The 70,837-nt window shown below is 38.6% G+C and overlaps 4 protein-coding genes, 1 long non-coding RNA gene and 2 pseudogenes across 8 annotated transcripts; 6 read left to right on the top strand and 1 right to left on the bottom strand.

Annotated features, from left to right (window-relative positions):
- Positions 1 to 12,916: 12,916 nt before the first annotated feature.
- Positions 12,917 to 19,750, top strand: LOC139197105 (beta-amylase 7-like; annotated as a pseudogene).
- A 1,047-nt stretch (positions 19,751 to 20,797) lies between these two features.
- LOC114821669 (beta-amylase 7-like) lies at positions 20,798 to 26,329 on the top strand. Of its 2 annotated transcripts, XM_070823760.1 has the most exons (11): positions 20,798 to 21,223; positions 21,499 to 22,109; positions 22,437 to 22,721; positions 23,220 to 23,297; positions 23,505 to 23,708; positions 24,009 to 24,203; positions 24,438 to 24,602; positions 24,684 to 24,944; positions 25,254 to 25,472; positions 25,669 to 25,888; positions 26,077 to 26,329. In XM_070823760.1, the coding sequence occupies exons 2-11, from the start codon at positions 21,660 to 21,662 to the stop codon at positions 26,115 to 26,117; spliced, it is 2,118 nt and encodes a 705-aa protein (XP_070679861.1). In that variant the 5' UTR covers positions 20,798 to 21,223; positions 21,499 to 21,659; the 3' UTR covers positions 26,118 to 26,329. The 2 variants fall into 2 exon arrangements, with proteins under 2 accessions (XP_070679861.1, XP_070679872.1); XM_070823771.1 differs by lacking the exon at positions 23,220 to 23,297 and having other exon boundaries at positions 20,832 to 21,223.
- Positions 26,255 to 29,567, bottom strand: LOC114821676 (uncharacterized). Of its 2 annotated transcripts, none has more exons than XM_029094774.2 (6): positions 29,490 to 29,567; positions 27,899 to 28,606; positions 27,619 to 27,677; positions 27,350 to 27,478; positions 27,071 to 27,206; positions 26,255 to 26,948 (listed from the first exon to the last, which is right to left on the bottom strand). In XM_029094774.2, the coding sequence occupies exons 2-6, from the start codon at positions 28,598 to 28,600 to the stop codon at positions 26,628 to 26,630; spliced, it is 1,347 nt and encodes a 448-aa protein (XP_028950607.1). In that variant the 5' UTR covers positions 28,601 to 28,606; positions 29,490 to 29,567; the 3' UTR covers positions 26,255 to 26,627. The 2 variants fall into 2 exon arrangements, with proteins under 2 accessions (XP_028950607.1, XP_028950573.1); XM_029094740.2 differs by having other exon boundaries at positions 29,039 to 29,524.
- A 708-nt stretch (positions 29,568 to 30,275) lies between these two features.
- On the top strand, positions 30,276 to 35,258 carry LOC114821720 (acyl-CoA hydrolase 2-like; annotated as a pseudogene).
- Positions 35,259 to 40,273: 5,015 nt separating this feature from the next.
- LOC114821694 (acyl-CoA hydrolase 2-like) lies at positions 40,274 to 46,782 on the top strand. The gene is made up of 17 exons (XM_029094820.2): positions 40,274 to 40,434; positions 40,527 to 40,619; positions 40,776 to 40,843; positions 40,927 to 41,008; positions 41,467 to 41,513; positions 41,763 to 41,888; positions 42,692 to 42,769; positions 43,403 to 43,490; positions 43,650 to 43,762; positions 44,088 to 44,150; positions 44,219 to 44,274; positions 45,184 to 45,288; positions 45,499 to 45,555; positions 45,855 to 45,956; positions 46,052 to 46,100; positions 46,179 to 46,247; positions 46,347 to 46,782. The coding sequence occupies exons 1-17, from the start codon at positions 40,419 to 40,421 to the stop codon at positions 46,419 to 46,421; spliced, it is 1,287 nt and encodes a 428-aa protein (XP_028950653.2). The 5' UTR covers positions 40,274 to 40,418; the 3' UTR covers positions 46,422 to 46,782.
- A 61-nt stretch (positions 46,783 to 46,843) lies between these two features.
- LOC139197102 (uncharacterized) lies at positions 46,844 to 47,385 on the top strand. The gene is made up of 3 exons (XR_011582149.1): positions 46,844 to 46,983; positions 47,092 to 47,143; positions 47,220 to 47,385. It is a non-coding gene; the product is annotated as an uncharacterized lncRNA (long non-coding RNA).
- Positions 47,386 to 59,677: 12,292 nt separating this feature from the next.
- Positions 59,678 to 65,411, top strand: LOC114821704 (acyl-CoA hydrolase 2-like). Of its 2 annotated transcripts, XM_070823724.1 has the most exons (17): positions 59,678 to 59,857; positions 59,938 to 60,030; positions 60,188 to 60,255; positions 60,339 to 60,420; positions 60,868 to 60,914; positions 61,163 to 61,288; positions 61,953 to 62,030; positions 62,645 to 62,732; positions 62,842 to 62,954; positions 63,291 to 63,353; positions 63,427 to 63,482; positions 64,168 to 64,272; positions 64,443 to 64,499; positions 64,644 to 64,727; positions 64,824 to 64,872; positions 64,945 to 65,013; positions 65,115 to 65,411. In XM_070823724.1, the coding sequence occupies exons 1-17, from the start codon at positions 59,842 to 59,844 to the stop codon at positions 65,187 to 65,189; spliced, it is 1,269 nt and encodes a 422-aa protein (XP_070679825.1). In that variant the 5' UTR covers positions 59,678 to 59,841; the 3' UTR covers positions 65,190 to 65,411. The 2 variants fall into 2 exon arrangements, with proteins under 2 accessions (XP_070679825.1, XP_070679827.1); XM_070823726.1 differs by lacking the exon at positions 64,168 to 64,272.
- The last annotated feature ends 5,426 nt before the right edge of the window (positions 65,412 to 70,837 follow it).

Raw genomic sequence — 70,837 nt, 5'->3', positions numbered from 1 at the left:
TCAAATCCTTATCAGCATCAACGGGATCCTTGGCCTTGGGAACGAACCTTCCAGAGCTGGTCCGGACCTCGATGAGCTTGCTCTAACCGAACAAGTTACCGACGACGGCGGATCTCTTCAGCTCCGATTTCACGATGGAGATCAAGTGATCGCATTCGGCGTCTGTCAGCAGACCTTCGTACACGAAAGCTCTAGGTTTCCATGAGATTTGTTTGACTTTGGTCTGATTGACGGTGAAGGTAGAAGCAGCAGATTGAGAGCAGGAAGAAGAAGAGGAGGAGGAAGAGAAGACGGTGTTGGGCTTTGGTGAGTTCGCCGGTTTCTTGTGAGTCAACCAGGACCAGAGGTCGAGTCGGGTCAGATACAGCGCCGGAGACTCCACTCCTGCTGGAATCAGACCCAATTGAGGTCAAAATCTTCTGGTACCCTCGGCCTCCGACTATGAATTGCCCTCGGAATCATCACTAAAACCCGAGTCCGCTGGGAATTGCAGAAGCTTGCCTACGTTATTATCGAGGACTCCCATGGAGCGAGGAGAGGGCCGTTGATTGAGGAAGCGATGGAAGTCGAAGGGGGCGGTGAGCTCTTCATTGATGACTAATGGATTTTGAGTTGGGCCTGGGTCGATTTGCCACCAGCGATCGCATTAGGATCCCCATCTCGGACGGAGCAATTTTTTGAGAGCTGGGCCTGGATTTGGGCTAATGGTATCCGGCTGCATCGATTGAGATGAAGATGATGATGGCACTGGGCCGGCCCATGGCATTTGGTGAGCTTGGCGAGAGCTGGACCTAGGCCTGCTGTAGAATTTGATTGAGATTGTTCATTCTGGCTTTTAAGTGGACATTTCAACATATAAAAACAAAATATATTATATCTAATTTTTGTTGTTATTGTTGTTTTTTTTTTTTTTAAATACATAAACATATGTATTCATCATCATTTTTTTTAATAGAATTGACTTTCTTTAATAAAACATTTATTTATATTTTGATGTGACTGAACTCGAAAACTTGAACATTCGAGCTGCCTACGTACCCCTCCAAAGAAGAGATCAAGTCGTAACGTAGTTCAAATGCATTTTTTTTTTATGATTTTGATGATGATTTTGCCGTACACAGTTTATGCTCTTGCGGGCCAGGAGCTTTGGTGTTGCCTTTTATGCTCGTGCAGACCAGGAGCGGTTGGTGTTGCCTTTTATGCTCGTGCAGACCAGGAGCGTTGTGCCATGCAGTTTAGGCTCGTGCAGGCGAGGAGCCTTGGGTTGTCGCCTTTTAAGGGTAGTAGCGCTTCAAGAATCTTCCATTGATAGGGCCAATCTTCAAGCCGTCTTCTGCCATGATTAAGTAGGCGCCGTTGGTGTAAACCTCTTGTATTATGTATGGTCCATCCCACTTTGATGTGAACTTGCTTTTCGTCTTGTGAGTTGTGATGATAGGCCTACGCAATGCGAGGACGAGATCTCCAGTTTGGAAAGACCTTGGGCGGACCATCTTGTTGAATGCCTTGGATAGCCGTGCTTGGTAGCATTCCAAGTGTTGTTGAGCTTCGAGCCTTCTTTCGTCGAGTGCTTCCAACTCTTGAAGGCGCAACTTTGCATTCTCCTTCTCAGTCAAGCCTTCTTGTATAGCCATTCTCAGTGAGGGGATTTGACTTTCGAGCGGTAGAACAGCTTCCACGCCATATACAAGAGAATAAGGCGTAGCTTGGGTAGGAGTCCTATGTGTTGTCCGATATGCCCAAAGTGCTTCGCTTATTCTTTCGTGCCAGTCTCTCTTTGTTCGGCCGATCACTTTCTTTAAGAGATTGCACAATGTTTTGTTGAATGCTTCTGCAAGACCGTTGGCCGGGGCATGATACATGGAAGACTTATGCTGCTTGAACTTGTATTTCTCACATAGCTCATCCACGAGTCGGTTGGAGAATTGCTTTCCGTTGTCAGTGATGATGTAGCGAGGCACTCCATATCGGTGGATGATGTGCTCCTTGATGAAACGGACGACAGTTTCCTTCTTTACTTCCCTTAGGGGTATGGCTTCAGCCCACTTGGAGAAGTAATCTGTTGCAGCTAGGATGTAAGCTTCTCCTATAGATGATTTCGGAGTAATCGGTCCTACGACGTCCAATCCCCATGCATCGAATGGCCATGAAGCAACTGTAGGGTGTAATGGCTCAGGTGGTTGGTGTATGAAGTTTGCATGGAATTGGCAGGCTTGGCACCTTTTGGCATATTCCAGGCAGTCTTTCACCATGCTTGGCCAGTAGTAGCCCATTCTTTTGAGCTGGAAATGTAACTTTGGTCCAGATTGATGCGCCCCGCATACACCTGAGTGTGCTTCTTCCATGGCTTGATTAACTTCTTCCTCACCTAGGCATCTCAGAAGTACTCCTTCGAAAGAGCGTCGGTAGAGTGTTTCTTTGTAATAGAGGAAGCGAGGTGCTCGTCGACGTATTTCGGAGCGGTGTCTAGGATCATCTGGAAGTTTTCCATGTTCTAAGTAATCGATCAGCGGTTGTCTCCACTCTTCAACATCGACTGGAAGTACTGAGATGACATTTGTATCATCTAGTAGTATTTCAGTGACGAGGGGGATCACTCATCTTTGGCAGACTGGCACATCTGCAGCTTCATCTTCTCCTAATGTCATGCTTGAGGCTAGGTTGGCAAGAGCATCTGCCATTTGATTTTCTTTTCTTGGCACATGCTCTAGTGTCACAGTCTCAAACTCTTGTAGCAGTTGAGTTGCCAGCCGAAAGTATGGGATGAGATCATCTTTCTTCACCTCATATTCAGTTAAGAGTTGATTGATTATGAGCTTGGAGTCGCCAAATATCTCAAGGGCTGTGATTCCCATATTGATCGCCATTTGGAGTCCGATGATCAGTGCTTGGTACTCAGCGACATTGTTGGAGCATAATTCGCTTAGTTGAAAGGAATAAGGTAATATATGCCTTTGTGGCGACATGAATACTACTCCTGCCCCCGCTCCGTTTGCTCGTGCAGATCCGTCGAAGAACATCGTCCATGTCGGGAAGATGTCGATGTAGAACACTTCCTCGTCAGGCAAGTCGTCTGAGATTTTCCAATCAGCTGGGATTGGGTGATCGGCAAGAAAGTCTGCCAGCGCTTGTCCCTTTATGACTTTAGCTGGGACGTAGATGATCTCATATTGGTTAAGAAGTAGCGCCCATTTAGCGAGTCGCCCTGTCAAGACGGGTTTGGACATGACGTATTTGACCGGGTCAGCTTTTGCAACCAAGTGGATGGTGTACGCATGCATGTAATGCCTGAGTTTCTGGATGGCGAACACCAAGGCAAGGCACATCTTTCTATTGGGGAGTAGTTTAACTCGGCGCCGGTGAGGGTTCGGCTGAGGTAGTAAAGCGCTCTTTCTTTCTGGGATTCATTCTCTTGCGCCAAGAATGCTCCAACTGAACTTTCTTGAGCGGCGATGTACAATATGAGTGGTTTCCCGGGCACAGGCGCCCCCAAGACAGGCGGACTTGACAAATACTTTTTTATGCTTTCAAAAGCATTGTGGCATGCTTCGTCCCATACAAACGGAACATCCTTCTTCATGAGTCGGCTGAACGGTTGACAACGCCCTGCAAGGTTAGAGATGAAGCGTCTGATGAAGGCTAGCCGTCCTTGTAGACTTTTCAACTCGTGCAGGTTTCTTGGCTCAGGCATGCTTTGAATGGCCTTGATTTTTGATTGGTCCACTTCAATACCACGGTGCTTGACAATGAAGCCAAGGAACTTTCCGGAGGTGACGCCAAACGCACATTTTAATGGGTTCATCTTGAGGTTGTATTTTCGCAGCCTTTCGAACACTACTCGCAAATCCTTCAAGTGATCTGATCTTTTCTTTGTTTTGACCACCACATCGTCCACATAACATTCTACGTTCTTGTGTAGCATGTCATTGAAGATTTTCTGCATTGCTCGTTGATATGTAGCTCCAGCGTTCTTTAGACCAAAGGGCATCACCTTGTAACAGTAGATACCTTTTGGAGTGCGGAATGCCGTTAGTTCCTCGTCTTCGAGAGCCATACGAATTTGATTGTATCCAGAAGAGCCGTCCATGAATGACAGTGCCTCGTGGCCAGTGGTTGCGTCCACCATGATTTCAATGATTGGTAAGGGGAAGTCGTCCTTCGGACAAGCGTCGTTGAGGTCCCGAAAGTCTACGCAAACACGTATTTGTCCAGATTTCTTAAGGACGATGACGATGTTGGAGATCCACTTGGGGTATTGCACCTCTCGAATGAATCCTGCTTCAATTAGCTTGTCAATCTCTGCCTCGATTTGTGGAATGAGCTCGGATCGATATCGCCTTTGAGTTTGCTTTATTGGTCGTGTTCCAGGCTTGACTGCAAGATGATGCACAGCGATGACAGGGTCAAGGCCGGGCATTTCTTTGTAAGTCCAGGCGAAGACGTCTTTGTACTCTGATAGCAGTTGGTAGTACTCCTCTATCTCATCTGCTCTTAGCAGTGCACTTACAAAGATAGGTTTTTGCTCATCTTCTATGCCCAAGTTGAGCTCCTTGAGATCGTCAACCGTGGCTTGCCCCCATCCTCAAGTTGTGGTGGTGCAGCAGTGACATCTTCTTCAAGGGTCTCGTCTTCTTTGCCTTTTTGGATCGTGATGTGGAAGACATCTTGGACTTCCTCTTTAATGTCGTCCTCTTGGGTTTGTTGGTATGCAGATTGTCCAGTATGGATGATGGTGAGCCTTCTTACTATCAGTGGTCCATTTGCGTCAACCTCCAAGATTGCTTGACACTTCATCCTTGAAGGAATCGAGCTTCGAATATCACCTTTTCCTGCTAGCCTGTCGAGCTTTTCTTCCTTTGACCTTGTTTCCCTATTTCCAGAAAACTTCATGTTGTCTTCAAGTCTTTCCAAAGCTGACCGACGATGAGGAGAGCTAGCTGTGTTGCTTTGCTTATTAGGTTTTGACAACCTTTCAAAAATAGAGCTTCGGGAGGTTGGCCTGTTAAGCCTCTTGAAGACGGAGGTTCGGTTTTGACCACCAATGTAATCAAGGGCTGACGTTCTGGGTCTTGAACGATTCATCCTATCGAAGACTGGCGTTCGAGGGGTGGATTTAGGCTCCTCTTGATCTTGTTCAATGCTCACACTGATATGTTGAGTGCTAGCATTTTTCGCTTGTCTTGAAATCTTCACGGGTGCATTTGGTGTGAAGCCAAGTCCAGCTTTGTTATTGTTAACTCCGTAACCATGCTTCTTCAACTTCTTTTGAGTCTCGGTGAGGTCACGTTCTTTATTGTTGACGGTGTTTGAAACTTTTTTTCCAGGATTCGAAGAAGAAGCGAAATCGTACCCAGCTTTTGACATGAGTTTGTAGGCGTTCGGATCAAAACCTTCTTCAGTCCTCTTGGTTGGGAGAAAACTTGGTTCCGCTCTCTTTGGTAGAGCTTTTACGAAGCCTTGTGGTAATCTTGCAACCTTAGCGTTGCTTAGCTGTGTCAGAGGTAGAACTGCATTCGTCTTGAGCAACTTTACATTATCTATGTACCGTTGTGCATCAGCTTTGCTTGCTTCGGTTTCGAATGGGGATTGGCCATTCTTTCTTCTTGACATCGGGATGTATCGGAAAACGGGTACATTTGAGGGCGTCTTACTCCCTTTGGTTGTTGCAGGTTTAGCAAGCTCATCATCATTCTTGCTTAAAGACGACATGGCTTCTTCTTCTTGCTTCTTGGGCATGGCTTGCCACTCCTGCTTTTTAGGTGTTGCTTTACCCGTGGATTTGATCTCTTTTGGAAGAGCTTCGAGCACCATGTCTTCATCCATGTAGAACTTGGCGTCTGCGAAATGTGATTCGGCTTCGGTGAATGGTTTGGTGTCGCCATGGATCACCTTCACTCCTTCTCGGTAGAATTTCAAGCATTGGTGAAGGGTGGACGGTACTACTCCATTTGCATGGATCCAAGGCCTTCCTAAGAGCAAGCCGTAGGAAGTTCTTGCATCAATCACGTGGAATATCGTGCTTGACTTGAGTTCACCAATAGTCATCTCTACTCGGATCATGCCCATTGCTTTTTGTCCTCCTTGATTAAAACCTTGAATTAGTAGACGACTTAAGGACAGTTCATCCGCCTTGATGCCGATTGTAGTCATTGTTGACTTTGGCATGATGTTTATGGCTGATCCACCATCCACAAGCATGCGGTTGACTTTGTGCTCCCTTACGTACCCAGAGACGAAGAGAGGACGGTTGTGAGGCTTGGATCCTAGCAGCAAGTCTTCGTCGGTGAAATGGATTGTGTCCTCGATGGCACAGCATGTGGCATATTCATGTGGCCGAAGCTTGAAGCCTTCGTTCTTGCTTTCTTGCACTTCGTGGTCATTGGGACTTTCCAAGACCGCTACTAATGCTATTCGCATCTTCTTTGGTAATCGTAGCGTTTCCTCAATGCTAAAGTGTGTTGGCAGACCTTCTTCGAGCGTGAGAACTTTTTCTCCCTCAGTGGTGATATCTTTGCCTTTTGAAGGTTCTTCTATTTCTACTTCAACCATGTGGCATGCAGCGATAGTGCACTGTTGGAAGAAGTCGTTCGGGAAGTACTCGTGCAATAAGATAGGAATGCGTGGCTTTTGCTCCATAGGTTCCCCAGCATACATTGGTTTATCAACTTTTACGTTTCTTTTGGGCTTCCCACTGTTGCGGGGACGGTGCTTTCTCACTTGTTCCACCTTTTGTCTTATGGCTTGTGGTTTTAGTTTCCTTATTTTTTTGTAGGTCACCAATGTCCATCCTTCTTCATTACCGGCATGTGCATCTTGTTCGTTTGCCCCCGGTGATGGTTGTGCAGAAGGTATCGTGTAACTTGAGCGTTGATAGGAATGGTCAAGTGCTGCTTGGAGAGGCACAGGATTGAAAGATCCAAATGCAATTGTAGTAGTGTGTGTCGCGGCCGTGTCTTCGAGGTCGAGCTCGATTCGCCCTTGTTGTGCTAGTTTCATGATGAGCTCTTTGAGGACGAAGCATTTACCCACAGGATGGCTCACGATTCGATGGTACTTGCAGTATTTAGGATCGTTTATGCGATTCATTTCTTCAGGCCGCTTGCATTCGGGTAGCTCAATTACCTTCTTTTCTAACAAGTCGTCTAACATTGCATCCATGTCTGAGTCAGGAAAAGGGTATACCTTCTGCTCCAATTCCCTCAAGGTGCTTTTGTACCTTTCTTGGGTGCGAGGAGGCTCACTTTTCTTTATCTCATTTGCTTTGGTTTTAGAGGAGATCTTGATAGGCGCGGATGCGGTCTTGACGGGCGCAGTGCTGACGGTGAACGCTTCCTTGGGGGGTTTCTTCCCAGTCTTGTCTACATTTGGGGAGAACACCTTATCCTTCTTGAAGTCGGTGATCGGCTCTTTCTTCCCGTGATGGGTAATACTTAGCTCCATGTCGTGGGCACGGGTGGCTAACTCTTCAAATGTCTGTGGTTTGATGCCTTGAAGGATATAGTGTAACCCCCATTGCATGCCTTGGACGCACATCTCGATCGAAGAGATCTCCGAAAGCCTGTCCTTGCAGTCGAGGCTCAGATTGCGCCATCGGTTGATGTAGTCCACGACTGGCTCATCCCTCCATTGCTTCGTGCTTGTCAGCTCTAGCATGCTCACGGTGCGGCGGGTGCTGTAGAAGCGATTGAGGAATTCCCTTTCCAACTGTTCCCAGCTGTTGATGGATTCGGGCTCCAGGTCTGTGTACCACTCAAAGGCGTTTCCTTTTAACGAGCGCACAAACTGCTTGGCGAGGTAATCTCCTTCCGTCCCTGCATTGTTGCAGGTTTCGACGAAATGTGCGACATGTTGCTTCGGGTTTCCTTTTCCATCAAACTGCATGAACTTTGGTGGTTGATAACCCCTTGGCATCTTTAGGGCATCAATCTTCTTGGAGTAGGGCTTTGAGTAGAATGATGAGGTATGTGAGCTCCCCTCGTACTGCGCCTTGATGGTGCTGGTTATCATCTCTTGCAGTTGTTGGATAGAAAGAGATCCCATGAGTGCCTCTGCTTGGCCTGGCTCTGGCTTCACATCGGTTTTCTCCACCGGAGGCTCTTCATCCTCGTTGTTTTCCTTCTTTACTGAACCATCCCCTTGCTCGATTTTCACGTCGGGCTTTACATCTAGTTAATTTACTAGTGCGGCGATTTGCTGGTCTTTTTCTTCCACAATCCGTGTTAGCCTTGCGATTGTTTCATTCATATGAACCAGCTGCTCATCGACTGATGTTGCTCCAGCAGTCATGACTTGCATGGCTGAGTTGCCGCTTGAGTCAGCATCGGAAAGCATGAAACCAGAGTACTTCCTTGGGCTTTCCTTCCTTGGCGCCTTTAGCGAAGCCAGGGTGATCACAGGTTCATGCTTTAGGTGCTCTTGTTCCTTCGGCGGAGTTGATGCAGAGGTGGAAGATGCGGCAGAAAGAGCTCTTGCCTTGCTTCGAGTTATGATGCCCGAAGTGACACCGCCTACGGTGATAACGTTCTTGTTCCTTGCATTGGCCGCGAGAACAACTTGAGCCTTCTTTGATGCTATTTGTGCTTTTTGCGGATTCAAAGATAGAGATGAGAGGTAGAGATGGTCCCACCGAGCGTGCCAAATTTGTGAACACGGAAATTCCCTGCGCTGAACGAGACAAGAAACACGTGTACAAAATAATATTTGTATTGATGATTTAGGGGTTACAATCTCTTCTACAAATTTAGCCTCTGATTCTATCTTTGCAATGGGTGGATTTGATGTTGTTGGTCCAAAGGGCCGTCGGGGCTTGATCTTGACGAACGGATGAACGGATCTTCAAGGGTCGTTGGGCTTGAACTTGACGAACGGATCTTCAAGGGCCTTTGGGCTTGATCTTGCAGAATGGATGTGTGGATTTGTTGATGTTTGTTGATCCAAAGGGCCGTTGGGGCTTATCTTAGGATGAACGGATGATGAACGATGAACACTTTCTTCAAGGGCCGTCGGGGCTTGATCTTGAATAGGTGAATGGTCTTCAAGGGCCATTGGGGCTTGATCTTGAATGAGGATTTGACGAAGAACGAAGAAAGTTTTCTTGATCTTTCGGGAATTTGCTTGAGAGCTTTAGAGTTTCAAAGCTTCAAGGTTTTGATATGAGGTGAATTGGTTATGAATTGGTGTCCCTCAAATGAATGCCTTGGCCTTCTATTTATAGAATTCCAAAACTTGATTTTTTGGATTTAAATAATTAGATGGAATAAATCATCTCTGCCAGGTGTTGACACGTGTCCTGTTTGATGACTTTTCCGATTTATTTTGATTTTTCGTTTAGTCACATGCTATGTGTAAAATTTATGTGACACATAAACATTGAAATTTTAATTTTTGATCAACATTTATTTTACCGAAATTTCGATGTCTACAATCACATCCCCTTAATGTTCGAAATGATGCCTACCTTGTGGGATTTGCTTAATCATACCATCTATCTGATCACACAATGTACGTTCCTGAAGAACACCGCAATATCTTGGAGGTCAACCAGATAGACCTTTAGTTGCGAAACTTTTGAATCGTTCCAAGACTCACTGTATCTCATCGTGAAAGATATGGTCTAGAACTTTTGTTGAGCATATTCAAACTTCTTGCGATTATAATCCATCGTTGAGTCCCATCAACGATCCATGAAGACAACACCGTATATATCGACTAGATCATGATACATCCAACAAGTCAACGCCAATGATATTGTGTCTACATCAGCATGAGCATCAGAATATTGAAGTCAAGCAGCCCAATCTCAGACAACCTTGCCGACGTCTACATAGAGTCAATGCTGAAGTCTACCTTCCAAAAGCTTGTTCGAGGAATTGGTATGCATAACTTTCTCACTTGCGATGCTTGTAGTTTCATTTGGAAATTTTGTCAAACTCAGGGGGAGTATCCAAAAGTATACTCATTTGACCTTAATGTACTTTTTTTCCTACGATTATGAGCATTTTTCCCACTGGGTTTTTACTACCTAACTAGATTTTGACGAGGCACCTATCCTAGGTTGGTCATACCCTTGTGTACGTCCTACTTGCGTCCCGAAGATGTATAGTTTTGACTTAATGCAACTTCTCACATTCCTCCTTTAGCTATGGGCTTTTGTCCCACCTTGGGTTTTGCCATAACGAGGTTTTGTGAGTTTTACTACCCATGCATTATTCATTTTGTTTTGAGACTTGCATTCGCTACTTGTGCCGACTAGACGAGACGACTTCATCAACTTCTTCTACATTTGCCTAAAGATCTGATGTGCCATCTACTTGAGTATTTGCACACTTAAGAGGGAGTGTTGTGACATATGTTTTAAATACATATTGTGATTGTGTAAATCCTAAGTAGAGATATATTAGGAATCATTTGGGATCTAGAAAATCTTTCCTAATAGATTTTGTATTACTTGGAGAGCAAGTTTCTCTCCTCCTTTTTATTATAAATAAAGACACAATGACTAGGGATTTAACACACAATTCCTTAAGTCTGTTCTCCACTCTCTTTCTCTCCATGCCGCACCCCTCAGTTAAATATAGGCCATAACACTTTTAACATTTTGATGAGCATAATTGTTCTTAGCACTTCAAAACAGTTATTTTGCACTCATTTCTAAATTATTTTTCGAGAAAATTGTTGCAATGATCCATTAATTTTAACCTAATTGGAGCAATGGTCCCTCAGCTAAAAATCCATGATCATTGGTCCCTTAATTCATCAAAATGTGCAACTATGATTCTTTTAGTCAACTACATCAGAATTTCGTCAAAATAACATTAAAGTTTTGGGACCGGGACCGTTGCTCTAATTCTGTCATTTAAAACATGTTGAAGGACTCATGTTGAAGGACCATTAAAATGACTTAGGTTGAAGTGGAGAGACCATTTCTCTAATTGGGTTAAAATTCAGGAACTATTGCTACATTTGTTTTCATTTGGTTTTCTATATTTGCCCCTTGATTCAGCCTCATGTGCGTGACAAGTGACTCATTTTGACGAAAGTTTTAACTGAGTTGACAAAAAGGACCATAGCTACACGTTTTGATGAATTAAGGGACCAATGGTCATGAATTTTTAGTTGTTGGATCATTGCTCCAATTGAGTTAAAATTGAGTGACCATTACTAAAATTTCCTTTTATTTTTCAAAAGTGACCATGGTCCGTCCTCATCCTTAAACATTATAATCGACGACTGCTGAGTTCACAACAAGTAAACAGCCGAGAGTCATTAACATTCACTTCCACAACATTATTTTTCAAAAATGACAATCATCCTCAAACATTATAATCAACGGTTGATAATTGTTCGCAACAAGTAAACATCGGATAGTCATTAACATTCACTTTCACGACATTATTTTTTTAAAATGACAATCATCTTGTTTGGGCAGGAATTTCCCCTCGCACAGCTCCCCTGGAAGTCGTCGTGTTCTTGGCTATCAGGCAAGTTCTTACTGTTTGGTGCGCTGCAAGAAGAGTTGTCAGTTAGTTCGAATGGTGCATTTGTCGGGCCTTTGGTGTAGGCCTTGAGGTTCGCAATCAAAACTAGCAAGGATTCGAGCATGCCACTGTTATCTCTGTATAACAGAATGTTGTATAGGTGTGAATTAAGTAGATTACTTGCACCTTACGTTATTTGACTTCTTTATTCATCAAACAATTGTCATAGATGGGTTAAGTCTGTATTAAATTCTTTTTTGCCTTGTAAACAAGGACTTTTGATTCAAGACCTTGTATGTCCAAAATGAAGGGGGTTCAGGGCCCTTATAACTAGTTATTTGTCTAGAGCTTGCTTGAATGAAAACAGGTTCATTAACTTGTCTAGATTTAGTTATAAATGAAGCTTTTAAAGTTAAAAACAGTTGAGAATGGCAAATACATGAAGGGAAAAGCTTTAAATGACAGAATTGCAATATGTAAGTACAAATAAAGGGGGTTTGGGCAAGTTTCAACCTTGTCTGGCAAGCTTCAAACTTGTTGTGACCGCTCCTCTTTAAGTTTACAGCAGTTTGTATGGTTCGAAAATGAAAAGTAATAAGAGTTTACTAGAGGGAATGATACTACAACAACTGGGGAAGGTAGCAGAGCTTCTAAACTTGACAAAAGATGGCTTTCTACAAGGGAAAACTATAATTAAGACAGAATCTGGACAAAATGCAACTTTCTGGGTACAAATTTGGTTTGATAGCAAAGTTTGGTATGTATTTTGATTTGATTGTTTGAGTGTCTTTGTCCCTGCTGCGTCATTCTTCATTTATAGGCAGTTTGGCCCGACTGCTAAATTTCCTCTTTTAGCTGATGGCTACAGATGGCTAGTGAGCCACTTCTTATTTTATTCATCCACTCCTTTGAAAAGCTGATTTCTTGCTGATAGTGTGGTATTTCTGGAAACCATCACTTCATTCATAGTAAGTGGTCTTTCCCTTCTGCTGAAATGGCTTTCTTCTTCTCTTCCTTTCGGGCCTTCTAATTTGTTTGAGCTGGGCTTTTCTTCTTAACTTCATACTCTTGGGCCTTCATTTCTTCAAAACCCAAAATTTAAATATTAACCCAAACACATCCGTCTTCATCCTCAAACATTATAATTAACGACGGATTATTATTCGCAACAAGTAAACAGCAGAGAATCATTAACATTCACTTTCACGACGGTCTTGGAAGTTGTAACTATCTTTGCAGTGCACAAAGACACAAAGTTCACGTGACCCACCTCCACACATCAGGACACACCCAAATCTCTTGTCCTGATCTACCCAAGTCCACGCTCTCGGCACGTGACCTCACGCCCAAACCGTGGGACGCACACGTTTTCCGCATGGTTTCACTTGCTCACCTCACCTCACACACGTACTGCACCCCCACACGCCTCGTTCGTGCCAGCAAATCCCCAAACACGCTAGCACCTCGCACGCGTGACAATCCGCGAGCGTGAGCGCCCCCTCCTCGCATGCTCGCACGCTTCTCCTTCCCCATCCCTCTCCCGCCCGACCCGACCCGACCCGACCCGCCCGTCCCCGACCCCCTCCCTCCGTCTTCCTCTTCGGATTCCCGGCCTACTCCTCAAGAGACGACGCCGTACTATTTGTTTCCGGCCGCCGGAAAATTCGGGCACGGATTCCCGGTGAAGCAGCTAGGGCTTCTGAAAGGGGGGAAGAGAAGATGGATCGGGTAGAAAATGGGACTGGGAGCTCCGAGTGAGGACGATGAGGTGGAATTCGAGGAGAAAATGGAGAATTCCGGCCAGGGTGGAGTCAATTGCTAGAATTCGGCCGTCCCAGCTGGTTTTAGAAGGTAATTCAGTTCACTACATGGAAATGTTTTACTTTTTGGTCATGTTTGGCTTCTGAGAAAATTTAAAAGCTTTCTCGTTTGTGACTGGTGTGGAAAGTAATAGAGAATAAGCGCCTTGTTTGGCTGCTGAGAAAATTTGAGCAGAAGTCAACCTCAATAGAGCCAAATAGGTGTAAACAGTCAATTTAGTAGGTTCTGCGTCTCTGTAATTTTGAACTGTCGTTTCAGAGTTTCGATTTTTAAAAGAAAATTGAGCAGGACCGTTTCTGCATTGTTGAGAAAAATCTAATCCTTCAAGTGGTTATGTGGGAAATTAAGCAGTGATGGTTTCTACATTCATGACAGAAGGATCAAGAAGCTAAGATAATCAGGGGGTTTAAAGCGTAGGATAAACGAATAAGGAGATTATGGAAAAGGGTCTTCAGAAATTAATCACAAGTGAAGAAGATGATGACGAAGAAATGGAGATGGACGTGAAAGAAGAGGACGATGACGATGATGAAGATGGAGAGAAGGATGTTGATGCCTCCCAAATGATGGCAGGGGTTGATGGAGAAATGCCAACAATAAGTAATAATAATAACCGTTTGCAACAGCACCATCAATTTCAAGAACAAGTGGGGACTGCCGGAGGGGGAGGAGCTAGGAGGTGTAGACCCATGGAAGAGAAGGAGAGAACCAAGTTAAGAGAACGGCAGCGCAGGGCAATCACGGCGAGGATCTTAGCAGGGCTACGGAGGCATGGAAATTATAATCTTAGAGTTAGGGCTGATATCAATGATGTAGTTACAGCTTTGGCTAGGGAAGCTGGCTGGGTTGTTCTTCCAGATGGAACAACATTTCCTTCAAAATCTCAGGTACTTCTCTCGCAAGGAAGAAGCTTATTCATCCTATTTTGAATATTTTTGCTTTTTTATTTTTTAAATTTATGAACATGACTGCATATTTGGTTGCTTTTAATGTCATACGTGTTCGCCGAAATGTTTAAAATTGATTTCTTCCTATAAAAAGAAAAAATTGATCTTCATGTGGTTCATGCACTGGCTGATCTTAGATCATGAGTGCATGTTTGGTTTTGGCCTCCTTAATGTGGCTGTGGATGACATTCAATGCATTTTATTGTGATTCTCATTTCTAACAAATTTCTGAAAAAAATCCAAAATGTTTATATTGAACTTTTACAGGGCCCAAGGCTGGCTGGTGTCAATTCTGCGGCAGTGACTTCATCATCATCCCAAATCGTATCCCCACGTACTCCTGCTTCCCTTAAAGGAGTTACTTCTGGCTATCAGAGCCCTGGGGAGCTTAATGCTTCCAACACCAAAGGTGTTTATTTGCCTAGTTTATCGCCTTATGATCTCCCCTCAAGTGCTCGGTCCCAAGCTTCATCCATTGTTGGAGATGGAGCAGGTCAAACAGAGAGTCATCCTCTTATTGTGGCTCCATGGATAATGTTGGCAACAAACAGGTACTATGACGAGAAATTCAACTGTCTATGTTTCTATGCCTACCAAAATATAAAAAATCACAAAATTGTTTTACTCCATAACATCATGCTTTGTGTGTTTCGTCATGCATGGCACCATGTGTGACGTATTTGTTGAGCCTTCAGTGGTGGTATGTGTTTCTGGATATATCTTTTGGTACGCCGGTGTTGAATTCTCTCATATGGTTATTCTTTGTGCCATCTTGGTTAATTTTTGTTATCACATATCACATCAGGCGTTAAATAGCATAAATAACATTAGCCTTTGTTAGCAAATACATGGAAGCACGACTCTGCATTTGTACTGTCTTCATTTATGCGTATAACTGTATTGCAATTTACTAGGACCCCATAAGTAGTGAAATACTATTTCTCATATAGTTAATTGAATTTGTAGTAATGAATAGTTTTTGCTTCCTAAGTTGGGCAGTGTCCCATCCTTCAATGGCAATGCACATTAATTCTTTTTTGTAGATTGTTGACATACCCCTGAAGTTAAAAGAACGTGATTTCTCCAGCACCGCATACATTCCAGTTTATGTAATGCTACCAGTGAGTTCTGTAACTTTACTAATATTCTTTTACTATGCAAGTTAAATTTTAATATGTTTGCTTTTCTACTCTATATCTTGCATTAGAGGTTGCCATGTCAAGGAGCTCAAGTTTTGCTTGATAAATAACGGTTGTTTTTCAGCTTAGTCTCTAGTCTGTATGCTCTTTATCATGTCTTTTATTTTGGTGGCAGCTAGGTGTCATTAATATGAAGTGTGAGCTGGTTGATCCAGATGGTCTACTAAAGCAGCTAAGGGTGTTGAAATCAGTTAATGTAGATGGCGTTATGGTTAACTGCTGGTGGGGAATAGTAGAGGGACATGCTCCACAAGAGTATAATTGGAATGGATACAAGAGGCTCTTTCAGATGGTGCGCGAGCTTAAGCTGAAGCTACAGGTCTGTTTTATATAAATACGTTTTTTCACTTGCAGAGCTTTTTCAGTGGCCATATAAACAACACGTGCGGTTAATTGTTTTGCCATCTTGTGGTCATTTTTATTCTTTCCATGGTTGTCCTGTAATGCTTGGCAAAGTTTTGAGATTTTCTCTCTATAATGTGGGAACCAAGGGACTCACTTCCCTTTCATGCTTTGAATTCACTCTCTAAGACCGGAGATTATATAATCATTTGGGCATGGTTGCTTTTGTTTGTTCTTCTGAAATTTATTGTGGGTCTGATGGGCAACTTCTGTGTTTAATGTTGTGATGTCATTTCATGAATGTGGAGACAATGTTGGTGATGATGTATGTATTCCACTGCCTCATTGGTAGAGGCAACCCTGACATATTTTTCACCGATAGAGAGGGAAGACATAATCCTGAATGCCTTTCATGGGGAATTGACAAGAAACGAGTTTTAAGAGGCCGGACGGCTGTTGAGGTTTTGCAGTCACATATGATGAATGATACCTTAATCTTTCTGCTTGCAATTAAAATTGGTGGTAATTGAACTCTTTGTATGTCAAACAATTAGCACCTATTAATCTATATACTTCTTTTTCTATGGATAACTTCTTTAGTGCCATATGCAGAACGCTTTTCAGTATTATTGTACCGTTTTTTGAAGGGTAGTCCTATATACTGAGTGTCAAAATGCTAATTTTTAACTGATATAGGTATACTTTGACTACATGAGAAGCTTCTGTGTAGAGTTTGACGAGTACTTTAAAAATGGTAACATCTCCATGATTCAAGTTGGACTAGGTCCGTGTGGGGAATTGCGATACCCATCTTGTCCTGTAAAGCATGGTTGGCGGTATCCCGGTGTCGGTGATTTTCAGGTAACTTGCTGAATAATGTTATATCGGTTTACAAGTGAATGAGTCTGTCGATTTCCTCAGCCTGAGCATTTAAAAAATTGCAGTGTTACGATCAGTATTTGATGAAAAGTTTGAGGAAGGCAACAGAAGCAAGGGGACACTCCTTCTGGGGTAGAGGTCCAGATAATGCAGGTTCTTATAATTCCGGGCCAAATGAAACCGGTTTCTTTTCCGATGGCGGTGATTATGATGGCTACTATGGCAGGTTCTTCCTTAATTGGTACTCTCGAGTTTTAGTTGATCATGGTGATCGGGTGCTTTCTCTAGCAAAGTTAGCTTTCGACGGAACATGCATTGCTGCAAGGGTGAGTTAGCTTCCATCATTTTGAACATACATGAAAGATGAATTTTTGAAATCTGATATTTGAAAAAGATAAAATCCATAGAAAAAAGAAGTAGGAACTTACTTTGAAGTTGTGGCCAAAGAATTCAAATAATACCGAAGGCAAAACCATCCATGTTGAATTTGAAGTTTCAAGTTTTAAGCCCAAGTATCCAACTAATTGTATTATTACACTTGTTGTACCAGACCGTATTCCTTTAGCATGAAAAATCTCTGAAACACCACATGCAATGGAACATAATAATTGCCCTGGGCAAGGCCCACACTTGCAAGCTTCTATAGTTTTTTTAATATTTTGATTTTTAAATTTTATTTTTGATTTTTTAGGGGTGACACACGACTACAAAAAGAAGATAGTAGGAAGGCCCATTTGGACGACTAAACAAATTTTGGTTTAATTTTAGATCATCAAATTCCAAAACCCATTTGATTTGGGTTACTGGCAGTGGACTATAAAAGCAACATTTTGTGATCTCCTATTGGGCCTAGAATTATGCATTTTAATTTTATGAAGCCTAAATTTTATCGTTCGAAATCGTTAGTCATATAAGTGTGCGCTTTAAATTTCAATTTATTTTTTTATTTTTTTGCATGAAATATCAATTTGAAATCACCACAGGTCTAGCTGCTAAGACGATCTCCAAAAGAGATGTCAAAAATGCCACATAACATATAACAGTAACAAATGACGTATTATTTATTCTAACTGAGATGTCAAAACTGCCTTCAAATATGGTTTTTCTTATTTCCAAAAGTATTCTACTTGCCTTATCTTAAATGCTATCATATTTAAATATTATTTTATTATTTTTAAACCAACACCAACCCAACTTTTATTATTTAAAAAAAAACATAAATGAAGCAATAAATTTTGGCATTTTGAGAGGAAGGAAAATATTAACAATATGCCAAATTGCCAAGGCAGCACTGGCGGAGCCACCTTAAGACTAGGGTAGGCTCGGGCCTATCCTCAAATTATTTTTTCGTGACAACCTCTACTATCATTAATTACCACTATCAACTTGAAGTTGTAATTGTATTGGTTAGTCCAATTAATTTCAATCCAATAAATACAAAGCTTTAAATTTTTTATATTAAAGGTTTGAAACTGTAGTTCTAGATTAATATTAGTTGATCATATTCTCTGTTTCCTACCTATATAAAATTTTTCTCTTTGCTTGCAGACTATTATTTTGGTTAATTTCTCATTTTCCTCTATTATATTATATATGAAATCAAGAAGAGAAAAATATTTCCTTTTTTCAAATTAGCACAAAAAACCCTTCTAATGCTCTCATGCCTTAATGTTTTTAGAAAAATGTTCTCTTGGTCACTATGAGAAAAAAATAAATGCATAGTCAGTTACCTTTGAATTTGATATAAAGATTGAAGAATAAATGGATGTGTTTTTAATAATGTTTTATTTTCAACTCTTGATATAGTTGACCATGTATAATGAAGAATAAATGCATGATCACTCTCACCTTTGAATTTGATACCAAAGTAACCAAAAGAACGAGATAGTTTCTATATATATTATGTCCATTTTGATCTAAAGTGTGCCCTTCCTAACATGAATTTTTTGCTCCGCCACTGCAAGGCAGCCAACATATTCAAATTGCCTACTGTTGCTGGAGCAAGAAACTTGGGAGAGAACAACATTTTTGTAGCTGTGGCGTTAGCATTGAGGAATGCTCTCTTGTTGGCTAAAGGAAGGGGTTTGGAGAACGTTTGTGTGGAAGGTGACTCTAAACTAGTCATTGATGTTATTACAAGCTTTCTTATTCGATTGTAGAAGACATCAAGTGGTTGGGAATTGCTTTTGACTCCACTTCTTGGAACCACGTTTACATGAGGCAAAATTTTTTGCGGATATAGTCATTAGCATTGAATTTAATTTTAATAATTTCCATGTTCAGAAAAACTTTACCTTATGTGGCAAGAAAAGTTTTCTTATTTGACTGTATTGGAATTGGTTGTGATTGTCGTCACATTTTTTAATGATTTATTTTTTCTTAAAAAAAAAGAAAAAAAAAAGCCAAATTGCCTGTTTCGTTTCTTTGAGCTGAAATAACTGTATCTTGGATCTGTAAACATCATCACAGGTTCTCTCCCCGCCACTCCACCTGTTTGGTTCCCGAGAAAACTTTCTGGAAAATGAAAAGGAAAATCGCCTTACACCGCCACTCCACTTCCCCTACAAAGTTCCCTGCAGAGTAAAACATCAGTGGCTGCCGATTCCGAAAGATTCAGAATGGCACAGTTCTCATCTCCTCAAGTATCCCATACGCTGAGTCTGCCACGCCCGCCGGGTGCTTGTTGCAAAGCGACGACAATGGCTTCCTTGTCGTCCAGCGGGAAGACCGCGATAGCTTCGCTGAAGCTCTCTCAGGGTCTTTGGGGCTCGCCGGAGCTCAATTTGTGTCCCTTAAGAATTAAGTCAAAATGGCTCATGGAAGGACCATTGTTACAAGCGAGTTAAAGTTTAGGGACCGTGTTGCTCCAATTGGTTAAAGTGAAGGGATCATTTCTCAAATTGGGTTAAAATTGAGGGACCATTGCTACAATTTTTTTCATTTGGTTTTCTATATTTGCTCCTTGATTCAGCCTCATGTGTGTGGCACATGACTCATTTTGATGAAAGTTTAACGGAGTTGACGTAAAAGACTATAGTTACCCGTTTTGATGAATTAAGAGACCAATGGTCATGAATTTGTAGTTGAGGGACCATTGCTCCGGTTGAATTAAAATTGAGAGACCATTACTACAATTTCCTTTTATTTTTCAAAAGTGACCATCATTCGTCCTCATCCTTAAACATTATAATCAACGACTGATGATTGTTCACAACAAGTAAACAGCCGACAGTCATTAACATTCACTTTCATGACATTATTTTTCAAAAATGACAATCATCCGTCTTCATCCTCAAACATTATAATCAACGATTGATAATTGTTCATGACAAGTAAACACCAGAGTCATTAACATTCACTTTCATGACATTATTTTTCAAAAATGACAATCATCCGTCTTCATCCTCCAACATTATTATCGACGACTTATAATCGTTCGCGACAAGTAAATAGCGGAAGAGTCTTCAACATTCACTTTCACGACGTGCCTTGGCAGTTGCAACTATCTTGCAACCAAAGGGCTACTATAGTACCAATTAAAAAGACGGTTGTCGTTACATGACCACTAAATGAATTTTGGAATTTATTAACATTCTCCAAAAAAAAGGTAATGTTAATAATCCACAGGTATAGAAACCATTAAAAGAAAAGAAAACTAATGAAAAGGTAAATTGAATAGTACCATGATTGATTTTTTAGTATAGAAATATGGTTTTTCGTTAAAGTGAAAATGACTCGAAAATTTTGAGTTTTAACGATAATGACAAAATAATGGGTAAATTGAATAGTACCATGATTGATTTTTTAGTGTAAAAATGTGGTTTTTCGTTAAAGTAAACAATACCATGAGCTTTGTGTTAAAATTCTCTTAAAAGAATGCCCAATAACTTATTTGGCACTGTAGAAGGCATTTAAAATACGGAAAGGAAAAGAAATATAATTCAGGCAATATTTCCAAAGGATGTGCAAGTGCGCAAAGACACAAAGTTCACGTGACCCACCACCACACATCAGGACACACCCAAATCTCGTGCCCATGATCTACCCAAGTCCAGGCTCTCAGCACGTGCGACACGTGCCACAACTCACGCCCAAACCGTGAGACGCACACTCACACGCATACTGCACCCCCACACGCCTCGTTCGTGCCAGCAAACCCCCCAAACACGCTCGCACCTCGCACGCGTGGCAATCCCCCGAGCGTGAGCGCCCCCTCGTCGCATGCTCGCACGCTTCTCCTTCCCCATCCCTCTCCCGCCCGACCCGACCCGACCCGCCCGTCTCCGACCCCCTCCCTCCGGCTTCCCCTTCGGAGCCCCTCCCTACTCCTCGTGAGACGACGCCGTATTATTTATTTCCGGCCGCCGGAAAATTCGGGCACGGATTCCGGTGAAGCAGCTAGGGCTTCTGAAAGGGGGAAGAGAAGATGGATCGGGTAGAAAATGGGACTGGGAGCTCTGAGTGAGGGCGATGAGGTGGAATTCGAGGAGAAAATGGAGAATTCCGGCCAAGGTGGAGTCAAATGCTAGAATTCGGCCGTCCCAGCAGGTTTTAGAAGGTAATTCAGTTCACTACATGGAAAAGTTTTACTTTTTGGTCATGTTTGGCTTCTGAGAAAATTCAAAAGCTTTCTCGTTTGTGACTTGTGTGGAAAGTAATAGAGAATAAGCGCCTTGTTTGGCTGCTGAGAAAATTTGAGCAGAAGTCAACCTCATTAGAGCCAAAGAGGTTTAAACAGTCAATTTAGTAGGTTCTGTGTCTCTGTAATTTTGAACTGTACTAGAATTATTAATGTGAGATATGTCTAATTTTCAGAGTTTCGATTTTTAACAGAAAATTGAGCAGGACCGTCTCTGCATTGTTGAGAAAAATCTACTCCTTCAAGGGGTTATGTGGGAAATTAAGCAGTGATGGTTTCTACATTCATGATAGAAGGATCACGAAGCTAAGATAATCAGGGGGTTTAAAGCGTAGGAGAAACGAATAAGGAGATTATGGAAACGGGTCTTCAGAAGTTAATCACAAGTGAAGAAGATGATGACGAAGAAATGGAGATGGACGTGAAAGAAGAGGACGGTGGTGATGATGAAGATGGAGAGAAGCATGTTGATACCTCCCAAATGATGGCAGGGGTTGATGGAGAAATGCCAACAATAAGTAATAATAATAACCGTTTGCAACAGCACCATCAATTTCAAGAACAAGTGGGGACTCCCGGAGGGGGAGGAGCTAGGAGGTGTAGACCCATGGAAGAGAAGGAGAGAACCAAGTTAAGAGAACGGCAGCGCAGGGCAATCACAGCGAGGATCTTAGCAGGGCTACGGAGGCATGGAAATTATAATCTTAGAGTTAGGGCTGATATCAATGATGTAGTTGCAGCTTTGGCTAGGGAAGCTGGCTGGGTTGTTCTTCCAGATGGAACAACATTTCCTTCAAAATCTCAGGTGCTTCTCTCACAAGGAAGAAGCTTATTCATCCTATTTTGAATATTTTAGCTTCTTTATTTTTTAAATTTGTGAACATGACTGCATATTTGGTTGCTTTTAATGTCATAATTGTTTGCCGAAATGTTTAAAATTTGATTTCTTCCTATAAAAAGAAAAAATTGATCTTCATGTGGTTCATGCACTGGCTTATCTTAGATCACGAGTGCATGTTTGGTTTTGGCCTCCTTAATGTGGCTGTGGGTGACATTTAATGCATTTTATTGTGATTCTCATTTCTAACAAATTTTAGAAAAAATCTAAAATGTTTATATTGAAATTTTACAGGGCCCAAGGCTGGCTGGTGTCAATTCTGCGGCAGTGACTTCATCATCATCCCAAATAGTATCCCCACGTACTCCTGCTTGCCTTAAAGGAGTTACTTCTGGCTATCAGAGCCCTGGGGAGCTTAATGCTTCCAACACCAAAGGTGTTTATTTGCCTAGTTTATCGCCTTATGATCTCCCCTCAAGTGCTCGGTCCCAAGGTTCATCCATTGTTGGAGATGGAGCAGGTCAAACAGAGAGTCATCCTCTTATTGGTGGCTCCATGGATAATGTTGGCAACAAACAGGTAATAGGACGAGAAATTCAACAGTCCATGTTTCTATGCCTACCAAAATATAAAAAATCACAAAATTGTTTTACTCCATAACATCATGCTTTGTGTGTTCCGTCATGCATGGCATCATGTGTGATGTATTTGTTGAGACTTCTGTGGTGGTATGCATTTCCAGATATATCTTTTGGTCTGCAGGTGTTGAATTCTCTTATATGGTCATTATTTGTACCATCTTGGTTAATTTTGTTATCACATATTACACCATGCGTTAAATAGCACAAAGAACAGTAGCCTTTGTTAGCAAATGTATGGAGGCACAATTCTGCATTTATACTGTCTTCATTTATGCTTATAGCTGCATTGCAATTTACTAGGACCCCATAAGTAGTGAAATACTATTTTTCATATTGTTCATCTAATTTGTAGTAATGAATAGTTTGAATGCTAAGTTATTGCTTCCTAAGTTGGGCTGTCTCACATCCTTCAATGCACATTAATTCTTTTTCGTAGATTGTTGACATACCCCTGAAGTTACAAGAACGTGATTTCTCCAGCACTGCGTACATTCCAGTTTATGTAATGCTACCAGTGAGTTCTGTAACTTTACTAATATTCTTTTACTATGCAAGTTAAATTGATGGTTTTCTGTTTTTTAAATGTTTACGTTTCTATTCCATATCTTGCATTAGAGGTTGCCATGTCAAGGAGTTCAAGTTTTGCTTCATAAATAACGGTTGTTTTTAAGCTTGGTCTCTAATCTGTATGCTCTGTATCATGTCTTTTATTTGGCGGCAGCTAGGTGTTATTAACATGAAGTGTGAGCTGGTTGATCCAGATGGTCTACTAAAGCAGCTAAGGGTATTGAAATCAGTTAGTGTAGATGGCATTATGGTTGATTGCTGGTGGGGAATAGTAGAGGGACATGCTCCACAGGAGTATAATTGGAATGGATACAAGAGGCTCTTTTGGATGGTGTGCGAGCTTAAGCTGAAGCTACAGGTCTGTTTTATATACATTTTTTCACTTGCAGAAGCTTTTTCAGTGGGCTTATAAACAACACATGTGGTTAATTGTTTTGCCATCTTTGTTATCATTTTTATTCTTACTATGGTTTTCCTGTAATACTTGGCAAAGTTTTGAGATTTCTCTCTATAATGTGGGAACCAAGGAACTCACTTCCCTTTCATGCTCTGAATTCACTCTCTAAGTCTGGAGATTATGTAATCATTTGGGCATGGCTTCTTTTGTTAGTTCTTCTGAAATTTATTGCGCGTCTGACGGACAACTTCTGTGTTTAAGGTTGTGATGTCATTTCATGAATGTGGAGGCAATGTTGGTGATGATGTATGTGTTCCACTGCCTCATTGGGTGGCTGAAATTGGTAGAAGCAACCCTGACATATTTTTCACGGATAGAGAGGGAAGACGTAATCCTGAATGCCTTTCATGGGGAATTGACAAGGAACGAATTTTAAGAGGCCGGACGGCTGTTGAGGTATTGCAGTCACATATGATGAATGATACCTTAATCTTTCTGCTTGCAGTTAAAATTGGTGGTAATTGAACTCTTTGTATGTCAAACCATTAGCACCTATTAATCTATATATTTCTTTTTCTGTGGAAAACTTCATTAATGCCATATACAGAATGCTGTTCAGTATTATTGTACCATTTTTTAAGGGTAGTCCTATATACTCAGTGTCAAAATGCTAATTTTTAACTGATATAGGTATACTTTGACTGCATGAGAAGCTTCCGTGTAGAGTTTGACGAGTACTTTAAAAATGGTAACATCTCCATGATTCAAGTTGGACTAGGTCCTTGTGGGGAATTGCGATACCCATCTTGTCCTGTAAAGCATGGTTGGCGATATCCTGGTGTCGGTGAATTTCAGGTAACTTGCTGAATAATGTTATATCGGTTTACAAGTGAATGAGTCTGTATTTCCTCAGCCTGAGCATTTAAAAAATTGCAGTGTTACGATCAGTATTTGCTGAAAAGTTTGAGGAAGGCAGCAGAAGCAAGGGGACACTCCTTCTGGGGTAGAGGTCCAGATAATGCAGGTTCTTATAATTCCCGGCCAAATGATACCGGTTTCTTTTCCGATGGCGGTGATTATGATGGGTACTATGGCAGGTTCTTCCTTAATTGGTACTCTCGAGTTTTAGTTAATCATGGTGATCGGGTGCTTTCTCTAGCAAAGTTAGCTTTCGACGGAACCTGCATTGCTGCAAAGGTGGGTTAGCTTCCATCATTTTGAACATACACAAAAGATGAATTTTTGAAATCTGATATTTGAAAGAGGATAAAATCCATAGAAAAATCAATTAGGAACTAACTTTGAAGATGTGGCCAAAGAATTCAAATAATACCGAAAGCAAAACCATCCATGTTGAATTTGAAGTTTCAAGTTTTAATCTAGAACATATGAAGATTGTAATGCAGGCCTAATATTGTTGAGTGTTGAAAATTTTGCAACCTTAGAAGTAATTTGGCTAGTTTATGGATTGATCAGTCAGTTTGATATATTTTAATTGTTAAGCAGCTATCAGGTCTTCACTGGTGGTACAAGACGGCCAGTCATGCGGCTGAGTTGACTGCGGGCTTCTATAATCCATGCAACCGTGATGGTTATTCTCCAATTGCGACGATGCTAAAGAAGCATGAAGCTACTTTAAGCTTAGCATGTACTGAATTGCACATGTTAGACCAGCATGAAGATTTCCAAGAGGCACTGGGAGATTCCGAGGGTTTATTTTGGCAAGTAAGCATCAAATTTATCTGAAACCTCATCATGTACTCTAAAGTGGCCTTTTCTGATCCAAGCTTCAGCACTTAAGAATCCGTCTGTATTGGAATTCACTGGGATTCATTGTGAAAAATAGTACCCTAAATTGAAAAGTATATGCATTTACGTTGTGAAATCTTTGGAAATTCAACATTGTAAACTACTATTTCAGGTGCTGAATGCTGCGTGGGATGTTTGCTTACCAGTTTCTAGTGAGAACGCTCTTGCTTGTCATGATCGTATCAGCTACAACAAGATATTGGATAATGCTAAGCCCTTGACCGATCCAGATGGAAGGCATTTGTCATCTTTTACCTACCTTAGGCTCAGTCCACTTCTAATGGAAAGAGACAACTTCATGGAATTTGAACGATTCGTTAAGAGAATGCACGGTAAGACAGCTTTTACCACTGCATTATTCTTGATTCAATTTGATGCGTTATTGATCTAGGAAAATGCCAACAACAATATCTCCGTATATAAACACTGCTCCACATTGGAGAACGAAAATTTACTATGAATTTCACATTTTTGTGTTTTCTGGATTCAGTATGAGTTGTAACTATGAATTTCACTGCAGGGGAAGCTGTTGTTGACCAAGTATATAGCACAGTAGAATGAAGTATCCCCAGATGGTGCTTTATTAATTCCTCTTGAAGGAACAGGTTTGTCCAGTTTAGTGTATTATCTTCTTTTCTTAGAGGCAAAAGGAAAATTTACTAGTCGATAGGACAGTGGCTAACGACAAGATTCAACTATTTTGTACTCGAACAGCGATCGCGATTGATATGTAAAAGTAATTTAAATGTAAAATCCTCATAGCTTTTAGAAAACATTGCTTGCAGAAATTGCATCTTTCTCCACCATTAGCAGCCATTGGCCGCCGGCCTCCCTATGATATTTGCAATGAAAGGCAATCAACAAAATCATGAGCACAGATGATCTTCAATGTAATCATTGAGGTTTTTATACGATCAGCGATGACATGGCAGCGCAACGTTTTATGCACAGCTTCACTTTCATGTACTGCCTCTCGTTCCCTCTCACCAACATCAATCTGAACACAATCATGAACTTCCCAATAGAGGATGCTTCACAAGAATCAAAGAATTACTTTTCTCGGCGTAGTTATTACTTCTTGAACACCATGTCACCGGACTCATCAACATCGAAAAGCCGCTCTACGAAATTATCCCAGCTTTCCCTCCTTATCTTGAATGATGCCTTACAAGGAGTTCCCCCACTCGATCCTCCAGAATTCTTCCCCTCTAAAGTTTCAACGAATGCAAATGTTCCATACTGCGAATCAGAGTAGGCATGAGGGATATTCAAAGCTACAGCTCTCCTAAGAGCTGCCTTGTGCTCCTGGCTGTGTTCACGAACAAGGGAAACTTGTCGCTCCATCCTCTGCTTTGCTGGAACTTCCATAATTTTGTCTTTCTCAACCATTAACTGATATCATGGGAAAAACGAATACATCGTTACAACCACAAGCACACAAATCTCAGATCTAGGTGGGATTATCATTAAATCTTAAAGAAATTTGAAGTGTAATGGGGGATTTAAGGACTAACATCAAAAGCCTTTTGTGCTTCTCTCTCTATCCAAACTATGGCATGGTCAGAAGTAACATTGCAAGAAAGAACTATGTGCTCAAACCGCCCATCCACAGGAACCGCTGTTTTCACCACTGGCGGAAACCTTTCAAATCTGCAACCAGTAACCTCCCAATCAGCGTCTGTAATTCGTTCTATTCCTCCCCCAGCAGTTAACACATCATGCCGATGCAATTTGAAATCTAACAACACAATCGAAATGCATAGAAATTGAAATATCATAACATCCTAATATACCTGAAGGGCTTTCGTTCAACAATGTGATAGAGACGGCCAGGTGCATATAATCTCTTTGGATCAGTAAGCATCTTCTGTTCCAGTGTGCACGTCTCCTTCAAGCACATTGTGCAAAGAAAACATGGCAAACTGTGCAGACGAAGGAAAGCAACCTCATTTAGAATATCAGCAGGATAACACAGGTACAATCTAAATTATATCAGTAATACATTGCAATGAATTATCAAATGCAAGAAAGTTCGAAAAAAAAAAAACGTACTATGTTTTACCAGAAAAGTGATTTGAACAAGTTATCCAAAGCAGTTGTTATCCGAGGTAAGAAATCATCCTGGTTCATTATAACAACCACATTAGAACACTGAGGACCTATAATCACCCATCGGCAAAAAGCATACTAATCTCTGGGAAAAACATTGATTCAATTTATGTGGCCGGCCTTATTGACCAATTTTCACCAGAAAACATAGGCAATGAATTAAGTCGCGCAAATATCACCTATTTTACAAGGAACAAAAAATAAATATCTCGAATGGAATCTCATAATCTTACCTGAAGTACAACAGAGTTGATAACATCTGCATACCTCACAGCCAGATTCAGTGACATGCATCTAGCAGGAGCCGTAGCATAGCATCTAATCTTCTTCCTCTCAGTTCCTAATTTAGTCAGATTCTGAAGCGCCACTAGCGTCATCAATGCCACCACACCAGCCCCAAGGGAATGTCCAGTAAATGTCACAGTATAATTCGGATGTTTCATTACCAATTCCCTCAATATTTCATGCTCTGCATCAAACAACCACTCTGCTGCCTTCAACAGCCCATTGTGGACATACCCACCGTCAAATTTTGTCTGCCCAAGTTTGTTGTCAAGCATAACTGCATAATCATTTTCCTTAGCTAAATTGAGTCCCCTAACTGCTAAGACTATATCAGAATGATCGTGATCAAGATATATAAAGTACGGAGGAACACGGCCAAGGGTTTCTTCATAGTCTTTCCGTAAGATAACCCAATCAGGATTAAGGCCATAACCTCCGGGGGGTGCCCAAAGAGGATTACGAAGATCTTCCTCATAGACGGCTAGAATTAGGCGACAAAAACGAGGGATAGGCTCAAATTCTTCAGCAGTAGCCAGACCCCAGTTTTCACTTTCACGCCCTGCTGTGTAGAGGCATTTCAGCCACACCCAACGGGCACATGCCAGACAGTATACAGACTCAAGGATAGGAATCCCACAGCAGATTGACATGGACGCCTATGAAGCAATGTAAGCAAATATCAAGAACTCGATGGGAAATCACGAAAAACTAGTAAGCAAACCATTACAACATTGAAACTAAGCAAACAATTACCGCATTGGGTTGGCACAGTTCAACAGCTACACATTTGGGTATAGATTAAAGCAAATTATAAATGCGAAATCGAAATTGAACACTATATTTGGGTGAAAAGTCACCTGGGTTCTAAAATATAGTTGAAATTCAGAGCAGATTGACAGAAAATATATCCAGATACCAACTGAACAAAAAAAACTGGGAACTAAGATGCCCAAAGTTCAAGGTTTTCAAGCGGATTATGGTATCAAATTTCAATTTCTACTAATAAATTAAACAAAGAAACATTCTTTACTAAAACATCAACAGTTAAGCAGGAACTAAATGGATGAATCAAGTATCAGAAATATTACATGTATTAAAGCTCAAAGTGCATGAGCTTCCAATATGCATCAAAGGATTCAAATCCCATTTGTGGAAAACTGGGACTGAACAAAACCCATGTAGTGAAATTTTGTAATAAGGAGGACAGACTAAGGATTCATGCTTTTAAGGTTCTTCCAGAAAACCCACCACAGAGGATCATCAATTAGCTAAAACCCAGTTCTGGAAATATGAAATGAAATATATATGGTATAAGAAGATGGGGTTTCCTGAATAGGGTTTTAGGGGATTGGGATTAGAAAAGTGGGAATCTCTACTGTGCTAAATATGGATTGTGGTTCCACTGAGATGTAGAGGACTTGTATTATACATCTGTGTGTATGAATTTAAAATAAAAGATTAGAAAATACAGATACAGAAACAGAGAAGAGAGAAGAGAGACGGAGGAATGTAGAATTTGTGCCGGGCTAGAGGTCGTACCTGCAAGTCAAACTCATTTCTTTTGAGTTAGCTTCAAGAATCTACTCTCCCAAATGCTTTTATTCCACAACCCCTTGTATGACCTCTATCACTCGCTTTTTATTTTTATTTTTTATTTATTTTTTCTTTCAATTTTTATAATTTTCTTTTGGAAGATGATTTGGGCCTTGGCTAATCTTAGGTTTTGTGGTTTGAAATTCGAGTGCAAGTCGGGCGAGTGAGGCCATCTCCAATCATGAAGGATAATTTCCTACATTGGAACGTATGGGTTAGCAAACTCAATCTTTGTTTAGGAATATTTTTAAAATGATTGAAATCGTTTTTTAAGAAATTGATTTTGGGTCCTTTTGGAAGAAACTACATATATGTGTTTCTTGCATAAAGTACTTAAAATGTTTTTCCAAGATGCACTTAAATTTTTATTAAGGATCAGTTTCAAAAATAGTTTCACAAAAAACATATTTAATCATTTTAAATGCACTTCTAAACGAGTTCTCAGTTAATAAAGTTAATTATGGGATGGCTGCATACATAAATTCATGACACCAATTTTTATGTAAGCAAACATTGAGAACATGAAGTGTCACGTAGAAAAAATGGCGGTTACCTTGATATATCAACTTAACAATTGAGGGTTGTTTTTGTGCAAATTGTTACTGATTCCCTATTAAAGAGTTCAAAGTGTAATTTTTTTTTTCCATAGGAAATTTCTAAATTTTTAATTTTTTTGTTTGTGCATATTAATTGTTATCGTCAAGCTCGTCATCGTCAAACACTACTGTCAGTTTCTATTAGTAAATCTTTATACTTTATGCGCAGATACGTATATAATACTGTGTATGTATAGTTTTTGTAATGGTGGTGAAGATTTTGTGTGTGTTCTTTTTTTGTGTGTAGGAAGTGGAAAGTGTGTTGTTCGCGAAGCCGAAACTGGGGACAGGGTTTACTTCGAAGGAGAGGTTAGTTTGATTTGATTACTTGTTGTTTAGTTGAATTGGAAGTTGGTGAGCTGGAGTCTGATTCAGTACGTTGCTTACACAGGCTGAAGTTACTTGTTCTGCTAATGATGATGAAAGGAAATCGACCCGAGTTAAAATTGAAACGATATGATTATTTTGGTTATGGTGAGAACTGAGAACTCATTTTTTATTTTTCCCGTTTTTGAAATTAAGAAATTAGTTACTTCTCAATACGCTTTTTGTGGGGCACTGAGAATTTTTTAACTGTTTTTAAGCATATGATTTGAGATAGGGTTTCTACTTTCTACAGTCTGTTTCTGATCTTTAGAGATTGCTTTATTTGATATTGTCAAATGGTACATGGATTTCCATGTTCAGTATGTTGTTACTGTAGTTTAATTGGATGCGATACAAGTTGAGGTATTGACATGAAACCAGACACAGGTAGTGGTCATCAATTACTTTGGATAAAGTCGTATTTTGGTTTAGGCTACAAATGATGAATCTTTGTACTTAAGATTTTTGGATGACAGATTGTGAGGCATTGGCCTATGATTCGTAATATGTAGCTGGAATTATAAGTGTCACAGTCCATTATCAAGGAAGTATAATGTGAAGTTAATTTTGCAGGTTTTGCATCAATTGAACATCAGGCCGATGTGATTGCTTTATCCAAGGTAGTTGAAATGTAAATGTAATATATTAGCTTTTTATTTTTCATTTTTGTTTTTAGAGATTATGAGTCGCAAGCCTGGGCTTTAATAGTAGATTGGGCGGTATAGATAGGTGCAACTTTGCAATCCTCTTTTATTGTTTCTCTGTGACAACGTAATCTATCTGGTTGCTCAAGCTCACAAGATTTTCCTTTAAAATACTGTCTTATGTATGCTAACAGTGGCTTCTGACATGTTCTTACTTTTGGCAGCTGATTTGCTTGGTGCTAGCCCATGAGAATTGCACTCTGCTGCAGCCAAAATCAATCTGGAATGCTGATAAAGCTCAAAAGACATGCTCTCTTGTTGAGAATATATTGCATTTGGATCCAATTGAAGTATTTTTCTACCAAAATTTTTTCTCGTGTTCATTTATTTCTGCTCTGAATATGCCAGATGTAAAGTGATTCTGGATTTTTGTTCTTTCTGAATAGAACCATATATTTTGGAATATTCTGAGTAAAACTTGTAATATGGGCATATATAAAGAATTGTTTTAGTTGATAAGATTCTATTCTTTTTTGCCCCCCCCCCCCCCGCCCCCCCCCCTTGAAGGTAAACATATTTCAAGGGATTACTTTGCTGGATACGCCACAATTCGGACAGGTTTTTGGAAGGCAGTTAGTTGGACAGGCATGATTAAGTAACTTTTTCTCTTCCCCTTTAATATTTTTCTACTGAATGTTTCTCAATGAATGCACAGTTGATGTAGTGAAAGAAATGAAATATTGTGATGGACTGTGGAACTTGAACTTGCATGCATGATACAATAAGCTTCCTAATTCTGTGTAAAAATTAAAGGACCAAAAAGTACATATCATCCTTATTAAGTGCACAAAGATTGTCTCCACACTTGTCTGACCTTGATTGCCTTTATCTTTGTAACAATAGTCTGCCAGTGTTTTATATTTGTTTGAATATTAATATTCAATTAAACACCCATTGTTTATTGAGTTGTCAACTTGATTATTTAAATATTACAGGGGTGCTTTATATTTGTTCAAATGTTTATGTTCAGTGGGAAACCAAGTTTGTTTTATCTATTAAATAATGCAAAATTTGTTTCCCCAATTTTATTTACCCGTATTATGTTTCTGCTTCATAACTGTATCTGCAACTCAAATTGATTGTTCTGTCATTGATTTAGTTTTGAGTTCATTGAGACACAAAAATAAATTTGACCGTGGCTTGGGATTCATTTAAAGTAGCGTATGCGTTCTAATATAGCTTATAAAGTGCAGGCATTAGCTGCAGCAACGAAAACTGTTGATTGTCTTAAACTTCTCCATAGTGTGCATGCACATTTTCTGCTTGCTGGGGATTCTAACAGTAAGTACTTTGTATATGAGCTAACATCTAAGGATAAGAATCCTAAGATAAGAGGCAATATGTGTATGTATATCTATCTGTATTCTGGTTATGTACGAAGATTGCTTTTGCAGCACCAATTATATATCAAGTTCACAGAATGCGTGATGGGAAGAGCTCTGCTACTCAAAGAGTTGATGCAATACAAAAGGGGATTAACATATTCACGTTACTTGCATCATTTAAAGTAACCATTTGTTTAGACACTTTACAAATGATCTGATAACAGTCTCTTGGTTATTAACTTTGCTTGTCATTAATACCTGTGCACTTTAAATGCATATCAAGGTGGGTAGAGGTCAAGTATTGATCAATATTTGTTAATCAGATTGCTAAAAGCTTATGAACCATGTCTTAATATGGTAAACAGAGATTGGATATGCCTTTTAAATTTGTATGGATAACCTGATAAAATCTTGTTCCCTAAGAAGTATATTCATTTTCTTTCCTTCAATGTATGCTAAAGTGGCAGCTACTGTTGCAGCGTCACCTATTGATGGTAAAATTGGTTGTATTAGTTTTACAGAAAGAAGAAGGGTCTGTCCACCAGCAAGCAACAATGCCATCTGTGCCTGTTCCAGATACGGTAACATTTTCTTGCTTATTTTTTAACAATTTTGTACGGTGGTTGCACATACTGAACTGTTGATCCATAACAGCTTCTGTCGATGGAAGAACTACATGAAAAACGTTTGCTTGATCCGCATCTTCCAAGGTAAGATATTGTTAAAAATTAAGCTTGTAATATACCCATTTTGTTTCTTTTTTCTTCCCATTTTTTTGGTATTGTGGAGTTCAGTTGGGACTTCCATACAAACTGTACTTTTAGTGTACTGGACACTGTCACACAGCTATGTATTTTAGGGCTGTAGCTGCACAAAAGAATATCGGGCCAGATACAATAACGCCCCCTTCTCATTTGTTCAACAAATTAGAGGGGTTGGTTCATGGATCTGGACTTTCCATGGAATAAAACGTCTGTGCTTAGGGGGAAACATGCACAACAAATATCTTGATTTGGACCGGTCTCTAAGTTGGACGTCTGGATAGATGCTCAATCTAAGTTGGATAGATGCTCAATCCGGATTGAAATTTCTTGAGTGGATGTTCGTTATTGGCTTGCAAAAAATGTAGTGTCTGCTGGATTTAGTTTTGTTCCAGAGAGATTGGTTTTGAACGGAAGACCTTTCTGATTATGTATCATGAAAACTTTTGTTGATAATTTTTTTTGGAAAAGATGTTAACTGTTTATATTATATTATTAGGTTTCATGTAGCAGAACTAAACAACTATCTTAAGGTTTATAAAAGTGTAATTCAAGGGTTTATACTTTTGTTAGTGATCAATTTTTATAACTTCTATCAAAACTTTGTTTTCTGGAACTTTCAGTTTTTTGATAGCTGATGAAAAAAGTTATATAATTTATTTTTGTGACTGGTTGAATCAGGACATACCAAATCAAGGCAGCTGCAATGAAATTTGTGCCTTGGCTTATAGATCAACCGCTCAGACTAAATCCCCACCAAGGTTTGCTTGCTATGATCTCTCTCTCTCTCTCTCTCTCTCTCTCTCTCTCTCTCTCTCTCTCTCTCTCTGTTTTGTACTTATCTAAGTAGAATTCAGTGATATTTCAGTTTGAGGTTCTGGTTTAGAGCAAAAGGAAAACTTTCAGACGATCAGGCTTTGCATAGATATGCACCCATTTTATCTATGAGCTGACATTCAGATATCTGGTTATCTATGATTTGTGAGTACCTATCACACTTAGTAATTGCATGGATGATGAAACTAAACCGAAGTAAAATATCACGTGCTTCCATCATGGGTTACTATAGGATAGTTATTTAACTGAATGTTGATTTGCAGATATGGTGATTGTTTCCTGTATGATTGATTGCTTTATATACATTAATTATTTTTGTAAGATTGATTTCCAGATGTGTTGTAGCATATGCTTCAGATTTGATGTTCTCTAATGTTAGTCTGAATCCGCACCGCGGAGCTGGGGTTAAGTTGAGTAGCGTTAGTTTGGACCATGCGTTTGTCACTTTTTTTTACCGCAGAGCTGGGGTCATTGAGTTGAGAATGATCAAAAAATGTATTGAACATACAGTGTTTTCAAATATTCTCCCAGGATGTGGTTTCACCGGCCGGTTAGAGCTGATGGCTGGTTACTGTATGTGGTATGTCCCAATATGCCTTGCTCTTATGTGTAGTCAGTTTCGTTAAAAACTTAAAATGCCCATGCATAAGTTTTGTCGACAGATGGTGAGTCCCATTGCCTACGACACGCATGGATTTGTTTTGGGCCAAATGTTTTACAGAAACGGAGAGGTATCGACTGTTATGTACCGCCCGTCTCTCATTGCTGTTGGTTTGCATCTGTCGAAGCATTGTGTGATGAACTAAAGTTTATGTATGTTTTGATGGCAGCTTGTTGTATCATTGACTCAAGAGTCCCTAAATAGGCCAATTAGACCCTAAAGTTTATGTATGTTTTGATGGCAGCTTGTTGTGTCATGCACCTTTAAGCTCAAGTGTCTTGAGTAATTTCAGCGTGGAGCGCAATGACATTAGATTACGTTCATTGGGGCAAATGTTATTGTACGAAAACGTCGAGAAGGGTCAATTATAAGTACAGATAATCCGTTAAAGATCTTTTATCACATGTGTTGTATATATTGGGTACCATTCATTAATATCAGAAAATTAGAGAATTAAAATTAAAATGATTTTTTTAATTACTCTCTATATTATATGTATTTAATATAAAAATGTAATATATATATATAGCTTAAATGCATATATTATACACGGATAGATTTGAGAGTCTAAATACATTGTATTATACTGTTATTTATTTATATATAATATATTATATATATACAGATATTCGGTACGATACATAATACCGTCGGTAATGATTGTGGGTACCATTACCATACTATTTATATTCGGTATGGTACAATTACCGTCCCATTATCAATTTGGCACAAAATTAGTAGGTTACAGTTGGTAATATGATTGATACGATAATATGATAAAATTTTCGAAAAGGGATCCGGATCCCTTCCTCCTAATCCACCAAATCAGATAATCTGTGCTATTGACATTTGATGCAACGGCTATAAACAAGGGCCCACTTTAAAATTTATAATAACTTCAGTCGTTGATCAAATTTCAATGGTACAGATTCTCTGATTTGGTGGATTAAGAGGAAGGGATATGGAGATTATCTCTTTTCAAAATATTCCACCCTTAATTGAGATGTAGCAGTGTACGGGGTTGCTAACATTGTCATCTTCCTTTGCAGTCGTGTAGAAAATAATGGAACCGGATCCCTGCCAGACCCAAATAAACTGAGCCTAAGGATCAAATGATCCAGACCGTTGAAATTTGATCCAACGGCTACAATTATTATAACTTTTAGAGGGGTCCCTGTTTTGTAGCCGTTGGATCAAACTTCAACGGCCCGTATCATTTGATCCTTAGGCTCTGTTTATTTGGGTCTGGAGGAGATATGGTTCCGAAAATAATAGCCTAAAAGTTCTAGTGAAACATCATCTTCATTCTCTATGATATTATCATTGTTCTAAAAATACCCGCCTAGATAGTTGGCTCCCAAATTAATCCCTAGTTGTTTCAAATTAAAAAAGTTTGCCTAGACCTGCCTAGCTGTCAAAGCCATGACTCTCACTTAGACACTTAGATAGAAAATAATTAACTTTTATTTTACATTTTTTAAATAAATTGTAAGAGACTTGTTAACTTGTTACATGTTTTCAACTTGCCGTCTTTTTACCCAAAAATAAATAATAAACACGTTCTTTGACGGCCATGATCAATTGGACCGTTGGATCAACCAACATTCCAGGTTCATTTTTCTTGTTTTGTTTTATATTTAAAATTTATTGAATCCAACTGCTGAGATCGAATATGATTAAATCTAACGGTAAAAAAAAATAAAATTTAACAGCCCAAATTAAATTCCAACAGCTAAAATAATTAAAAAAAATTATTTAACTCAAAATTCATCCAAAAACTTATGAATACCTATGTATTTGTTCAAATATCCACACAAAACTCAATTTTCTCCAACTATTTTTTTTCTTTCTACCATATTTCAAAACCATTTCTGTAACATCCCACATCGTCCAGGGGAGTGGATCATGTAAGCCTTATATGTAGATTCTCATCTCTACCTAGCACGAGGCCTTTTGGGAGCTCACTGGCTTCAAGTTCCATCGGAACTCCGAAGTGAAGCGAGTTCGTGCGAGAGCAATCCCATGATGGGTGACCCACTGGGAAGTTGCTCGTGAATTTCCAGAAACAAAACCGTGAAGGCGTGGTCAGGGCCCAAAGCGGACAATATCGTGCTACGGCAGAGTCGAGCCCGGGAAGTGGTCCCGCCCGGGCCGGGATGTGACAATTTGGTATCAGAGCCAATCCCTGCCAGGAAGTGTGTCGACGAGGACGTCAGGCCCCTAAGGGAGTGGATTGTAACATCCCACATCGCCCAGGGGAGTGGATCATGTAAGCCTTATATGTATATTCCCATCTCTACCTAGCACGAGACCTTTTGGGAGCTCACTGTCTTCGGGTTCCATCGGAACTCTGAAGTTAAGCGAGTTCGCGCGAGAGCAATCCCATGATGGGTGACCCACTGAGAAGTTGCTTGTGAGTTCCCAGAAACAAAACTGTGAGGGCGTGGTCGGGGCCCAAAGCGGACAATATCGAGCTACGGCGGAGTCGAGCCCGGGAAGGGGTTTCGTTTGGGCCGGGATGTGATACCAAACTGACACACCCCGACCCGAATCAGGGCATGCTGGCCGTCACGTGAGGGTGACGTAACCTTGTGCACAGTGCAGAAGCGATAAGGATAAGATATATACGAATAAATAAAAGTTGAAATCTAATTAATGTGAACTAATAAGCAGAAAGTGCTAGGAATGAGATACAAGTGTAAATACACCTAATCAGAGCGTAGAAAGTTTAGGTGCAATATAGTAGGACAAATACTAGTTATACAGTACCAGAAAAGGTCCTATGGATATTATATTTTGTCAGAACCGCCGAAATCCTCAAATGCCACCAACAGCAAGCCTACCTAAAACCTGGAGGGGCGCAAAACAGAAAGTGTGAGTGGGCAAAAACAAAGTTTTTCAAAATCATTTCATTTATCAACGCTCTAACCCCTTGCCGTAAAACATGTATAATTTCCCCAGGAATGGAATAAATAAAAAATATATATATATATACATACTAGGAAGTTCTCGTGTGAGTTCTCAGAAACAAAACCGTGAGAGCATGGTCGGGGCCCAAAGCAGACAATATCGTGCTACGGAGGAGTCGAGCCCGGGATGTGGTGGGGACCCAGGCAGGGATTTGACAATTTCTTCCCATATCTAAATTTTCAAGATGGCAAAAGATCATATTAGAGGTCGTAATTGGTCATATAAAGAAAATGTTGCTCTGTGCTTAACATGAGTTTGTATCAGCAAAAATGGTGCCGTAGGCACGAATCAAAATAAAAAAGTTTTGTGGGCTAAAATTGTTGATAAGTTCAATGAAAACTCCAACACTAATCGAATGGTGGTTGCTAGTGTTTATGATCGGTGGAAGGTTATTAACAAAGTGTGCACTTTATGGAATGGAAGCTTTGAGAGAGTCGTGGCTAGTGGAAGAAGCGTCATAGAAGTGGTGAATTTCTTTGTTGATATCTTATTTGTGTACATAATCTTATTTTGCAACTAATTGTATTTATATGTTCCTTGCATAGGGTGACAAAGTAATAATGATTTACAAGACAAGAACTACGCTAAAAATCAAGCTTTTAAGTTGCGTCATGTTTGGGATGTCCTAAAGGATTGTTCGAGATGGGGAACCGATGCAGACCAACAATGGAGAAAATTATTTGGTAATGAAGTTGCAAGCACAATGATGGTAATGAATGTGTCAATTCGGTAGCCCTAACTTCTTCTTTTGCAAGGTCCAAGGAAGAGATAAGCAAAAGAAAGCAAAAAGAAAATGGAAGATGCAAGATTCGGTATGTGTTTCATGTGTTTGGTTGTTATACATCTCTACCATGTGTTTTGTATGTGTTTCATATGTTTCTTGTGTTTTGTGTGTTTTATATATATTTCATGTGTTTTGTGTTTATATTTCTATCATGTATTTCATATTTCGTCATAGTGTTTCATGAGTTTTATGTGTCAGTTTAGTGATTTTTCAATATTTATCAAAATTTAAATATTTTTAAGTTAAAACATTCATAAAATTAATTTAGGATCGTCTACATAATATATAGGGTAAAAGATTGTTTAATACCCTCATATTTCGTGGTTTTCAATATTTAGTACATCAAGTTTTTTTCGTCCCAGAGTCATACCTAAAGTGTTAATTTTGGGACAGTCTCATACATCCGGTAGTCAAACTGTTAATTCTCTCGTTAAGTGATGACGTGGCGCCCATGTGGACAATGACTGGGCTCCACGTGTCATTAAAAATATTAAAATAATTAATTAAATTAAAAAAAAAAGAATCTGCAACCCAGAAGGAGGAAGAAGAAGAAGACGAAGGGAAAAAAAAAGTCGAATCTGCAACCCAGAAGAAGAAGAAGGAGGAAGAAGGAGAAGAAGGAAAAAAAACAAAAAACAAATCTGCAACCTAGAAGAAGAAGGATGAGAAAGAAGGAGGAGGAAGAAAAGGAAGGAGGAAGAATGAGGAAGAAGAAGAAGAAGAAGAAGAAGGAAAAAAAAACAAAAAACCGAATATGCAACCCAGTAGAAGAAGAAGGAGGAGGAGGAAGAAGAATAAGGAGGAAGAAGGAGGAAGAAGAAGAAGAAGGAAAAAAAACAAAAAACAAAAAACTGAATCTGCAACCCAGAAGGAAGAAGAAGGGAAAAAAAACCGAATTTGCAACCCAGAAGAAGAAGAAGAAGAAGAAAAAGAAGGAGGAGGAAGAAGAAGAAGAAGGAGGAAGAAGAAAAAGGAGAAGGGTTGGGTGTGCAGGGGGAGAATGGTTGGGTGTGGGAGGGTGAGTACGAGTTGCAGAGTAGAGAATGGAGGGTGGTGGTGCAGGTGCAGAAGAGAGAAAGGAGGGAAGGAGAGGGTTGCAGAAGAGGGAAGGGAAGGAGAGGGTGAGGGTGCGGGGAAGACGAAGAGGTGGGTGATGGGAGGGTGGGCACTATTGGGATTTGGGGAAGATGAAGGTTTTTTTTTTTTTTTATTTATATTTTATTATTTTTAATTTTATATTAATTATATATATATACTAATTTTATTTATTTATTTATTTTATAAATAATTTATTTTTAATTTCCATGTGAATGACACTTGGCGTCCAATTATTGTCCACATGAGCACCACGTCACAGTTAACGGGAGACTTAACGGTTTGATTAACGGATGTATGAGACTGTTCCAAAATTTACACTTTAGGTATGACTCTGGAATGAAAAAAACTTGATGTACTAAATGTTGAAAATCAGGAAATATGAGGGTAGTAAACAATCTTTTACCCTAATATATATATATATATATATATATATTTTTAAATTTATTTATTTTTAAAGTTACTTTAAAAAAATTAGTCTAATTCATTCTTTAATAATCTAGAATTAAAATTTTAGTCCATAACAATTGGAGAAAAGCTATTTCTAGGTTAGACTCTAAATTGTTTGTGCTAAATTTTTTACCTTTTAACTCAAGAGTCGGAGATAGTATAAACACTTGTTCCGGTGTTTTCAACTTATTCAACTTATTCCCCATTTTACCAAAAGAAAAATAATAAACACGTTCTTCCGCTCTCCCCCGCCAATCATTTCCGTGTCTGTCCATTTTTCCGGCGAAACGTTCACCAAACCACTTCAACTTCGCCGATTTCACACCATGGACTCGGAATCAGGTTCGTCGCGAAAAACTCTAATTCGAAACCCTAATTTCGATTATGTCCACTCAATCGCTGAGCATGCTTCTCTCTGTGTGTGCATTTTGCAGTAATTGAGTTCCTGGGCTGCGTTCCTCTGCTTCAGAGGCTCCCGAGCTCCTCTCTCAAGAAAATCGCCCAGCTCGTCGTTGTCAAACGCTACGGTCAATTTCTATAATCTAATTGCTTTTTCGGCTTAATTTAAGCTCAATTCTATCAGTAAATTTTTATACTTTATGTGCGGATACATATATAAAACTGTGTATGTATAGTTTTTGTGATGGTGGTGAGGATTTTGAGTTTTTTTTTTGTGTGTGTAGAGAGTGGAGAGTATGTTGTTCGTGAAGGTGAAGCAGGCGACGGGGTTTACTTCATATGGGAAGGAGAGGTTAGTCTGATTGTCATGGCTTATTGGTTAGTTGTATTGGAAGGTGGTGAGCTGGAGTCTGATTCAGTAGGTTGCTTACACAGGCTGAAGTTACTGGTTCTGTTAATGCCTATGAAGGAAATCAACCCGAGTTCAAATTGAAACGATATGATTATTTTGGTTATGGTGAGAACTGAGAATTCAGAACGCATTTTTTATATATCCCGTTTTGAAATTAAGAAGTTGTGTTACTTTTCTATACCGTTTTGTGATGATTCACTGAGAATTTTTTAATCGTTTGTATACATATGATATGAGATACGGTTTCTGCTTTCTGGGATCTGTTTCTGATCTTTAGAGATTGCTTGATTGGATATTGTTAAATGGTTTCCATGTTCAGTATGTTGTTGCAGTAGTTTAATTGGATGCAATTTAAGTTGAGGTGTTGACATGAAACCAGGTGGTTGTCCTCGATTTCTTTAGATAAAGTCGTTGTTTGGTTTAGGGTATAAATGATGAATCCTTGTACTTAAGATTTTTGGGTGACGGATGTGTGAGGCATTGGCCCATGATTCGTAATAATGTAGCTGGAATTGTGTCACCGTCCATTATCAAGGAAGTATAATGTGAAGTTAATTTTGCAGGTTTTGCATCAATTGAACATCAGGCCGATGTGATTGCTTTATCTAAGGTAGTTAAAATGTACATATAATATCTTAGCTTTTCATTTTTCTTCTTTGGCTGCTTAGAGATTATGCGTTGCGAGCCTGGGCTTTAATGGTAGATTAGGCAGTACACATAGGGGGAACTTCGCAATCCTCTTATATTGTTTCTGTGTGACAACTACATCCATCTGGTGCTCAAGCTCACAAGATTTTCCTTTAAAACGCTGTCTTATGTATGCTAACAGTGGTTTCTGACGTGTTCTTACTTTTGGCAGCTGACTTGCTTGGTGCTACCCCATGAGAACTGTACTCTGCTGCAGCCAAAATCAATCTGGAATGCTGATGAAGTTCAAGAGACATGCTCTCTTGTTGAGAATATACTGCATTTGGATCCAATTGAAGTATTTTTCTACCAAATCTTCAAGAGAATACTTTTTCTATCTTTTGTTTTTCGAGTTATAATGATGTTTAAGATATTTGATGTAGTTACTGTTTTGTGTTTTGCTAGCATTGCATTCAAAGGTATGTAGTTATGATGTGATGCTTATAGTGCCAGTTGTTGTGTGCTATCTGACTCTAGTGATTGTTGATTTTTTTTTTTACTAATTTTGCATGTATAAGCATCAAATTAGTTGACCAAAAAAATTAGAGGTCGCACTTGGTGCGATGGCAAGTGCCTTCGCCCATGAGCGGTAGGTCTCGGGTTCGAGACTTGGGAGCAGCCTCTCCCAGACCCTGCCTAAAGCGGGAGCCTTGTGCACTGGGTACGACCTTTACCTTTATCTACTTTCTGAAATTGTGGGATCTCATAGATTTTCACTAGTCAAAGTGAAAACTTTGATCTCTCAAAAATATTCAGTTGGATACTACCCCCTTTCTCACATACTGTGGGATATGTTAGCAGCCGTAAAGTGATTTTGGTTGAGGTTTTGCTACTTGTAATCAGATCCTCTTAAGAGATTTTCTTGTTTTGTTATTGGTGGATTTCTTATCCACTTCTGTGTAATTCCACTTTTCTTTTTTAATAAAATGTTTTTAGTTTCTTCTCAAAAAAAAAAAAAAAAATGATTGGCATTCTGTGTAGAGAGATTATGTAATTCCATATTATACTGCATTTTGAAATATTTTGAGTAATACTTGTAATGTGGGCATATTCAAAGAATTCTTTTGGTTGATAAGATTCGAATTTCTTTTCCCCTTGAAGGTAAACATATTTCGAGGGATTACTTTGCCGGATGCACCAAGATTCGGACAGGTTTTTGGAGGACAGTTAGTTGGACAGGCATGATTAAGTATCTTTTTTTCTCTTTCTGTCTAATACAGGCATGATTGAGTATCTTTTTCTCTTTCTGTCTACTATTTTTCTACTGAATGTTTCTCAATGAATGGACAGTCGATGTAGTGAAAGAAATGAAATATCGTGGTGGACTGTGGAACTAGAACTTGCATGCTTGATACAATAAGCTTCCTAATTCTGCCTGAAAATTAAAGGACAAAAAAGGACATATCAACCTTGTTAAGTGCACGAAGATTGTCTCCACACTTTTCTGACTTTGATTGCCTGTATCTTTGTAACAATCGTTTTCAGTGTTTTATATTTGTGTGAAAATTAATATTCAATTAATTAATATTTTATTAAACACCCATTGTTTATTGAGATGTCAACTTGATTATTTAAATATTACAAGGGTGCTCTATATTTGCTCAAATGTTTATGTTCAGTGGGACATCAAGTTTGTTTTATCTGTTAAAGACTGAGAAGTTTCTTTTTGTTTTATCTGTAATGTGTTTCTGCTTCTTAACTATATCTGCAACTCAATTTGATTGTTCTGTGATTGGTAGAGTTTGAGTTCATTCGGACACGGGATTCATTTAAAGTAGTGTACATGTTTCTAATATACTTTATTAAATGCAGGCATTGGCTGCGGCAACGAAAACTGTTGATTGTCTTAAACTTGTCCATAGTCTGCATGCACATTTTCTGCTTGTTGGGGATTGTAACAGTAAGTAATTTATGTATGAGCCTACGACAACAACAACAACAATGCCTTTTAATTTATATATGAGCCTAATATCTAACAATAAAAATCTTAAGATAAGAGGCAATATGAGTATATATTTTATCAATATATTTCTGCTTATGTGCGAGAATTGCTTTGCAGCACCAATTATATATCAAGTCCACAGAGTACGTGATGGGAAGAGCTTTGCTACTCGAAGAGTGGATGCAATACAAAAGGGGATTAACATTTTCACGTTATTGGCATCATTTAAAGTAACCATTTATTTAGACACTTTACAAATGATCTGATAACAGTCTTTTCATTATCTTTGCTTGTCATTAATACCTTTGTACACTAAATTGCATATCAAAGTGGGTACAGGTCCAATATTGATCAATATTTGTTAATCAGATTAAGCTTATGAACCATGTCTATGGTAAACAGAGATTAGATATGCCTTTCAAATTTGTACAGATAAACTAATAAGTCTTTGCCCTAAGAAGTATTATTTATTTCCTTTCCTTCAATGTATGCTAATGGCAGCTGCTGATGCAATGTTACCTATTGATGGTAAGATTGGTTGTATTTGTTTTCCAGAAAGAAGAAGAAGGGTCTGTCCACCAGCAAGCAACAATGCTATCTGTGCCTGCTCCAGATAAAGTAAAATTTTATTTTTTATTTGTAAACAGTAGGGTGGTTGCAAATACTGAACTCTTGATCCATAACAGCTTCTGTCAATGGAAGAACTACGTGAAAAACGTCTTCTTGATCCACGTCTTCCAAGGTAAGATATATATGGCTTCTAGACCTTTATTATGTGCATCATGCCTGTAAAAAATCAGCTTGTAATTTACCCATTTGTTTGTTTTTTTCATTTTTCTTCCCCTTTCTTAGTGTTGGGGAGTTGAGTTGGGATTTCTATACAAACTGTACTATTAGTGTAGTGGACATAGTCACACAGCTATGTATTTTAAGGCTGTAGCCTTCAGAAAAGAATATCCAGCCAGATAAAGTAAAGGCCCCTTCTCATTTGTTCCATAAATTAGAGTAGCTTTCAGAAAAGAATATCAGCCAGATACAGTAAAAGCCCCTTCTCATTTGTTCCACAAATTAGAGGGGATGGTTCATGGAGTCTAGACTCTCCATGAAACAAAACTTCTGTGCTTGGGTGGAAACCATGCACAAAAAATATCTTGATTTGGACCGGTCCCTAAGTTGGATAGACTCTCAATCCATCTGGGCTTGAATGATACTGGATTGAAGTTTCTTGAGTGGATGTTGTTTTCTTATTGCCTTGCTAAAAATATAGTGTCAGCTGGATTTATTTAGTTCTGATGAATTGGTTTTGAACGGGAGATCATTCTGATTATGGATCATGAAAACTTTTGTTAATAAATAATTTGGAAAAGTTAACTGTTTATTTTATTTTATTAGGTTTTTTGTGTCAAAGACCTTAGCAAACAACTATCTTAAGGTTTATAAAAGTGTAGAGTTTATACTTTTGTTAGAGATCTTTTTTATAACGTCTAAAAAAGGTCGTACCCAGTGCACAAGGCTCTCGTTTTACGCAGGGTCTGTTAGAGATCTTTTTTATAACGTCTATAGAAACTTTTTTTTTTCTTCAGAAAATCTCAGTTTATTGATAGCTGATGAAAAAAGTTATATATATGATATTTTTGACTGCTTGAATCAGGACTTATCGAATCAAGGCAGCTGCAAAGAAATTTGTGCCTTGGCCTATAGAGATACGATTTTGTGAGCCTAGCAGCTCAACCAATCAGACTAAATCTGCACCGAGGTTTGCTTGCTGTACTGTGATCTCTCGCTCTCTCTCCTTTTTCTTTCCTCGGTTTGCTTCATGCTTCATGTGAACCAGGATATTTTAATTTTTATTATTGAATAATGATTTATCCCACTTAGTGGGATAAGACTTTATTGTTGTTGTGAATATTGATTTATCAGTTTTGGTACTGAACTCTTATCTAAGTAGAATTCAATGACATTTCAGTTTGAGGTTCTGGTTTAGAGCAAAAGGAAAACTTTCTGACGATCAGGCTTTGCATAGGTATGCATCCATTTTATCTTTAAGCTGACGTTGAGTTCCCTGGTTATTTATGCTTGTGAGATCTATCACACTTAGTAATTGCATTCACAATGAAATTAAATCAGAGTAAAATTTCATGGAACTCTCATCGTGGGTTACTATAGGATATTTATTTTAGTGAATATTGTTTTGCGGAGATGGTGACTGTTTCCTGTATGATTGATTCTTTAGATATTTTATTGTTAAACGTAGTGCACTACATCTGTTGTTCTTTATTCTTGTATATATACATTGATTATTTTTGTATGATTGATTTCCAGATGTGTTGTAGCATATGCTTCAGATTTGATATTTGCTGCTGTAAGTCTGAATCCCCACCGCAGAATTGGAGTTAAGTTGAGTCAAGTTAGTTTGGACCATGCGTAAGTCACTCTTTTTCTTTAAAACACTTGGTCATTGAGTTGAGAATGATAAAAAATTTATTAAACATACATTTTTTTTTCAAATATTCTCCCAGGATGTGGTTTCACCGTCATGTTAGAGCTGATGACTGGTTACTGTATGTGGTATGTGTCAATATGCCTCATTCTTATGTGTAGTTTCGTTGAAAACTTAAAATGCTAACGCATATGTTTTTTCAACAGATAGTGAGTCCGATTGCCTACGACACACGTGGATTTGTTTCAGGCCAAATGTTTAACAGAGAGGGAGAGGTATAGACTTTTACGTACTGCCCGTCTCTCTTTGCTGTTGATTTGCATCTATGTGAGCATCGTGCGATGAACTAAAGTTAATGTATGTTTTGATGGCAGCTTATTGTATCATTGACCCAAGAGTCCCTAAACAGGCCAATCAGACCAACTCCGGCTGCCACATCTAAGTTGTGAGCTGGTTGGTGCATGCAGAATACTGTAGCACATCTAAAAGCAGCGTTCGGCGATCATGTCCGGTGAATTGAGTTTGGTTCCAGATTTGTGCACTGGGTTTTACAACCATATAGAATAATGGAAACTATATAGCATTAATTGTCAAGACGTTACACTAAATTGTGTAATAAGTAGATAACACATTTCAATTGTATTGAGATGTAGCAGTGTAATAAGTCAATAGCACATTTTGAACTGAACGTGAAATTATTTGTGTTTGAAAGGTGAACTCGGTAGACGGAGAAATGGAACCCCAGCTGGTGGGTTATTTTGACTCGAGATATCCGAACTCTTATTTATTTAAAGGGTTATTTTGGTTTCAGTCTCTAATCAACCAAATTGTTAGATTAAAATCTTGTTTGTTTAAATATTTTGATCGATATCCTTAACATCATTTAAGAGATTTAACTTATGCATTGAGTTGATCGAGGTCCAGATGTGTTGTAGCATATGCTTCAGATTTGATATTTTTGGGTGTAGGTCTGAATCCCGACCGCAGAAGAGGAGTTAGTTTGGACCATGCGTAAGCCCCCCCTTTTTGTTTTTATCTTTAAAATTTTCGTCGTTGAGTTGAGAATGATCAAAATTTTTTTTATTAAACATATATATATTTTTTCAAATATTCTCCCAGGATGTGGCTTCAACGTCCGATTAGAGCTGATGACTGGTTACCGAATGTGGTGGTATGTCTCAATATGCCTCGTTCTCAGTTTATCGTTTAAAACTTGAAATACTGATGTGTATGTTTTTTGATGGCAGCTTATTGCATACTGCCCGTCTCTCTTCAAAGTTGGTTTGCATCAGGACGAAGCCAGAGATTTGTATGAGCGGAGGCATCGTCGAACAATAAAGTCACAATTAAAAATCTCAAGAATGTATTGAACAAAACACTAATATATTAATCCATAAAGTTTTTCATACAACATATTACAATATTTCTTTAATCGTTTTCATGTTTTGAAAGCGTTGCACAACAATATCATTACGAATACCATTAAATATCTCTTTATATAAAAATAATCATTTTCTCATTCATCCATTGATCTCTAAATTAGAAAGCTAAATTCTAAATTGAAATGCCAAAAACAAATTAATGAAGTAAAGTCGTATAAAATACCTTGTGAAGTAAAATTCTTGTGTTGAATTTTGATAATTGATTACTTGAACTCCAACTGTCTATAACATTCTAAATTCAATTGAGTTTTGGTTGAATGAAAGGGGAGGAAGAATCTGATGAAGTTGAGGACTGAAATTGCTTTTCCATAGATGGTGGGATGAGTTTTGTGTGGATTAACAACCTAAGGTTAGAAAAACGGGAGGCACAATTAAATTAATTGTTAATTAAATTGTCATTAGGTAAGGCATTTTCAAAACGGTAGACTAGTTTAGAGCTGGTTATTGAGAATTAAAACGCAACCTTTTTTTAAAAAAATGAGTGGGGGCATCTGCCCCCAAGGCCTACACTAGCTACGTCCTTGGTTTGCACCTATCTAAGCGTTGTGTGATGAACTAAAGTTAAAGTTAATGTATGTTTTGATGGCAGCTTATTGCATCATCGACGCAAGAGTCCCTAAATAGGCGAATTAGACCAACTTCGGCTGCCACATCTAAGTTGTGAACCAGTTTTGACTTCGGTTCCAGATTTCTGCACTAAATTGTGTAATAAGTTAGTAACACATTTCAAGAGATGTAGCAGTATCCGGCGTTGTTGACGTTGTCGTCTTCCTTTGCCTGTCGTGCAGAGAATAATAGCCTAAAGTTGTAATGAAACATCATCTTTATTTTCTGTGATGTTCTTGTTCTTGTTGTGACCAAAATGTTTGATTACTCTGCGGCTTTGTTTACATTTTAACTGGTACTGTTTCAGTCAAAAACCTCTGCACGATATTCCTTTTATTTTTTGGTGAAAATTACACTACAATTTTCTTTTGTTTTTTGTTTGTTTTCCGAATGATAGAATAATAATGTATGCTAAATTGATCTATATAATTGGGAGAGATGATTTATGCTTGATAGCTATACAAGGGTTCAACACATTTCCACCACTGTGGTAAAGGGCTACTTGCTTCTCCGTGCTTTGCATAAACGGCAAATAATCACCGCAAGCAGTTGCTCTGATTGTCTTGGATGCATACCTCTTCTAGAAACTCTGCATACTTAACCAGCAAAACTTGGTTATCATCATTCCAAAACATACAAACACCTCCCTTATCCCTTTTTTAGCCCCACAACATACATTAAGTCCCTACCCAACTTCATTTTAAGAAAAGCATAACAATGACCACGATTCTATGATATCCCATACCGAAACTAGTATCCCGAATTTCAAACCGAAAATTTTCGGGACGAGAATTTGAAGACTAATCCCAAACCAAATTTTCGAGAATCCCGAAATATTTTCGAGATTTCGGGACAAATTGGGAATCCCAAATTTAAATATGAAATTTTGAATTGTTGTTCAAATATATAATTCAAGAACACATTTATGAAATAGGAATGTCATTTCATTCACACTACCATTTATCTAAAACTAGCATGTCTGACTGTTTTTATCAGAGTCAAAATTCAAATTAATTAAACCCTTTTTGCAATCTGTTGAGAGACAAAAGAATCAAGCTTTCTGAAATCATCAGCCATGGTAGCAGCAATAATAAAATCCAAATGAATATCAAACAGAACATGAAAAATATGCAAGGTGTAGGGCATTCCAGGTTGTGGAGCATGAATTAGAAACTACTAGCATCAATTATAAAAGAATAATATATATAATATATATGTATAAATATATATATAATAATTAATATTATATATTTTCGGTTCGGTATGGGATTCCCGAAATATTGAGAAGCTAATCCCGAATCTCGTACCGAAATTTCAGTTTGGGAAATTTTTGGTTTGGGATTGAGATTTTTTCGGTTTGGTTCGGGATTTTCGGGAATTTTTTCCACCCCTAATTCTTAGTCTCTAGTAGTATCACTATATCGAAGGTGTGGAGCCTATTTTACTCCAGTAGATTGTTAACTGTTAGGTCATCCCAAATACCTGCATAATTCCATGCTAGTAGTCTCATAGCGACCGTGGAGACCCCTCAAGGCTGGTCTCATCCGCCTCATTGAAGAAAGTGAAACTTCCGAGTCTAACGTTTCTGTTTGTGTCATCCAGTTCCTAACTCTCTGGTTCCATGGCCTGCCGCCCTCTCTTTTTTGTTCCTTTTTTTTCGAGAGATAGCTTCAATGACAGGCCCAAGATTAAATGGGTTAGAATCCTATGTGAGCGTGTTTGCTATTCCGTCTCCTTCAAAATGTTGCTCACATACCTGATTGTTTGCTTTCGATTCCTCTAGGGCGATGTTTTAAGTCAATTCCAGTCGTTTTCACGTGACCTTTTTACTCATTTCCTTGCTTCCGTCTTCTCATCTAGACATTTAAGATTAACATTCTCAATCCCCGGTGCCACTACTCCACCCGGATCGATCAACCCTGCGTCGTAGGACTGTTCCCTTGCTTTTCTTTCTATCTCTTCTTGTTCTTTTTGCCTTCGTATTCTTTCTGCTAGTGTCTCCACCAATGGTTTCTGGTGTGTAGTTAGGTGAAGCTCCAAAGTCCTCCAAACTCTACTCCCTCGGTGTTTCCTGCTTCTAGGTAGAAGCAATTTCTTTTTAGATCCTGCTCGCTTCCCCATGCTCCGCTTGATTTCTTGGACCATGTCTCGATTTAACTGCCTTCCCTTCTATCACTCCAGCCTTTGCGTTGTTGTCTACGACTCTCTTCCAATCTTTGCTCCTTGCCATCGAGCTATTTTTACGGTTAAAGGAAAGGATTGCGTTCCCTCTTGGATCAGTCTCTGCTTCCAGGTTTTTGAAGGCATAAAGCTCATCCACTCTTTCCATATTCTCGTCATTCCCTGCACTATCTAAACACTTCCCCTTACAAACCCTAGTAGGGTGCTTTAATAGCCCACAAATTAGGCAATATTTGGGCAAGTGTTCATATTTGAAATTCACCCAAACCTTTGTAACACACATCAACGACCCTCGGACTTCAAACCTGACTCTTACTCTTATGAATCTCCCAATACAATCCTTGTTTAGTTCGATCAACCTTTAGTACAGTCACCATTAACCTTCCAATGGATTGCGTAACTGATTCCGGTAATCTCAGAGATGGGACTTTATGAATTTGTCCCATAGAGTTCCTAGTGAAAAAGGCTCCCATCGATTGCTTCCATTCTGTGTTCTGTCATCGATCATTACTAGATCCTCGTTGAACTTCCATGGTTAGTCAGCGTCTAGAAACCTAAACATGTCTCGTTGCCCCCACAAACCTTGCTAGCAAATGTATGTTTCCTATGACTCTAATGGAGACCCCTTCTTTTCCTCTCCAAAGAGACGTGAATCTGTTTATGAAAGCATCCATGTTTTCCACTTTGAATGTTAGCACCTTTGCAATCACGATATCGTGAAATCCAACCAGTGCCTCCTCCACTTCCTTCGTCTTGATGGTAACTCCACTTTTTCATTCTTTGATAAATGAAGTTTAGCTCCAAACCTCCGCCCTAATTCCCTCCAAGTCATACTATTTTGGTATTTCTCTCATCGTTCTCACTCGCTGTCCACTCGTAGAAGATCTTCACCGTGTTAAAAGATATCAGCTTCTTCGTCGTATTGTGATTATGCATTTAAATCTGGGCTGCACCGTCAAAGAACTCTAACCCTAATTTGTGCCCTCAATTGAGACCCTCCTTTCGAGGACTTTTGGTTTTCCCTTACACTATGTTTGGATGAGAGAAATAAACTTGAAATTTGAGTAAAAATCAGAATTTATAAATTGATATGCAACAATTCTCTTGTTTGAATTCAAACATAGAAATTTAGAATTTCTGCGTGGAAAAAAAACTTGGAATTTGGGACTTCCAATTCCCAAGTTTAAATTTCATGTAAATATGTGTCATTTCCAAATTTCTATGAATAAGAGTTTAAAAATAACAAATTCCGTATTAAATTCCATTATTCTTTTAGGTTTACCAAACAAGAAAAGTCGCAAATTCTAGAAATAAAATATCGTCGTTTCAATTTCCATCATTTTAAAATTTCTTAGTAATCTTAAATTTCTTCGTCCAAACATAGTGTTAATGAAAGAAAATAATAATAATTTAAGGATAAATTTGGCATCTTAGTATCAATAAGCCATTTGACGTATTTTAGTTAGTTGTGTTACGCCCTGATCTTGAGATACGTCCAAGATCGACACATGACGTCACACATGCATATTCATCTTTCATGTCTCGCCTCCGAGACATGACCAAAAATACTAATAAATGGCTCAACAACACAATAACTTATCTTTTATTTCATGGTTGCATCTAATCTCTTTGTTGGACTGCCTACGTATCCTAGAATGGGATCAAGCAATTCGTAGTTCACCCATTGATAAATTCTGACATTCCACAAGGCACTTCCAAATGGAAAAAATAGAGTTTCAAAATCATTCAATTCCTGGAACTCGTTGAGTAATTAACTAGGTTCTAGTCTATTTAACAAAATCATATAGCCGCTCAAATTGTCATTTTAACTTTCATAGATATCATATTGCTTTCCACTAACAATTCCACAATTACATCAAATAATAGATTCAGTGAATCAAAGATGCACAATATTAACATCTAACTACATTAATCAATCAAAGATCAAATATCACATCACTAAGTTTAATAAAACCAACCTCCATAAGGTTGCCATATTTCTCTACATGCAATCCATATATCCAGAATCCAGTATTATAACCTTAAGTTGCAACCATAAGAGTAACCTTGAGTAACAACGTTCATGCACAAAAATATAAGGTTCAACGAAGATAGTGTTCCTGACCACTCAACGGAACTCAACTCTGGAATGCTTATGGCCCCCCAATGTGGATTAACCAGGCAAAACCATAGGCATCCATTCGATAGTGTGCTCTTCCATGCATATTAACTAGGCAAGATCACCTAATAGATCCAATGTGATCAAGTAAGCATTGACCCCCAATGCGGATGAACCAGGCGGAGTCATCCCCTTGAATGCCTATGGTCCCTTAATGTGGATTAACTAGGTAGGACCATCATCCAACAATATGTTCCCCTAATGTAGATTAACCAGGCATGATCACTTATGGAAGTAAATCGAGTAGGCAGTGACCCACAATGCGGATTAATCAGGCGGAGTCACCCCTAGGGTGCGCATGGTCCCCCAATACAGATTAACCAGGTGGAACCATGGACATGCCTCCAATAATGTCGTTCCCTATTGCGGATTGATTAATCAGGCAGAACCACTTATGAGAATAATGAAACCAGGTAGGCAATGAATCCCTAATGAAAATTAACCAGATGGCGTCACCTCTAGAATGAGTATGGTCCCCCAATGCGAATTAACTAGTCGGAAGCAACTATAACATAGTGCAATCTCATCATCATCACACATCATACAACAATCGTCATTAATTATAATTGTTAGCATACACATTATCAATTCCACAAGACAAACGAATATCTAATCACCTATACGTACTGTAACGACCTGTTTCAAAATTTACGTTTTAATTGGTTAAGATTACGAAAATACCCCTAATGATGGAAAGGTTGACTTTCATTGACTTTTGTCCGTTGACATGTTAGAATTTCTTTGTTTATTTTATTTTTGTAGCTCTTGTCGATATGAACGTGTAGGCATGATCAGAATCGAATTCGAAGCTAAAACGAAGCTTCTACAATTTTTGAACGACAAGGGCATTTTGGTAATTTCACCCATGAAGATATTTCTCCACTTTGGGCCTCTACAAGGCTGACACGTGGCGTCCCCCCCCCCCCCAAAAAAAAATTTATGGTACCCTTTTTCTCCCCACTCTTGTGACATCTCTCTCTCTCTAGAACTCTCCATTTTTCTCTTTCTCGTCGCTACTCTATTCTCTCCTTTCCGGCGAGCACACACACAACCACATATACACAGACAACAACCGAAACAACCACACCATTATCACTCCCTCCCCTACAAGTCCTACAAACCTTGAATGCAGAGAAATCCCTTGTTTTCTCCATCTCTCCCTCGTTACACAGTCGTTCACTGTGCAAAAAGCTAATTCGGCTAGGTATCGCCATTTTTTGATGAGATAAGCTCGATAACGACTCTAAATATTCTTAGATCGTGTTTATAAATGTGTTTATGTAGTTTTTGAGATAATTTAATAGTGTTTGGATCCAAAAACCACTCGGGAGAACCTTCCTTAGTTTTTTCGGTGAAAAACCGTGTGTTGCAGGCCATTTTCCGGCCGATCTCGACTTTAACTCAACCCCATCTGGGTGCTCAAATCCTCACTTTCTTTGCTTTATTTTGGTTTTTGAATGGTGAGTTTTGGTTAGGTTTTAACCCCAAAATGGAGCCGGAGAAATTTCCCGGTTAAAACTCTAGATTTCGACCTTTCCTTTCACTCGTGAGCTAACCGGGTCGACCCAACCCGTGACTTTACGACCTGATTCAAAACTCAGCCCAAACCTTGGGCCTATGTAATCCGAGTCCAGCCCAATAACCAAGCCTAAATCCATTAGCCCAGTAACTCGACCCAACCTAACAACCAAAACCTGGACCCAAATCCAGCTTCTTGGGCCGGCACGTGGCCTGCGCGTCATGGCCGGCGTGTGGAGCACACGCGCTTCCGCTGGAGGTACTATGTTCCTTCACCGTCCACGGCGGCGACCACAACGACACCAATGACTTTTCTGGCGACCCAACTCGGTGCGTGGCCTTTCGGGTTGTCACCTTGTGACGGCGCTTACGGTGGCATGTGGGAGAACCTGAGATCCTTCATTAGGTTTTTTGATGTGCCAGATCCAAATCCGCTATCCGTTTTCCTAAATTCCATCGTTTTAGTATAGTTTTATTAAATGATCTTCATTTGTGTTTAGGTGCATCGGTTGGAAGTGATCCAATCCTCCCTAGTTCGAGCGGCTCTCCGATAGTGGAATACTTGTGAGTGAACCCCTTCTAAACTTGCATGTTTTTATAAAATATCAGGCTTGCATGCATTGAATATGTTTTATGTTATGTTTTTACAGATTTATATATTTATGCTTTATGGGGAATCTTTGATTTATTTAAATTGCTTTTATGAAATATCCATGATTTATCGAAATTACATTTTTCTAAAGGTTATGAAATATTGGATTTTTGTTTATCAGCCTCTATGTAGACCTAGAATTTTGGACCCGACCCGTTAACCCGACCTAACCCGTTAATATTAGTATTTGAGTGGATGCTTAAAGGGTCGGGTCGGGTCGCTAACGGGTGAACCTGTTAACAACTCGTTAAATAACGGGTCACTTTGGGTCAACCCGTTAGATCGGTTAGCACCTGTTAGTTGAGGATGTTTTAGTAATTTCAGTAAAGTCTTAACAACAAAAAATAAACTCTATGCAAAATAATAATAATAATAATTGTTAACGAGTGACCCGTTAGCTTAACGGGTTGGGTTCGAGTGACCCGTTAACTTAACGGGTCGGATTAAACCCGACCCAAACCCAATAAATCCAACCTGTTTACAGGTCTACCTCTATGGATCTATGATTGTAATTCATTTTACAAATTTATGAATATGATTTATCATGGATTTATGAGATTAGGCTTTGAGCTTTTGAGCTCCGGATTTGATATGAGTTTTGAGGTATGTTTTCAGGGCTTAACTAATGGGTTATCATACAACACATACACACAACCGGGTATGTAGACGTCTATGGCCATAGGACACAGTTGATGATATTGATGATAACATACCCCCAGCTTCACTAGCCTGGGGCTAGTGTCAGTGTGATATGTTATTTGTATATGTTTCATCTCCGGCGTAACTCAGAGTCGTACAGCTTCACCTTCGGGTGATGGACCCACCATTTATTCTCTGGCGTAATCCAGAGTCGTACATCTTTACCTTCGAGTGATGGACCCACTGCATATACATATATATGTTTTATCCTATTCTCCGGTGTAACTCGGAATCGCACAACTTCACATTCCGGTGATGGTCCATGGTTTCTTCACTGGCGTAACCCAATGTCGTACTTCACCGTTGGTGATGGTTATGCCTTCGGACCACTATGATACCTCTAGCCGAGTATACCATTGATTTGAGTTATGAGATTCTTAGGTTTTTCCTTAGGGTTTTCGCTACCACTTTTAGAGATGATTTTATTGCTACAAATATTTTGGCATGCTAGAGTTTTTGGGAAAAACCTATATGTTGTATTATATGTACGTTTTCAAAATAGGGGGTTAGTATGTTCATAAATGAAATGGGTTTCGTATGATTGGTATTATTATAAACTTATGGTCCACTCACCTTTTTTGTTTTTGCGCCATGTCAGCACATAGTGACGAGGAGCACGACCCGAGCATCAAGACATTTACCTACTAGTGACTGTACATCCCTCCACTTGAGTATGGCTTCCTTTCATGATCATTTGTTACTTGATGCCTTACCTTTCTTTAGCACTTTCGTTTAGTGGTATGCTCTGGACATATTCGTACATCTTGGTTCAGATTTTTGAATGTTGGAAACTCTGTTTCTTCCATGTTTAAATTGGATTACTGTTACTATTGCCTTTTTATGTTGCATATTCTTTGTGAATGTTGTTTCTTGCATAATTTTTGGATTGCTTATTCCCTCATATCATTGCAGATTCACACACTCATGGCTTTTGTCACCCCTGGGGTGTCGGTCAGCACGTGCCATCCAGGTGTCATTTGGATATCTGGGTTAGGGCGTGTCAAGTACAAGTTCTATGAAATTGTTCTAACATGGTTCTAGTTCATACTTTTCTTACTAGCAATCACCCATATCTTTTATATCTTATAGTAGTTCAATAATCAGTGAGGTTGCCATTCATCGGTTCTCCAACTGCGTATCATCGATCTGCCTCGTGTAATGGTCAAATAGTGTAAACTTTGGGTGGGGTGGGGAGTCGACTGGAAGTGGTGGCCAAGATCGGAGCATTTGAGGTTTGCGGAATCGGCATCTCAAATTACTACATGGGATTGGTTGCTTCCCCCACTTCCTTGGACTTTCTATTTATAACAAGTCCAAATTACTATTTCATCCCCAACTTACGTCGCTCGTAATTCTTTCATTAGAGTTCCGTTTCGCAAACGGTCTTCGCCTATGCACTCGTGAAATCAAGATCCATAAAAAAATACCAAGGTTATCCTCGAAAGGTTTACAAGTTTAAAATGACTATGCATGAAAAATCAAACTTTGTAACTAAATATAGTTCTAAAATTGATGAAATAAAATTTAATTCCCATAAATACGAAATTTAAATAAGGGTAAATTACATTTTACTCCCTCAGGTTTGGGGTCAATTTCAATTTCTTACAACATCTTTAAAACATTTCAATTTGATACATTTACTTATCATTTTATTTCAATTTCATACATCCGTTAGAAAATCTGTTAAGTAAACCGTTAAGTGATAACGTGGCAAATATGGGATCCACATCTGTGCTGACATGGCAAGAAAAATATTTTTTATGCATTTAAAATATAATAATATTTACCCTTAAAAATAAAAAAATTAAAAAAAAAAACAATTGAACCCCCCAACCCTCTTCTCCTTCTCCTCCCTCTTCACCTCCCATCCATTCTCTCTCTCCAGACCCACTCTTCCCTCTTCACCCCTGGACCCACCTTCAGTTTGCTTCTCGTTGCTCTCCTCGATGAAATTCTAACCCATCTTAGTCAAGAACATGGAGCTCAGCTTAAACTCAGCCAATCTTCCGCTACCGCTGTCTTTGTTGAAATGCGACTCTTCGATTTTTATCCGCCGCTAGGCTTCTCCATGGCTGCCGAGCTTTTCAATACGTTCAAGAACGAAATGGGCGAATAAGGTGGTGAGGGTGCGAGTTGGGAGGTGAGTTAGGGGTGATCGGGGATGAGATGGATTTTGGGGGATTAGGGTTTGGGGGTTTATGGTGAGAGTGTTGCATAGGGGTTTAAAGGAGAGTAGGGAATGGGTCGGGGGGGGGAGGGTGAAGAGGGAGGAGTGGGTATGGGGAGAGAGAATGAATGGGAGGTGAAGAGGGATGAGATGGAGAAGATTGGGGGGGTTTCTGGGTTTGATTGGATTCTTTTTTTTTAAGGGTAAATATTATTATATTTTAAATGCATAAGAAAAAAAATTTCTTGCCACGTGGCACAAATTTGGCAGCCACGTCAGCACAAATGTGGATCCTATATTTGCCACGCCATCACTTAACGGTTTAATTAACAGATTTTCTAACGGATGTATGAAATTGATATAAAATGATAAGTAAATGTATGAAATTGAAATGTTTTAATGATATTGTAAGGAATTAAAATTAACCCCAAACTTAAGGGGGTCAAATGTAATTTACCCATTAAATAATGAAATCCAAAATCGGGATTTCACAAGTTGACTATTCCTAATAATAATTAAAAAAGAATGTTACTAGGCCCACTCTATTGTCTTATTTTTACACCCATATTGTAATCCCACCCACTATAAAAAAATAAAAAAAATAACCTACTATCTTCCCATCCACCATTATCCCTATAGTACTCCTCCAATCTCCACCTTTGACACTGTTCACCAGAATATCCTACCCCTTCCCATAGCCATTACTGACCGATGTGAAGCACAGAAACCGATATCCATATTGCTTCTCTAGCCTGTTCTCCCATCTATTTTTTACTTATTTCAATAATATTTTAATATAAGGAAAGTGATTATATTTATATAATTGAAATAGAGGGAAGAAAAACAGCGACCACCCTTCTGTACTTTTTACCACCATCCCGACCATCCCCATGGCTAGGGATGGGTAACGATTATGACGGGCGGATAACCGCGTTTATTTATTCATAACCGTTTATTCTCATACCAGTATAACCGTTTACCCGTTGTGTAATTGCCTACATAGTTATACTCATACCTATAACCGTTTATAAATGGTTAACAATACCCATAACTGCGTACCCATTTAACCATAACCGTTTAGTACCCGTTTACCCATTTATTATTTTTTTAATCCGTTTATCCTTTCTTTTTTACCATTTACACTTTTTTCATCCGTCTATTTGTTTTTTTAACAACTTGAAAATTAAAAAAGAAAAATTTGTCATAATTTTATGTTCTGACAATTAAATACCGTTATATACATTCATAATACATTTCCGCATTTTAATTTTTTAAGTCTTTATACCATTCTAATAATTGAAATAATACTTTACAAACAATATTTTTAACTGTTATCAATGAATGTAATATAAAATTTGTTAAGTATTCTTGGGTTACAAAAATTGTTAAAAGATAATATTTTAGGGTTATTTAACTCGGAATGTAAAGTATTAACATAATATATATAATAGACCATAAAATTTAAAGTCGTTAAGGAAAACTATCTTATATTAGCTACAGAAACCATGCACTATAGTCAAAAGCATTGATCTAAGTTTTGTCTGATAGGGAACATGGTTTGTGTTAATTTTACATATATAAAATAAACGGGTAAATGGTTATCCGTTTATAACCGTGGTTAATACCCATAACCGCCCATTTAAATTTCGCGGGTAAACGGTTATACCCATAATCGTTTATTTATCTAAATGGTTATTCATAACCGTAACCATGAAATAGGCGGGTAACCGTAGTTACCCATAACTGATGGATATTTGCCCATCCCTACCCATGGCTGACCACGGAGGCGAAGAGTCAGTTGCTCAACCAATCATAGAATCAAAGCCAAAAGAATAAGAAGTGAAATCGGTAGAGAAAGAAACTCCGATGACATCCATATATGGCTTGATGCATTCAGTGTGTTTGAGATTTGTATTACGACGAGCTCGACGAATACAAAGATCAATTCGTGATTCAATAATTTAGGATCCAATAAACATAAATTAAAATTTAGAAGGAATAAAGTGACGAAAAGATGTTTGGGAATTGAGATTACAAGTTGCTGGGGAGTGTGGGTGGTGGCAGTGAATGATCTAATCTTGTTTTCCCTTAATCCTTATTTGACATTTTACGTGAAGAGAAATTGGTAATTAAATTTTTTAATAAAAAACGGGTGTAAAATTAAGACAGAGGGATGAAAATAGTAGCACTCTTAAAAAATTAAGACTTATATTAAGTTGCCTCTATTACACATATGACTAAAAAGGTAATAAACACGTTCTTCCCGTTTGGCCAAAATAATTAAAATAATGACTTATATTAAGTTGCCTCTATTACCGTTTGTAATATATAGCAACCCGCTTTCTCTGGCCAATCATATCCTTCTCTGTCCATTTTTTCCGGCGAAACGATCGGCAAACCACTTCAACTTCGCCGATTTCACACCATGGACTCGGAATCAGGTTTGTCGCGGTCAAACCCTAATTTCGATTTTGTCTACTAAATCGCTGAGCATGCTTCTCTCTGTGCGTGGATTTTGCAGTAATTGAGTTCCTGGGCCGCGTTCCTCTGCTTCAGAGGCTCCCCAGCTCCTCTCTCAAGAGAATCGCCCAGCTCGTCATTTTTAAACACTACGGTCAATTTCTATAATCTAATTGTTTTTTCGGCTTATTTTAAGCTCAATTCTATCAGTACATGTTTATACTTTATGTGCAGATACGTATATAATACTGTGTATGTATAGTTTTTGTAATTGTGGTGAGGATTTTGAGTGTGTTCTTTTTTGTGTGTAGAGAGTGGAGAGTATGTTGTTCGCGAAGGCGAAACAGGGGACGTGGTTTACTTCATATGGGAAGGAGAGGTTAGTTTGATTTTGATAGCTTATTGGTTAGTTGAACTGGAAGTTGGTGAGCTGGAGTCTGATTCAGTAGGTTGCTTACACAGGCTGAAGTTATTGGTTCTGTTAATGCTGATGAAGGAAATCGACCTGAGTTCAAATTGAAACGATATGATTATTTTGGTTATGGTGAGAACTGAGAATTCAGAACCCATGTTTTATCTTTCCTTTTCTATACCGCTTTGTGATGATTCAATGAGAATTTTTTAATCGTTTGTATGCATATGATATGAGATAGGGTTTCTACTTTCTAGGATCTGTTTCTAATCTTTAGAGATTGCTTGATTTGATATTGTCAAATGGTATATCGATTTCCATGTTCAGTATGTTGTTGCAGTAGTTTAACTGGATGCGATATAAGTTGAGGTGTTGACATGAAACCAGACAGGTAGTTGTCTTCGATTTCTTTGGATAAAGGCGTAGTTTGGTTTAGGATATAAATGATGAATCTTTGTACTTAAGATTTTTGGATGACAGACGTGTGAGGCATTGGCCCGTGATTCGTAATAATGTTGCTGGAATATTAAGTGTCACCGTCCATTATCAAGGAAGTATAATGTGAAGTTAATTTTGCAGGTTTTGCATCAATTGAGCATCAGGCCGATGTGATTGCTTTATCTAAGGTAGTTGAAATGTACATATAATATCTTAGCTTTTTATTTTTCTTCTTGGCTGCTTAGAGATTTGGGTCGCGAGCCTGGGTTTTAATAGTTGATTGGGCTGTATAGATAGGGGCAACTTCACAATCTTCTTTTATTGTTTCTGTGTGACAACTACATCTATCTGGTTGCTCAAGCTCACAAGATTTTCCTTTAAAATGCTGTCTAATGTATTCTAACAGTGGTTTCTGACGTGTTCTTACTTTTGGCAGCTGACTTGCTTGGTGCTACCCCATGGGAATTTTTCTCTGCTGCAGCCAAAATCAATCTGGAACGCTGATGAAGCTCAAGAGACATGCTCTCTTGTTGAGAATATATTACATTTGGATCCAAGTGAAGTATTTATCTACCAAATCTTCAAGAGAATACGTTCTCTGTCCTTTGTTTTATTTGGTTATAATGATGTTGAAGAGATTTGATGTAGTGAGTGGTTTGTGTTTTGTTTGCTAGCATTGCATTCGAAGGTAAATAGTTATGAGGTGATGCTTATAGTGCCAATTGTTGTGTGCTATCTGACTCTAGTGATCGTTGATTTTGTTTACTAATTTTGCATGTATAAGAATCAAATTAGTTGACCGAAAAATTACATCAGATGCTAAGGTCTAATGTGCAGATGTGTATGATTATTAAAGAGTATCTACTTTCTGAAATCTTGGGAATCTTGTATATTTCACAAGTCAAAGTGAAAACTTTGATCTCTAAAAAGTATTCAGTCGGACACACTCTCAATACAGTAAAAAATTAATCTGCGTACTTTTAACTTGTGGCTTGTCTCTTAATATGCCAGATGTAAAGTGATTCTGGATTTTTATTCTTTCTGCATAGAAACATATGATGGTTTTATTTTCTTGTTTGCTGATGATTGGCATTCTGTGGAGAGAGATTATGTAATTCTATATTATACTGTATTTTAGAAATATTCTGAGTAATAGTTGTAATATGGCCACACATAAAGAATTGTTTTGGTTGATAAGATTATATTCCTTTCCCCCTCCTCTGAAGGTAAACATATTTCAAGGGATTACTTTGCCAGATGCACCAAGTTTCGGACAGGTTTTTGGAGGACAGTTAGTTGGACAGGCATGATTAAGAATCTTTTTCTCTTTCCGTTTAATATTTTTCTACTGAACGTATGAATGCACAGTCGATGTAGTGAAAGAAATGAAATATTGTGATGGACTGTGGAACTAGAACTTGCATGCTTTATACAATAAGCTTCCCAATTCTGCCTGAAAATTAAAGGACAAAAAAGTACATATCATCCTTGTTAAGTGCACGAAGATTGTCTCCACACTTGTCTGACCTTGATTGCCTGCATCTTTGTAACAATCGTTTGCAGTGTTTTTATTTGTTTGAATATTAATATTCAATTAAACACCCATTGTTTATTGAGATGTCAACTTGATTATTTAAATATTACAAGGGTTTTTTATATCTGTTCAAATGTTTACGTGCAGTGGGACACCTAGTTTGTTTTATTTATTAAATAATAAAAAATTTGTTTTTGTTTTATCTGTAATATGTTTCTGCTTTGTAACTATATCTGCAACTCAGGCTCTTTGTTCTGTCATCGATATGGTTTTGGGTTCATTCTGACACAAATAAAATTTGATCATGGCTTGGGATTCAAATAAAATTTGTTTTTGTTTTATCTGTAATATGTTTTGGCTTCTAATATAGCTTATAAAATTCAGGCATTGGCTGCGGCAACGAAAACTGTTGATTGTCTTAAACTTCTCCATAGTGTGCATGCCCATTTTCTGCTTGCTGGGGATTGTAACAGTAAGTAATTTATGTATGATCCTAATATCTACGGATAAAAATCTTAAGATAAGAGGCATATGAGTGTACGTATATATATTATGCTTATGTGCGAGAATTACTTTTGCAGCACCAATTATTTATCAAGTTCACAGAGTACGTGATGGGAAGAGCTTTGCCACTCGAAGAGTGGACGCGATACAAAAGGGGATTAACATATTCACATTACTGGCATCATTTAAAGTAACCATTTATTTAGACACTTTACAAATGATCTGATAACGGTCTCTTGGTTATCATCTTTGCTTGTCATAAATACCTGTGCACTTTCAAATGCATATCAAAGTGATAGAGGTCAAGTATTGATCAATATTTGTTAATCAGATTGCTAAAATCTTATGCATGTCTTAATATGATTAACAGAGATTGGATCTGTCTTTCAAATTTGTATGGATAAGCTAATAAAACTTGTGCCCGAAGAAGTATTATTTATTTTCCTTCCTTCAACGTATGCTAAAGTGGCAGCTACTTGTGCAGTGTTACCTACTGATGGTAAGATTGGTTGTATTTGTTTTACAGAAAGAAGAAGAAGGGTTTGTCCACCAGCAAGCAACAATGCCATCTGTGCCTACTCCGGATAAAGTAACATTTTCTTTCTTATTTGTTAACAATTTTGTAGGTTGGTTGCAAATACTGAACTGTTGATCCATAACAGCTTCTGTCGATGGAAGAACTACGTGAAAAACGTCTGCTTGATCCACGTCTTCTAAGGTAAGATATATGGCTTGTAGATCTCTATTATTCTTGGTGTTGGGGAGTTCAGTTGGGATTTCTATACAAACTAGTATAGTGGACACAGTCACACAGCTATGTAGTTTAGGGCCGTAGCCTAGGGAAAAGAATATCCAGCCAGATACAGGAAAGGCCCCTTCTCATTTGTTCGACAACTTATTGGGGATCGTTCATGGATGGACTCTCTATGAAACAGAACTTCTGTGCTTGGGTGGAAACCATGCACAAAAAATATCTTGATTTGGACCGGTCCCTAAGTTGGATAGATCTCATTCTGTCTGGGCTTGAATAATACTTTATTGAAGTTTCTTGAGTGGATGTTGTTCTCTTATTGGCTTGCTAAAAATATAGTGTCTACTGGATTTAGTTTTGTTCCAAAGATATTGGTTTTGAACAGGAGATCTTTCTGATTATGTATCATGAAAACTTTTGATAATAAATTTTTTTTTGGAAAAGACAACTGTTTATATTATTTTATTAGGTTTCCTGTTGCAGAAACTAAACAACTTTCTTAAGGTTTATAAAAGTGTAATTCAAGGTTTATACTTTTGTTAGAGATCTCTTTTTTACAACTTCTATCGAAACTTTGTTTTCAGCAAATCTCAGCTTGTTGATAGCTGATGAAAAAAGTTGTATATATGATAATTGTGACTGCTTGAATCAGGACTTATCGATTCAAGGCAGCCGCAAAGAAATTTGTGCCTTGGCCTATAGAGATACGATCTTGTGAGCCTAACAGCTCTACCAATCAGACTAAATCTGCACCAAGGTTGGCTTGCTGTACTGTGATTCATAATCTCTTTCTCTCTCTCCTCCTTTTTTTCCCCCAGTTTGCTTCCCTCTTCATGCGAACCAGGATATTTCAAATTTTTATTATTGAAATTGATTTATCAGTTTGGTACTGAACTCTTATCTAAGAAGAATTCAGTGACATTTCAGTGTGAAGTTCTGGTTTAGAGCGATTGGAAAACTTTCAGACGATCAGGCTTTGCATAGGTATGCACCCATTTTATCTGTAAGCTGACATTCAGTTCTCTGGTTATTTATGATTGTGAGTATCTATCACACTTGGTATTTGCATAGGATTCTTATATACATACATATATATATATTGATTATTTTTGTATGATTGATTTCCAGATGTGTTGTAGCATATGCTTCGGATTTGATATTTTTGGGTGTAAGTCTGAATCCCCACCGCTTAAGAGTTAGTTTGGACCATGCGTAAGTCACTGGTTTTTTCTCTAAACACTTGGTCGTTCAGTTGGGAATGATCAAATTTTTTTGTTAAACATAGAATTTTTTCAAATATTCTCTCAGGATTTGGTTTCACCGTCCGGTTAGAGCTGATGAGTGGTTACTGTATGTGGTATGTCTCAATATGCCTCATTCTCAGTTTCGTTAAAAACTTAAAATACTGACGCTTATGTTTTTAAAACAGATAGTGACTCCAATTGCCTACGACACACGTGAATTTGTTTCGGGCCAAATGTTTAACATAAAGGGAGAGGTACAGACTTTTACGTACTGCTCGTCTCTCGTTGCTGTTGGTTTGCATCTATATCCAAGCATTGTGTGATGAACTAAAGTTAATGTATGTTTTGATGGCAGCTTATTGTATCATTGACTCAAGAGTCCCTAAATAGGCCAATTAGACCAACGCCGGCTGCCACATCTAAGTTGTGAACCAGTTTTGACTTCGGTTCCAGATTTCTGCACTAAATTGTGTAATAAGTTGACAACACATTTCAATAGATGTATTGTTGACATTGCCGTCTTCCTTCGCCGTCGTGCAGAGAATAATAGCCTAAAGTTGTAATGAAACATCATATTTATGTTCTGTGATATTTATACTTGATAGCTATACAAAGAGAAGACACGCTAATTAACGTGGCTAAAGTTGATGCACACCTTTTCCATTTATTACGGAGATAATTTCTAATTGTGTCTGCTAATACCCAAGCAATTTACATAGAATCGAATCGACCTGACCGCCACATAACATCTCGGTTTAATAAAGCGGTATTATGTCATGTTAAGAAAACTTTATAATGTTAATATATTCAAATCGAGGAAAAAACAGATTGCAATGCCACGATAATCCCTTTATGAGAAAACTTGAAACAGGTTCAATTTTAGCAATAATAATAATAATATGTTGTAAAATTGACTGTGGGTGCAGTGGAATAAATGAAACAAGACACAAAATTTACGAGGTTTCTCTACAGTCAGTGTGACTGGAGTACGTCCTCGGAGCAGCAGTAGTACTTTCATTATAATTTGAAATAATAGGAGTACAAAGATAACTCTCTCTATTATCTCCTCTCATCTTCCTCTATTCTCTCTCTTCCTCTTCCTTCCTTCCTCTCTTTCTTTCCCGTGAACTCCTAATTACATTGGTGTTGTGTGGGCTTTATATATATATAGAAAATAGGAATCGTATGAAGCAAGTTTTGGTAGACAATGGAAGGGCCACTTGCCCATTATTTAATTCCCATGAGTGGACATCCACTGTTCTACAACACTCCCCCTTGGATGGCCACAAGTCTTCGATTGACTCGTTAAAATCTTGATCTGTCTTGGATGCTCCCCCTGATGAGTATCTCCCCCTGATTTCAAATCATTTAGGTTGATCGTTCTGCTTTAGTCTCTTAGTAAGAAGAGTTGCTGAAAGAGTTGCTTTACTTGTTGTTAACTTTCCACAGGCTTTTTCTTGAACTGGGTTGTAGGACTTTCTACTAGACTAGCATCCAAAGGTCTGAATTTACTCCTTTTATCTGGAGCGGAATTTGATTCAAGAGTAGTGAACACTTGATCTTGAATCGGACTTGTGATTTCTTCAAGGACCTTCGAGGCTTGATCTTGAATGAAATTGGACCATGAGGAGCTTCATGTGGCAAGTGATCTTCGGCTTTGTCGGGGATGAATCAACACATGTTTGTTGCGTTTGTCTCCACATGCTTCAATGTATCATTTTCACTTGCCTTACTTGCTCCCCTTATTTAAGTAGTATTTTCCTTGGTTTTCTCCTATGCATGTGTGGCATCTTCTCCTGCAGTATTTGCCTTCTGATGCAGGAGTGAAATGCAACCCTTGCTTTTGGATGGTTCGTCACTTCTTGGTGACTGGAGACCCAGCTCCAACCGTTGAAGATGACTACTCGAGAGCAATACTAGGTAAGCAATCAGGAAAGGTTCCAGGCAGTCGGTTCCTTACCGGGAGTTTGAGTGGAGGTTCCGACATATTGCTTTCTTTATCCTTGTCTTTGCAGGCAAGAACATGGACAAAGGAAAGGACAGGGAGATTGCATGATATGAGATAATCTTGCTCTGGTCCCTGAAGATATGTGATAATCTTGCTCTGGTGTGACATGTTTGAAGAGGTATTCTCGGAGAGGAAGAAAACTGAGTATTTCGAGATGCTATGTTGAAGATGCATTCTCGGAGATGAGGAAGAGTTAGGTATTCTTGCAGTGTTGCAGGTCTGCCTTGTTATGGAGAACAGAGGTCAACATATATAGAGATTTCTCAATAGCAAGTGTGGTGCTGTGCTTTTACTCTTGTCAGCAATTGTGGTGTAAATAGAACAGTAAGATTTACGCGTTTTCAACTTTGTCAGAGATCTTTGACAAAATTGCACGCGACATCTGAAAAATGCCAACGAACTTTATTCAGGGAAATCTGGCTTTTGAAATTCGGAGAGCGGTGCCTCTTCGATCTTTGAACAAGTGGCTCTGCTGCCTCTTCTTTTATAGAGACATCAATTGTGTTCAAGAGTATGCTCAGAAAGTTGCTGCTTGTAGAAATTTCCCCTATCTTGCACCTTTGAAATTTTATTTGACCTCTGTTTTTCCTTCATCATTTCTGAAAAATGACTTGCCCATCTAACATTTGCTTAGATTTGAGTCTTAAGAGTGATACAGACGAGCAGCGTCATGATAATATATGGCGCCCATCCTTCTTATCTTCTAATGGTCCTTTTACGGTTGGGGACTCTGTGATGAAGAATAACATAACCGCTACTGTGGTAGCTAGGAATCTTCTCACTCCAAGGGATAACAAGATCCTTTCAGAACGGTCTGAAGAGTCGGCCGTTCAAGACTCCTTGGCTCTCAGTGTTCAGTGTGCTGGCTCTATGTCCAATATGGGCCAACGCCTATTTGCTCAAACTCGCCAAGTTGAATCATTGATGGCGGAGGTAGCAAGTCTTAAACAAGAGATCAGAGGGCTCAAGCACGAGAATAGGGTGTTACACGTGCTTGCAAATAGTTACTCTACGAGCATGAAAAGAAAGCTCGTCCAACTGCAGGAATCCGAAAGTCGGATTCAAAGTGATCACCAGAGGTTCGTTGCTAGATTCTGAAAGCAACTGATGCCTTCCCCTTCTGGTGTTTTGCTAAGTACTGGGGTGCCACATGATCAATCTCCAATGCCTCCCCCTTCTGGGGTACTTTCGAGTACTGAGGCTGCACATGAGTAACCTTTGTGAAGGCTCCATCCTGTTTGTTTGTTTTAACTCATGTGTATGTATATATCTGTAATTTCTTAGAGATATTAATAAATAAGCTTTATTTCATTCAATGTATTGTGCCAAATACAATAAAGCATATACTTCACTAAGATGTGGTACTTCTGGACCAAGTATTAATTTATCTTTACCCTCACGAAGATAAATGATTATTCTTAGTGTCTTCATCATATGAGTATTCAACTCATAATCTTCAATCCATATGGTTCTTTTAATATCATAAATATCATGGATAAGGTTCGTGTTGGTAGATTGTTCAATCTGCAGCTCGAGACAATAATTCCTTCAACACTTTATAATTTTTCTAGACTCTTCAGGAGTCCCAATTTAATATCATCAACTCTTCAAGAGTTCTAATTTAATGTCATTGACTCTTGCAAGAGATTTTAGTATGTTGTAACAATATCATAATGATAGTACTCACTAAGGCAATTTATATCATCCATTGATATTGAGTATATATTTTATGCTTTACCCTTCAGAGGCTTACTTCAAGCAATTTGAATCCTTCAAGGGTTTTCTACACTTCATGATACATTTTCCTTTGGAATTTATATAGAGCAATTTGCTCCCATGTATACTTGAGGGATTTACTTATGGAGATATAATGTGGGCGACTCACAACCCTTCGTATATAATTCTCCATTCATATGAACTCGTTTACAACCTTGTGTCATATCATGTAAGTGTATTACACTGTATTACAAATGCCCATATATAACCTCCTTGGTTCAACATCTTTTGGCTATTTGTATTGTATTCAAATATATATAGGTTCATTTGCCCACGTTCTTACAAAATTGTAATGGAATTGCCTTTCTCCATTTTGGCCAATAATTTTTCTTTTGTCGACGAACAAAAGAACGTGACTCAATATTAACACAGCTCATTGATGAATTTAGTAGCTACTTGTAAAAACCAAGATTACCATTGGTTATCATCAATCCGTGATCCCATATTCTCATGTGCATGCGCATGCATAAAAGCTTTTCATTTCTTTGGATATCCATTGCCTCTTCAAGGGCATGACGCTATCTCTTCCAGGATAGTCATAATTTAGAAAATGTGGATCATAACCTCCTCTTAAGCGTTATAGAGCTTGGATTTTAATCTCCATTTCCGGGAGTTGAGTCATTGGAACCTATATGTCTATTATGCTCCATGTATGAGACATCAACATTCCCATGTCTGTGGATTGTCCTATCTGGGATGTGTATCCACGCGGCGACTGTCATGCTTCTGGCATGCAACAATTATGCTTCGGGAATGCAATAGTTCAGTAGTGCCATATTATTCTTCTTTCAAATAACTGAACCTTTTGAGTCTAAAAATCTGCCACGCTTCAGGCGTGCAACAGATAAATCATTTACTGTCTCATTATTTTATCCAACAGAGACATCAATTCTTGTAGGCACATTTGCAGTAAGTATATATGATTTCATCACTTTCGTTGCATCATTCATTTATTCATATTTCATTTTCTCATTGATTGCTTCGTGAATCAAAATAAGACAAATTATCTTCGTTCTTCTGGAACGATGTTATTTTCTCCCCCTAATGGCAGGAAAACTGTCTTATCAAAATCATAGTCCGCAAATCATGCGGTAGACATATCCCCAGTCAAGGGTTCCAAATATTGAATGATAAATGGTGTTCAACATCAATGCCTAATCTACAAAGATGCCTCATTTCTGTACGTTGTGGCAGTCTTGCAGGCACATAGACAACACAACCAAAAACTCGTGAAAGTATAATGCTTGGCTGGTTTCCAAACACGAGTTGTACTGAGAAGTATTGATGGTTGGTAACATGTCTCAACCGAATTAATAATGCATCATGTAAAGTTTACATGTTCCCATGTAGAAAATTGGCAATTTCGTTTTCATGAGCAGAGCGTTGGTAATTGATTTCACCCACTTAATAAATGCTTCTGCTAAACCATTTTGAGTATGGACATGAGGAACTTCTGGTCCTTGTTTAATAGTCTGTGAACTGAGACTCTTATGTCCTTTATTATAGTTAAGTTGAGGCACTGCGGCACTTTAAACTTACGGTACTCATCAAGGAATTTCATGTCCTGATCTTCAGGATCAAAGGACTTCATGCCTGATCTTTTTGTATGATGGAACTTCGGGTCCTATCATTTTATGTGATGAGGATCAAGAAACTGCAGGTTTTGATCTAATCAAGGAACTCTGGGTCCTTGTTATACTCATTGTAACAAAAGATAAGTACAATAAATAAATTAAAGCAATAGACGGTAATTCCAGCCATAATGAATAAATTGCATTTAAATAAATAAAGCTTGTGACAAGGGCTTTAATTCAGCACCATTCACATAAATATCAAAGCTTTAAAACAAAGGGTAATAATTCTACCCACTGTAAATAAATTGCTTTAAATAAGTTGAACTTGTGACATGGGCTTTAAACCAACACCATGCACATAAATATGCCAAAACAGAAAATGTGTCCTCATGTTTTGCTTTTTCATTTTCTTGGTCTGCCACTTCTTTTGTTTCATCCCTTTTATTTTTATTATTATTTCACAGTTCGAAGTCATTTTGGTTACTTAGTAAATAATAGTAACAATAAGTTCCAATTGGTGTTCCTCCTCCGGTGAGTTTTGAAAAAGTCGAAACGGTTCTCATAAGTTTTGGAGTCAAGAGTGTCTGCAACTTATGAGAAGATCAAACCGTTAGATTTAGTTCAAATTTTAGTATGATATGGATAAGAGGATACCAAACAACTTTCGTGAAGAAACAATTTCGCTTTGAGCTACCGAAATGGAGTTTTGGTACTCATAAG

The sequence above is a fragment of the Malus domestica genome, chromosome 01 (genome assembly GCF_042453785.1).
Source record: "Malus domestica chromosome 01, GDT2T_hap1".
In the NCBI taxonomy this organism is placed as follows: domain Eukaryota; kingdom Viridiplantae; phylum Streptophyta; class Magnoliopsida; order Rosales; family Rosaceae; genus Malus; species Malus domestica.
Note: the sequence above shows the minus strand (reverse complement) of the source record. Positions and strands in the feature narration are given on the sequence as shown.

Coding starts and splice junctions, on each gene's coding strand:
- LOC114821669 (XM_070823760.1), top strand. CDS start 21,660: ATGGAAACGGGTCTTCAGAAGTTAATCACAAGTGAAGAAGATGATGAC. Junction 24,603..24,683: donor CTGGTGTCGGTGAATTTCAG/GTAACTTGCTGA, acceptor AAAAAATTGCAG/TGTTACGATCAGTATTTGCT. Junction 24,945..25,253: donor GAACCTGCATTGCTGCAAAG/GTGGGTTAGCTT, acceptor ATTGTTAAGCAG/CTATCAGGTCTTCACTGGTG.
- LOC114821704 (XM_070823724.1), top strand. Junction 62,955..63,290: donor CATTACTGGCATCATTTAAA/GTAACCATTTAT, acceptor TTTGTTTTACAG/AAAGAAGAAGAAGGGTTTGT. Junction 64,500..64,643: donor GACGATCAGGCTTTGCATAG/GTATGCACCCAT, acceptor ATTGATTTCCAG/ATGTGTTGTAGCATATGCTT.
- LOC114821694 (XM_029094820.2), top strand. Junction 40,620..40,775: donor CGTCGTTGTCAAACGCTACG/GTCAATTTCTAT, acceptor TTGTGTGTGTAG/AGAGTGGAGAGTATGTTGTT. Junction 41,514..41,762: donor ATGTGATTGCTTTATCTAAG/GTAGTTAAAATG, acceptor TACTTTTGGCAG/CTGACTTGCTTGGTGCTACC.
- LOC114821676 (XM_029094774.2), bottom strand. CDS start 28,600: ATGTCAATCTGCTGTGGGATTCCTATCCTTGAGTCTGTATACTGTCTG. Junction 27,479..27,618: donor TTGTTCAAATCACTTTTCTG/GTAAAACATAGT, acceptor TCGTCTGCACAG/TTTGCCATGTTTTCTTTGCA. Junction 27,207..27,349: donor GTTGAACGAAAGCCCTTCAG/GTATATTAGGAT, acceptor TACTGGTTGCAG/ATTTGAAAGGTTTCCGCCAG.